Genomic DNA, 70,666 nt, shown 5'->3' with positions numbered 1-70,666 from the left:
GGAGCTAAAAACCCGAGTTCAGTTTCCCTTGTGCTGACTTTCAAACCGTGTAATGGAATCATGCGTTTAACCATCTTACTGACTGTTTCATCGTAGCCATGGGCTGACGAAAACGGCCCTTTTGCAAAGAGCAAAACCTTGGCTACCGTCAGGGAACTGTACCACGTGCTCCTCAGGGAGCTGAAGGGAAAGATCATTGGCAAAGATATAGAACAGGAGAGTGTTAAGTAACGAACGTCCGAATATCCAATGGGACTGCTCGGAGATGTGGACAGGTGCTGATTGCTGCGCCCGTCAGCTGCACAAGTCAACTGAGCATGGCCACGAAGCAGACCCGAGAGCACCAGATCGGGTCAGTTTCGTAAGTTTCCGCTTGGTAAAGAGCTTCGCTTGGTTCATCACGTCGAATCAGCTGGCCAGATCAATGGGAAAAAGAACGACATGGTCCTGACGGTCGACGATGCAGAGGAGGTAGTCAGATACGGTAAGAAGCGCGGCTCCTGTGGAAGGATACGGGCAGAAAGAGTGGTGAAAGATGAGGAAGTGTGATTTTTAGTCATGTATGAGTAGAACTGGCCCCGACCCGCTTCCCCTCTTCAAGCGTGAAAAGGGCAAGAGCGATGGAATTGGACCAAGAGCTGATCACTTCGAAGGGCTACGGTGGATCATGTGTGGAGCAAGATAGGGAATGTTTTCATGGTTCAAGATACCCAGGTTTTGGGACAGGTGCTAATAATGTGAATGATGAGAGCAGCGGGGATGTTAAAGCATAGCCCAATGATCCGAATGCAGACAGATTCAAGACAACATGCTCAAAAGGATTTTCGTACAGAAAAGGGGAGACTGAAGGACTGGAGAGAGGCAGTTTTGATGGAAAACGCAGAGACAACTTCCCAGGCAGCATACACGAAGGCTCAAGAGGCACTCCTATCTAGAACATCACCTACGACTTACGGAGTCACCCGTACCAAGTTCTCGTTTAGCTTGTCAGTTCAGCGTACGATTTTTGCTCTCATTGACGGATGCTGAGAGAATGAGAATGATCTGAACATGAGAATGGTTTAAAACATGATCATTTTTTTATCTCATTCCCATTCTCATACGACGGGTGCTTCAAAAGATCATGGTGGAACATTGCTCATCGTGTCCCCCCCCCCCCCGCCCTGATAACATCCTACCTAACGTCATATCGCTCTTCGTGTAGGAATGCATTCTGTACCTTTTCCTCATTGGAGGATAAGTGGAATTGCCCCTTCTGTACAGAAAGAGGGGCATGCTTTTATGAGCACACAGGTGTCTGTCTACCGCCGCTACCTTATTCGGACGGGGGCAGCTCTAAGGGAGCATTCGCAGCACACCAATAACGTCCTGGTCTACCTGACGTCACGTAAGATCTTTGCCTGATGTGACTGTAGTGCATCAACTTTTCTGTTAACATCCTGGTAACTTTGTGATAATATAACTGCCCATGTGAGACACTCGCATTTACGTTCACATGTACTGCGCGTGCATCTAACAGTGAGGACTGCATTTTGCTGTTTGTAATGCATATCACGCCTTTCCCTCACTCGTCGTCGGCCCCAGCCGCACAAATTTACTTACTTATAAATGAACCTGTTACGCTTTTTCAGTCACGCTTCGATGAAGTAACCGAAGAAGATTCTGCGCTTCCGAAATAATTTACGTGTCGTCACGTAGAATCTTCGGCGTCCGGTCTTCTGCGGACAAATCAAGGCGCAGAATCCATGGGGTGTGACGTTGGCTGGCTGGCTGACGTCACGTTATGGATTCTTTGTCATTAGGCACAACTGACTGCTGCTGTCTAAGCGCCCTTAAAGGGAATGTTCCACCTTCATATGGGGTTTGAGCTGAAGTAGCCATCTTGAGGACCTTTTGATGCAGTTCACGGCCAAGGCCTTTTTAAGACCCGAGCCCTCTGGTTCGTGAGTTACACGCCCGCAAAACTACAAACAGGTTTATTGGGAGACTACTTCAAAGTCACATTTGCATTGATGCCGTCATAGAAACGTCATACAATTGCCGTTATATTGCAGGCTGTTGTCTGCTTATGGTCCAAGCAGCATGGCCGCTGATACATTCGCAAGAGCAATGATGCGCACGTATGATGCAATCTGCGGAAGGTGATTGGCTGTTAGTAAGATTTCGCTGCTGAATGTGTGTCGCGAACGTAAGCGTGAGCACTTTCGGGTTGTGTGACAAGCGTCGCCAATGGGCATTTTTCCTGATTTCTAGACCATAGGTTAATATTATAAAAAGAGAACGCCACTGCTGCAAAAAAGTAAAGCAACGAAAAAAACAGCACTCTCCCGAATGTTTTGAAAAAGAACATGCGACAGCAAATCTGCCTTGCTTCCCCCGCTGGCGTTTTTTCCTCTGCTAGAGTGTTTCTTACAGACAGCTCGGTCGGCGCCTTGTGTACCGGAGCAAAGAACCTTGCATGGGTTTATGGGCTAGCAAAGCCTTATAAAACTAGGGAAATATTACGGTAATTTCAGATTTGTATTTTACTTACACATATTGCAAAACAAATTTAAATCTTAACGAAGAAATGATGTCCGCCAAGTACAGCCTTTTGAACTGTATTACCATGAACCCCTGGGACTTCGTTTTGAAGTGAGCTCACGGTGAAATGCGGTGTTATAACCAAAATCCTGTGCGGAAATTGCGAGAAAACCCGCTATTTGATAGTCCCGCGGGTGATGCAGGAGTGGGATTACACCTATTTCACGTTAAAGTGTGATTAGAGTGTGAATCAGGCGCTTGAAATGGGTGTGATCACTGGTGGTAAGTGCCATCGGCTTGTATTAATCTTGATATGATGGTGGGTGTGCGTGCGAGGTTTGTTCTTCTGAGAGAGAGCATTGTTTTGGTATTCATTAAATCTAATGACGCCAAAAAAATGTGCTAGATTGATACCTGCCTCTATCTTTAGATTTGCGTTTAAACATAACAAAGTAGTGATGTGGGCAAACCGAAAGAAACACTAGCACCCATGCTGCAGGAGTGTTCAAAGGCAAGTTGCTGCTTCATTATGATCTTGCCAACATTTCGAGCCTATTGAGATATTGCAGCATGTAATAAATTCATTCCATGCCATCACATTAACAATTTATTTTGGCCCTACAGGCGGGTCCATGCAGCTCATTAATGCACATGTTTGGTGTAAGCTTGCATGATACGGCCCTGCAATATTATTTCCCTTAAGAATTCTGACAAATAGTACTGCATTATTATAGATGACATACCACTGTCTTAACAAATTTTGTGTGCAGGCAAGCATTGCTTGTGCGTCATCATTGTCGGTCACTGCAACCTGCGTGAGATGCTCAGTGCTGGGAAAGGTGGAAAAGTATTGATATTGGTTTCTTGGATAGCACTTAACAATATTTTTATCATGAGCCTAGTGTGCACTGGCAGCACCATCCCTTCCTTGCATTCTGCCCATCTAACCATGACTACATGCACTTGTCATGTTTCCAGTCTTGTGCAAGGTCAGCAGGGTTGTAGTTCCATTGTAATATTTTATTGTTATACATGTGCTACTTCTTGTGTGAACCATATTTTTTAGTGGAGCAGCCTGATGTCTGCATGTTGCATGGATGTGGAAGCAGAATACATGTTTGCATCTCATGTCATCTATATTTTGTGGATTCCTAAAACAGGCTAGAAGTAAGTGATTCCACTTATTGTGTGCTTTGCTGAAAGTGATTTGTGCATGGTATCACGTGTTTTGGTCACTCATGTGTCAGATGCGGAGTCAATACAAGAATGCATGTTTAACCCATCTTTTCATGATGAAATCTATTATGTAAGCAGCAGGGATTGCAGTACAAAACTATACCATTGTTCATTATGCCATGCCACAGTACAGCACTGAAATAGTGCCACGATGACACTGTTGACCCGTGCCATTACACAATGTAGCACATTGGATGACTACTCTATGTCAAGCCTATGAGATAACTTATAATTTATGACTGGTAATGACTGATTTCACAACGCCAAAGGACGATCACCTGCGAGAATGCTGTTGCGCCACAATGGTTATATCAGGGTTAACTAGTAATTGCATCAATAATCCCAACACAAGAAAAATATTCTTGGTAGCTCAACATTGCCATCTCCACCGCAGAAATAGCAATGCTTTGGCAATCAGTTCAGAGCAACGTTACAGATTTATTAATTTTTGTATGCAACTGCATTTCCAGTTACAAATAATCAAGAAAAAAACCGCTGCGCACATCACGTGATTTCAATGTCAGGACTGCAGCCTTGCAGGCAACGATAAGTCAACAATAAATATTGACCTTTTCAACAGTCCTTGGCAGGTTTCGGCAAAAGATTCATGACGCTATATGACAGTCTTCTCAGCATGTCGTGCTTTGATATTAGTAATCTGCCCCAAAAGCTGGCGATCGCCACGCTGCACATGCCAAACAGCCCACTAAAGCTTCTCTTACGACCAGACAAAAAATCCACAAACAAGCCATTCACAGCTAATCCGCCACGCAACGCAGCACCCGCGACGAGAATGGCCGGTTGGAGTCAGCTTTCGTGCGTGTCGAGGTATTCTTTAGGTCTGGCTACCAGATGCTGCCAGGTATTGCTGTCGTCACAAAACCATTCCATGACGCCATCAAACAATGGCGTAATGGAGGGTATTTTTACAAACTTTGAAATTTTACCACCTAGGGTTGTTTTTGAACCTTGAAAGCTTACTAATAGTTACAAGTAAGCTTTTCCCTCATACCTGATACTTATCTCGACATCTTAAAATGTGGAACATTTCCTTTAGCATGCGCTTGGGGGTCAAATTGACCCCCCTTAAAGTATTATCCGGAATGATTACCGAACGGCGCGGAGTAGCCGCGCCAAATTTTGCAAACCTGTAGACAATTGAATAGAGAATCGTTTGACATAACAAATTTGGATGTACCTTGTGAGGTCGCTAACCCATGGCAGGTCAAAGTCAGGCCATGGTTTCAACGAAGGCAATTTCAAAGGAATCGTTCGATCTGATACAATAACGGAGTGTTTGACGAAACCATACATGTCTGAGATGCTTTCTTACACACCACAAAAATTGAATGAGCAAATTACATCGACCGAAGGTCAGGTATGAAGGTCAGACCAAAGTCAAAACCAACCTGATTTATTACTCTAGGGCTTGCTGTATGGGATGGTTTGTAGTGCTCATTTTGAATTTATTGACAGCAGGAACGGCATTAAGCATCTTCCATTGACTTATTGGAGGTCACAACAGGTCATTGACCTAGGATGACCTGGGTCGACATTTTGTTTTCAGAACATGCTGCCTAGCGTAATCTTTGTCGCTTATTCAAATGCAAAACTCAGAGTAGTCTTGTATGATTTTGGTCGCCATGACCTTCAAAGGGTAAAACAGTCACTGACCTCCGAGGGGCTTGTGACCTTTTACTTAGAAACAGTTGCCTAGGTTATGGGATCACTTAACAGACCAACCTGGAATTTGACCTTCTTTGACCTTATTTGACCTAAAGATTATGACCTAGGAAGCTCAAACCTTGACTTATGTGAGCTCACGTACAGGTCAAGAAAATCCTTTAAAATTTGGTGGGTCTGGATTTCTTAGTTCCCGAGATCTCAGGGGGGTCAAACTGACCCCCCGCCCCACCTGAGCGAAGGGTATCTCGCCGGCCACCCGGGGCGCGTGTTAAATCTCATATCACCATGGCCGGGTCGCTGCGAACACTCCCAGTGCAGTCGTCGATGTAGGCTGTCCAGCAGTGCATATGTGCAATGCGGGATAGTCTACGCCTGCAGATTCTGGCCACACGCCTGGCGGACCCGCCTGTGCTGCTGCGTTTATGGAGGGACGAGACCTACCAACAACTGCGTGATTTAAGAAGGCACAGCCAAGGCCTACCTGTAAATGGCTACGTACTTTTCCCACAGAAGCGTTCATGTATCAGCTGTTTCCTTATTTAAATACGTGGGAAGCCGTGCCACGACATCCTGATTTATACTGTTCTGAAACACTGCACGTCGCCAATGACTCGTTCTTTGCACGTTTCTGTACAACTTTGGCCTCACCATGTGCCTGCAGGTGATCAATGTTTGGTAAGTGTACGCTGAATTAGGTTAGGATAGGTATGGTCTTAATGTTAGGCGACGTACTTTCCTTGTGTATACCTACAATAACATGTTTATTACATACAATAACCTGGCTCTCATATCCGAGTAAAAACAGTGTAAAAGGATCTGTTTTAGAATACCTTTGATTAGTTTTCATAACATATGACCACACCGCAATTATACTTAATTATATTTTATTATACTTCATTTACTTAATTATACTTAACCCTTATCTTTATTCGCCGTTTTCATAACACGGGCTAATAGGGGAAGGGGGGCGATGCGCCCCCCCCGCTGCTGTTTCGGAACTAGGTAAGATAGAGCCTGGTGGAAAAAGCCATTGGATTGGTCTCTGCAGTATCTCGTGATTAGTAACAAGTTGGATGTTGCTAAGTTAAAAATCTGCCCCATGAGGCCAAGGCAAAGAACAAATTCCCCTGATTTTTCCTCTTCAGATCTGCACGCTTATATACACAAAACCCTGCCTTGTAACGACATAGCCCTAAATAAGCGTATTTCCTATAACATTTATGAGTACAGTGGCATGCAGCTTCACTCGCTTAGAGCAAGCATTTCACATGAAGGTGCCTGTTAATGTAGCAGTGCCGGCCCGCCTCGCGCGGTCCGCGAAATCGTCGGTTGCCGACCCCGGTCGCACCCGGCCTTGGGTCACACCGGCCGTAGACTGCTCGGCAGTGCTCATAAAAAATCGTGGCTGCTCAAACTACGCTGCTCAAGCCAGAAACACTGGAGGGACGTTTAAGGCGCTAAAATACGCGCAATGAATGCCTCAGAAGGTATCGAAAATTTGAGCGCGATTGCTCGGAATGCCGGAGAGGTATCCTTAGAAGACACTGATGCTGGAGGTCACATTGATCCTCTTATCAGGGCGAGTCTATATATATATATATATATATAATATATATATATATATTATAATTATCTATATCTATATAATATTTATATATCATATATTACAAGTATTTGTAAACATGCATGTATATATATATGTATATGTATATATATATATATATATATATATATATATATATATATATATATATACTAAAGACAACGCTTTACTTAGCACTCTCGCGTTGTGGTATTATAAAGTGCTTTATGTCATTGCTCTGCAGTGTCCTCAGCTTAACAACGGGATGAAAGACTACGATACGCAATCACGGGTTTCGTGCGGTTGAACAAGAAGAGTGTGTTTCACTTGGATTCCTTCAGCAATAAGCTTCCTATGTAGTAAAGCTAGTATCCAGAGATAGTTTATCCTTGGTCATTTTAATGCGAACGTGCCGTAAGCAGCCTGACACCTCTGCAGGGCACAACACGTGAAAGTTTGCCTTACAACGCTGGCTGATCGTGCCAATGGCCCTTTGGATAGCAGGCTGGACCTCACATTTGGTAGGTGACCTCCGCCGTGCTTTGAATTTTCAGCACAGTCGTTCATGCTCCGCCGCAATAAATGAAAACCTTGGTTACAAGCAGCGATGTAATTCCGTTGCGTGGTGCCATGCAAATCGGTTCCACTCGGCTAACAGACTAAGGAAATATGATCCCATGTTGCAATCCGGGTGGCGGTGCTAGTGTGAACGCAACAATGAGTGCTTAGCCAATACCGACTTCATCAACAACCAAAAACATGATAATGTGTACATACACCTGCAACCAATTATAAATGAACTAGTATGCGCTCGGGTGGAGGGTCAATTTGGCCGCTTAAAGGTTTTTTTCGGAATGATTTCCAAACGGCCAAATTTTGCATGAATGTAGACAATATAAGAGCAGATCGTTTGGTATAAAAAATTAGATGCAGCTTGAAAGGTCTCTTACCTACGGCTGGTCAAAGTCGGGCCATGCATTCAGCGAAAGCTGTTTCTAGGGAATCGTTCAATCTGGTGCAAAAGTGGAAGATAAGACGAAGTCAGTCATTTTTTAGATTGTTTCTGAGGTAACACAGCAATTGAATTAGCAATTTGAATTGAGGTAGGGTCAAGTATGAAGGTCGGACCAAGGTCCAAGCCAACCTGTTTTATTACTGAAGAGCTTGCTGCATACCATAGTTTTTGGTGCTCATTGTTGATTTGTTGATACCAGAAGCCCCATTATACACCTTCCATGGACTTCACAAAAGTCAGAATAGGTCACTGACCTAAAATGACCCAGGTCAACATTTTATTTTTAGGACCATACTGACTGGCGTAATCCTTGACGCTTGTTCAAATGGAAAAATCAAAGTAGCCTTGTATGATTTTGGTCACCATGACCTTCGAAATGTCAAACAAGGTCACTGACCTTAACTGAGCATCACTAAACATTTGGTTAAAGCAGTTGTCTAGGTTTTCAGTGACTGCATGAGAAGGTCCGGGGCAGAAGGTCGACACTAATCTGGAGTTTGAACTCAGTTTGACCTTGTTTTATCCGAAGATTATGACCTAGGGGTCTTAGAATTTGACAAGAGCTCACGTACATGCCAACACATTCTGGGAATTTAGTGTATCTAACTTTCTCAGTTTTTGAGCTCTTACGAGGGCAAATTGCCCTCTACCCGAGCGAAGGGTATTCAACCGGCCACCTGGGCGCGCGTTAAAAAAGCTCGAAGGCAGTATCAGGTAATTGGACATAAAAGCGTACGAGCTTTTGATTAAGACGATAACCTTTAAGTGTTTGCGATTAGTTGGTATAGAAACGCCATCTTTCGTCGTCAGGCTAATGCACCACAATCAATACTAACTCCAGGCGGATCATGCGTCGCAACTCATTCGTGTAAAGGAAATGAGGATGCTTTTCACTACCGTCAATCGTTTGTATTAAATGGAATCGCATTTGCTTGATTTACACTCGCGTTACGTTTATCAACGAACCCAGGTAATACAGACAATCCATCCCTAAGGGTTACAAGAAGCAGCGATGCAGGAACCTCCCTATCCTGGAACTGTCAATCCGGCGTGAAAAGCCGTGGAAACAAAGGAGTGTCGAAATCCAACTCAAAGTCTTGGAAACTGGGGGAATGGGGGAACGGGAGAACAGGTGGGCAGCGGGCACCCAATCATGCGGGGTAAGAGACGATCCTATGCACAACGCTGAGGGAGGGGAACAGAGGAATTCATCACCCACACAGACAGGGGAATAGACGGGCACCGAGCACACATGCAGGCAGCGAGACGGTATACAGTGAGACGGTAGGCAGTAAGACGGTATACGTTTCGAGAACACATTCACGTAGGGAAATAGAAGAGTCCGAGCGCACAATCACCAGGGGAACAGAAGGACCCCTGCACAATTCAGGCAGGGTAACAAGAGATCTATTCGAGCAAACATTTAGCAGGGCAACAGAGAGATCTAAGCAAACACTGAGGCAGGGAACAGGACCCCTGGCCTTCGCTCACGCCGGGAAACGGGGATTCGAACGTGTACTCAGGCAAGGAGCAGAGCGACACGAGCTCATACTCTGGAATTAGACCGTAGAAAAACGACCACACACTCAGGGCAGAGCAACGGAGGAACCCCAGTACATACTCAGGCAGGGTAACAGATGGGTTCGAGCACACACACGGGTAGGGTAACAGAGGTACTCCAGCACACACTTAGGCAGGGTAACAGAGGTACTCCAGCACACACTCAGGCAGGGTAACAGAGGGACCCCAGCACACGCTCAGGCATTGTAACGTAGAAAGACGACCACACACCGAGGCAGAGCAACAGAGAGGCCGCAGCACGCACTCAGTGTTCTCATGAACTGAAATTATCCCATGGACCCATGTACAACGGACGACCTGTCAGTTTGCAGTAGTTAAGAGCCATTGAGCAAAACGCGTATGCGATCAGCCTCAGGCGTCGATGTGTGTACAAAGGTATGGAATGGTCATAAACGGATTAAATATAATGTGATGTGCCGTCGTGTCGTATATATATATATATATATATATATATATATATATATATATATTGATGATGTGGGTAAAGCTACAAGTGGCTTGTCAAGCACAAGAAACCTGAAAATGTTGCGAAACGCTTATGAACTGATGCGATGTGGGCTCTAACTGCGTGGGGTGCCGGAGATGAGGAGGATCTTTCTCTTAAAAATGTCGGGATCTGATTGGTATCACTAGTCTGGTTGGTACGGGCCTTTGGCGCATTTACGAACAGGTGTGACATGACTCACCTCTTCTATTGGTTAGTCTCTGTAGCGGTGACATAGTGTCCCAGTGTCATAGAGCCAAATCTCGTAAGTTTTTTTCTTCCTCGCCATTGCTCTGTTTTGCTCGACAGCGCAAAGGAAGGCCGGATCATAATGGCTCATTCGTCACCGCTTTCTACTCGTCTATAATATGCCCCTCTCATAACAACCTCCGACAATCGAGGTTGTCATTTGACATACCAAACGTAAAGGGACTGCCCACTGACAATCTTTTTGAGCTCAATCGGTAGGTAGGTCCAGTGCCACCTGATTCAGAAAATATATTTTGCTCAGCCATTTACTCAGTGATCAGCCTATTTTCCAAACTAGTATCTTTACCATTTTTCTTATGGGGAGGGCATGTGGCTTGATGGTATATGTGCCAGTAGTTTGAGCCATAAAGTGGACGGAGCGCCAGCTTAGCAAAAAGGTACAAAAGAGCCAATATTGCCTGCGTTGTCTGGCACCTGCCTGAGGTTGAAGGTGGTCCTCTTGAACCACAGTCTTCGTCACACGAGAAGACATAATTCGATTATAGAGCAAAATTTAGATTTCCGTCACGCTCTGGACAAAAGTATGTCAAACGTCCAGTCACCCAATCCATTTAACATGTAATTTTGCACATGCTGGCTATGACCGTATGGTAAATGCTCACAACGCCCCCTTGAAAGAACACTGCTAAATCAGATTTGTTGTTGCATCTGACACGGCCCACTGGCAGCTATTCTGGAAGTGTCGTCCCTCTCTGGAGAGTCGCTCATGTTTTACGACGCCATACGCCTCCGTAGAGATCAGCCCGGTCTTACACATCAGCGTCGTGCGCCACTTACCCAAAACCGCGATCGGCTCTGCTCTGTCCGAATACCCAGAGGTCTCCCTCTGCATGCGTGGCTCCAACAGCCATCGCGGCATCCGTCCACCCTCTCAGAGCGAGTCGTCCCAGTTCCGACCGAGTGCCCGGCCAGCCGCGTGTCACGTAAAGCGAATGGTGTGTACCTACCTGCGGGGAGGCGCGGCCCTCCCGCGGGGCGCTGCTGCTGGATAAAACCACCGGGGCCGGCGGCTTACGATGGCACTCTCTGTGCAGCGGTGTGCGGCACTGGGAATGACCAACAGCCCCAGGTGAACGGCAGCACAGGTCACGCCCGCCAGGTCAGCACAGGTCACGCCTGCCAGGTCAGCACAGGTCACACCCGCCAGGTCAGCACAGGTCAAACTTGTGGGTCAATGACCGCTCTGAGCAGCTTTGTCTGGCTTATTTTCATGGGATAATTAAGCATATGACTACATCTAGTACCGATATTTGTCAATGCCTGTATCATGTGATCGCTAGGGTTGTCCTTCCCCCTGCTCCCCTCCAAGACACCGGGACTATGCTTCGAAGCTTCTGGTTAGTTTTGAAACGATGTCTCTCCTACCCTTAGCATACGAACTTCACATGAAGTTATGAGCCATAAAGTATGATTAATGTCCGTTATTCCTCACAGGGGTCTGTGTGTGTAGATTCCGTTAAATCGTTTTACGGGGCTAACATGTGTGGTTCTAGATAACCACATTACCAGCAAAGGATATGTCCCATGCCACACGATACGAAGCGAACGATCGCACGCATAACGACCGGAATCGTTCCGATGTTTCTTTGGGTACTCTGAAGGCAGCAATGTCCTGCAGCTTCCGGCAATGGCGTTGAGCGTCCAGCGTTTCAAAAAATTTAATTGAGGCTCCTTAGCTCCCTCGGAGCATTTCTGTTCTCGAACAACATCATCAAGATCACAACTGTGACCCAAACGCGTCCGACAAGCAGCCGGGCACGACTTACTGTATCGATCCCGCGCCAGCACGGCGATACCCGCAGTTCGGCCCGGAGCGAGACCAATCCGATTGCCCGACGGTACCGGCCGCTGCAGGGGCGTCGCCAGGGCAGGGTAGCCGCGCTTCCGCGTTGCCAGGTGCCCGGCCCTCACGGCCGACGTGAGACCCTGCTGACGCGTTGAGCCGGGCGCCGTCGCTGGCTGCGGATCGCTGTGGCTTGCACAGGCTGGTGAGCAGGGATGTTTTGGGTGCCGGGTGTTCATTGTGAACAGGTCCATCACGTGTGCCTGAAGCTGGGCTCACTCCGGTGCACTGGGTGCATCGGAGGGCACTGACGCTCATTAGAGCGACGATGCACCGCTGCGCCGGTCTGGCCGCAACGGAAGAGGCGCCGGGTTTCGCCTGAGGGATCCATGTCACCTTGTTGTTGGTGGGGGTGCTACGCAGACGGCCGCAGCTCCCCCACGACGGGTATCGCGAGATGGGCCGGTTTAGCGGCGCCAGGACTTTCGTGAGGTGGGCCGCTCTGACGGCGCCGCTGCCCACGTCGGTGAGCGCGCACGACGCCGGCCAGCTCGGCCGCCAGTGCAGTGACCGGCGGGACCGGCGCCGGCGGCAGCGATGCGGCGGACATGGCCAGGTACGGTCCCGGCGCGGTCCGCCTCGCGCCGGAGCGGCCCGCCCGGCCACCGCGTGTGAGGAGGCGACGCCGGGCGGTGCGCCGTGGGTCGGCATTGCCCGCCGTGAGTCGTGCAGTGAGCCAAGTCGCGCCCGTCGCCGGCCTGAGCTCCTCACGGCGGCTGACTCCCCCCGCCGTGAGTCGCGCCCGTCACCGGCCTGAGCTCCTCGCGGCGGCTGACTCCCCCCCCCCCCGTGCACCGCAGAGCTACTGACCATGACCTGGGGTCTGGTACTGCTGACCGGCCTGGCGGCGCTGGCGACGCGGCTGACGCCCAGCGGCGCCGACGAGTGCAACTCACGCCCGTGGTGCACGTGCTGCAATACCCCGGCTGCGTGGCCAAGCCGATTCCGTCGTACGCTTGCGTCGGCCACTGCACCAGCTATGTGCAGGTAGGATTGTCGCGGAAGGCTCCGGTAGAGATACCGGACTGTCGGAGGACTGGACACGGCGGTCTCACATCCTGAAGACTGATCCCAGCGGCCTGACAGTCCGAAGAATGAACGCAGTTGTCCGCTAAGTATGCTTGTTTTACAGGTTCCCCTGCGATGACTTGAAGTAACGGGTGCTTAATTGGGTTAGTTTCTGGCACTTGCGACAGGTAAGGCCATTTCCGTGGAAATCCATGCGGCGGTGGTAGATTTCATTCCACAGAAAACTGTTGTAGCTGAAATAATAATTCCAAGGATTTTGCCAAGGATTGGTCGCAAACTTTCCCACCAGCTCCGGAACTTGCGGCCGGCGGAGTCGCCTGTGGCGTGCCATGGACATCGAGGGCTTGTAATCCTGAGACTATCCAGGACCACCGCGTAGCTAGAGGGACTCGCGGGCATCGGACAGTAAACTGACATATTGTGTTGTTTTGTCCTCGAGTGTCCCGCTGTAGCCTGAGGCAGATGGTACGTGCTGTCCCTTTCCTCAAGTGTCGGTCAGTAACTGCTACAGATGAAGTTTGATGCCACTGGCTTTGGCGTTGGACAGTAAACTCTGACAGGGTTGTTAATATGCTGAAGGGACCGTGCCACCCTTGTTAACACACGCCCGGGTGGCCGGCTAGATACCCTTCGCTCGGGTGGGGGTCAATTTGACCCCCCTGAAATCTCAAGAACTAAAAAAGTTAGAACACCAAATCTACAGGTTGTGTTGACCGGTACGTGAACTCACTTAGGTCAAAGTTTCAGGTTCCTAGGTCATGACCTTTGGGTCAAAAAAAGTCAAATGATGTCAAGTTCCAGGTAGGTCTTCAAAGTGCCCCCAGAACCTGGATAACTGTTTCTAAGCAAAGACTCACATTCTCACTCAATGTCAGTGACCTTGTTTGACCTTTGAATGTAAAAGTGACCAAAATCATACAAGATTGCTTTGAATTTTGCATCTGACTAAGCGACAAAGGTTACGCTAGACAGTATGTTCCTAAAACAATATGTTGACCTGGGTTGTTTTAGGTCAATGGCCCATTCTGACCTCTAAGAAGTCCATGGAAGATGTATGATGCGGTTCCTGCTATCAATAAACTCGAAATGAGCACCAGAAACTATCCCATACAGCAAGTCCTAGAGTAACAAAGCAGGTCAATTTTGACCTTGGTGTAACCTTCATACGTGGCCTTAGGTCAATCTTATTTGCTCATTCAACTGTTTTGTTGCCTAAGAAAGCATCCCAGAGATGTATGGCTTTGTTTAACACTCCGTTGTTGGATCAGATTGAAGCATTCCCTAAAAATTGCCTTCGCTGAAACCATGGCCCGACTTTGACCCGCCGTAGGTCAGTGACCTTAGCAGGTACACCTAAATTATTTATGTAAGACGATCCGCCGTTCAATTTTCTACAGCTACACAAAATTTAGCGCGGCTACGCCACGCCGTTCAGAAACCATTGTGGAAAAGCCTTCGGGAGGGGGGGGGGGAGGTCAATTTGACCCCACCCGAGCGCGTGTTAACAGGCGTCGGGCAATAAGCTGTATCCGGGGACCGTGTTGTCCCTGTCATCTGACGCCGGGCAGTGAGCTGCGCTGAAGGAACCGTGCCATCCTCGTCAACAGGTGTCGGGCAGTAAGCTTTGGCAGACAGAGCGCTCCTGCATGTGCTGCCAGGAGAGTGGACAGCGCGAGGCGTCAGTCTCGCTGTTCTGTCCGCAAGCCAAACATGGCGACCCCAAGTTCCGCAAGGTGAGAGCCCGCTTGCTGGGCCGGGAGACGGTCACGTTCGGAGGCGACCTGCACCGCAGTCTTACCTTCTCCGCAGTGTGGCAGATGTACGGGTCGCGTGCCTGTCTGATGCTCAAATGCTCAATATTTCTACTTAATCTCCTGATGGAGTATTTGTGGTACGCTACTGCGAATATTTTTGGGGGGTATGTCGCTAGCACGCAATGTAAACAACACACAGCAGTGGTCCACGTCACTGTATGCAGGCCTGAAATGACGGCATTCAAACAACGAGCACTTGACCAAGGATGCCTCCCAAGAGTGCGGAACGTGGACAACTGCTGTGTGTTGTTTACAGGGTGTGCTAGCGACATACCCAAAAAGTAATACGCCATCAGGACATCGAGCCGAAATATTGAGCATTAAAATTAATGCCGTCGTTTTAGGCCTGCAGACTTTGAGCCTGCCTCGATTCTTCGGGCTAGATGGTCAGAAAACTATCGTAATGGAAAGGACGAAACTACGGTCTCAGGATGGATCACCTGACCGAAGGGTTCATTTCAGGGCGGATCATCCCGGTAAACCTTCCGTCGCGAGCGCTGGCTGGCAAAGCGTTGACCTCGTCGATCACCCCCTGTTAATTGGTTAATCCCAGGGCCGTAGGTGCAGGTGCTGACGCGTTATGTGGAGCATGGCTTTGGGGGCTCGGGCCCCTCCCCTTCCCCCAACCTTTGGGATAACTCAGCCGTAAGCTTATGACGTTACATGGAGGGAGCGACTCGACGTGCCTTTGGGCCATCAACCGGTCATCAAGGTCGTGTCCTCTTGCACCCCTCCTCCCGTCCCCTCACCCCTGACCTCTAACACGATCCCCAAATTATGACCTCCCACTAGCCACACCACGCCTGTGGCATCGCCCACAAACTTGACCTTCCATGCGGACCAGGCCCTTCGACCCTGCCTTTCGCCCCGAATCGTGAGCTTCTATACTGACCGGACCGCCCGTCTCAGTGACACCGTCCCCAGGTTGTGATCATCCCCGCTGACTAGACCACTGACCCTAATGACACCGTCCCAGATCGTGACCTCAATGACAGCGTCCCCACATCGTGACCTCTATGAAACCGTCCCTAGATGGTGACCTCTACTGCGTCGTCCCCAGATCGTGACCTCTACGGCGCCGTCCCCAGATCGTGACCTCCATGACGCCGTCCCCAAATCGTGACCTCTGTGACCCCATCCCCAGATCGTGACCTCTGTAGCGCCGTCCCCAGATCGTGACGAGAGCGCCGATCGAGTGCATGTGCCGGCCGTGCAGCCAGCAGGAGGACTCGCAGGCCATCCCGCAGGAGGTGGCCGGCTTCGTGTCCGGCGGCGTGCCGCTCGAGTCCATGCCCTTCGTGTGATGACGTCACTCCCGGACGCCGGGTGACGTCACGCGACCGGAACCGACCCGGGCGGCCGTGTCAGCGATGGCGGGCGACTTTCGGACGGCGGTGTGGGAGAGACGAAGCAGAGTAGCACAGCCGCAGATCGACATGTCGGCACGATCTCCAGCAGCGTGACAGAAAACCACGGGGGTTCTACTTAGGCCAGCGACGAGGCGACCAGTCATTAAACCTTCATCTTAAGACATCGCCGCAGTTGCCGCCTCATTGTGAATGCCATTGAAAAAGCTATATCAAGGCATCCAGTTCTTCCCAGAGCCTTGCCTCAAGCAATCTCGCCATCGCTGAAATGGACGCCCAAACTTGCCCGAACTGAAACGCGAGATGGATTTCGCCAATCTGTGAACGCAGCGTGTATATATAATGCATTAGTTATGTTGAGCTGGAAGAGACAAAATGAACGCATATTCGTCCGAAGAAGACACAATAAAGGTCCCTACACCAACATACCCTGCATTTGGCAACGTGGAGCGTCTCCGAAATCATGGCGACAGGTTTCCGGATGCTTAACAACATTCGCCGGCCTCAAGTCGAAGTTAATGAATGAGTGCGACTCGAGTGCTCACAGACAACGGCGAGAGCATACGATGCTGAAAAATACGCATTTGAAACCTTGCATAATAGTGAGCATAAAATGCCATAATTTCCTCTTTCCGATCTCATGACTTATGTTCGTTTTTAGTTCCGTGCAATCGGCTACTTCCATGCAGTGCTTCGTGGCTCATCATCGGCTCCAAGTCCGACTTAACATGAAACCGAATTCGCCACGAGCTTTTTCAGTCCATCTGATCGACGGACGTGCAGAGTCGCCCAATGTGCTGCGACGGACGTCGTCGTCGACGGACGACGGAATATTGCTTTTGGTGTCAGCACGGAGACCTGCAACATTACTTTGAACGCACGTCCGACTTGTCGGGCAAGAGTTGGCGCAAATGTGCTCTGGTTCGATTGTCCAGCCAGCATACTAACCCGATGCCCGCCAAGCTCATAATCCGTGAGGAGTTTCCACCGCGCTCCACGCGGTGTGCGGTGGAACCGAGTCCTGTGAGTGCACAAGTGCACTGTGGAACGGGGTCCTGTGAGCGCACAAGTACACTGGAACCGAGTCCAGTCCCACATGGAACTGAGAGCAGGCCGCTGATGCCTGGCAGAGTCAAGGCAACGGCACACCCAGTCGCCGGTCGTCAGGTCAAAAGGCGTGAGAGCTCCGGCAACAGAGCGTCAGCTGACCACATCATTCAGCCCGCTTCTCCACATGAGCACAGGCCCCAGTTCACCCAACATTCGCTTTATTTCAAAATAGATATCACGAACGACGCACTTCGGCAGCGACAATCACGCTCGCGGCCCGGCTGTTTCTATGAAAACAAGCTGAAGTTCGGTGCTTGAGACGAACCCCACATCAAGCCGAACACACCAAGAACGCAACGTTTCGGGATCTCGCACTTCGTAAGCCGGCGCACAGCGATTACAATCTCGATGATTTTGCGTTGAAATTACGTCCAACGGGTCGCTGCCCACAAAACAAACGCACGCTCACAAAAGGTGTAGACCGGGGTCTGGGCAAAGCCAGGGCGTCATTACCCTCAAATAGTGAGACGATGTAACCGTGGCTACGCAGACAGAGCTTCAACACCAGCCAGACACGCGGAGCCCACAGATGCGGGATATTGCTAACACGGCTGCAGTCAAGCGCATTCAGGGAGCCAACCGCAGCGGTGACCAACAAATTCGGAAGTCGGGCGCTCATGGATACCGCGCGGAAGGCGGGGTGGAACACCGTGCATAAAACTGGAGAAAAGGAGCAGCACAGTGCGGACGGCGCTTCCTAGGGACGGAGTGTTCGGAGTGCCACCGCCAGAATCATAACAAAGGAATCGCAAAAACTTATTTAGTCGTTTAACACGTATTCACCGTGCCAAGCACCATTGGATTGCCGCAGATAATTTGCATACCAGTCAACCACCAGAGTATGGACACCAGACAGGTCATCACGGCCGATACATCCCCATCCCTCACAGCTTACCCACGTAAGTCACGGCACCACCGTTCGTAACCCGCAACAGGTGCTCATCACGCCATGTGCGTTGGCAGTGCGGCACCCGGCTATACCCACACACGAGCAGGCGCCAACAGAACACCGTCCGTGCCGCAAAACCCCGCGCAACACCGCAACCCGCACGTTCCCAGCGCCGGCCGCAAGCGCGGCGACTGACCAGCGCCTCGATGACGCCAGACCCGGCACTTGAGTCCGCACGGCCGCCGTCCTCGGCCGCGCCGGCCCCGCGCCGGTCCGCACCACAGCCGGCGTCGCGCCGGTCCGCCGGCCGGTGCGCGCACGCGCGGCAGCGGCGCACGCGCGGCAGCGGCGCGCGCGGCCGGCTCCAGCGACCGTCCGCGCGGCGCCGGCCTGTCCCTGACGTCACCGGCCTGCTGGCGGCCGGTGACGTCACGCGAGGGCCGCTCCGTGACGGCTGGCGCCGGCGGTGGACGTGTCCGCCGGGCATGCGTCAGCCGGTGAAGTCGAAGTAGTCGATCACCTCGGCGGCGGCCGCCTCCGGCTGCGCTGGCTTGGTGCTGGAATGGAGCCCCGTGCCAGGTCACAGCCACACTGGTGTCACTCGAGGCGAACCGTCTCTGCACGGCACTGCACGACCACGTGATGTCAACGGGGGTGGCAGACCCCACATCGGACGCTATGCGCTTCTCCTATCATACAAGGCTTAACCTGTCGTCAAACCAATCCCGCCAGCACGTTAAACACCCTCCCGCCGACTTCTACACCCGTCACCCCCACCCCTTCTACACACAACCGAGTCCACCCACATCGCCCTCCTCCCGCCAACTCACGGAGCAGCGGCAGCGGCAGCGGCAGCGGCAGCGGCAGCGGCGGTGGCGGTGGCGGCGGTGGCAGGGTCGCGCCGGGCGGCCAGGCGGGGCGCCGGCGCGATCTTGCGCGGTCCCGCCTCGCGCTCCACCACCTGCAGGACGCTGAGCGTCGGCAGCCAGCAGCGGTCGCGGTGCGCCGTGGCCACCACGTTCCGCTTCGGCTCCTCGTCGTAGCTCTCCGACTGGCAGCCGAAGTGCTCGCAGTACTCGTGGATGAACTGGCGACGCTCGCGGTTCATCGGCGCGAACGCCACGCTGCGGCTCTTCTGCTTCGACTGCCGGCGGCGGCGACGCGTCACGCGTCGGGAGGCCGAGCGAGGAGCACGCGCGCACGAAACCAAACACTGCTGGCCGCGCGACAACAGCGCTCAAAGGCAAAATCGTCCATCGGCACAACACTACGGAACCACATCACGCGTAACGTCAGGAGAGCGCGCGCCACGTTCGGGCCCACGACCTCTGCGACGGCCCCGCCACCATCGGTCCCGTCTCTGACACAGAGCCCAGTGTACAGTCTCTAACATGGCACACCACAAGCTGCGCCCGTCCGAGCGCCCCAGCCGCCGACGACACGGAAGTCGTTCTCTCTCCTATGCTCTCTCCTAACTCGCCCTGCCTTTCCGCCGGCTCACCTGCTGCGCCAGCTGGACCAGGTCGGTCAGCTGCTGGTGCACCTCCTCGGCCAGGCCCTTGGCGCGGCGCGCCATGTCCAGCATGGAGGGCGGGTAGGTGGGCGGGCCGGCCTTGCTCGACAGCTCCGGGTTGCGAATCTGCAGCGCCAGCGCCAGCCGCCGGTTCCGCTCCAGCACCGCGCATTCCGCGTTACACTGCAGACTGCTGGCGGCGGGAGCCGGCCGGGGGACGGGCGTCACGCGGCGCGAGGACGGCATCGCAGACACCCAGCGGTGGTTGCCATGGGACGGCCGCGGGATAACAGACACTTAGCGGTGGTTACCAAGGGACAGCGGCGGGATAACAGACACTTAACGGTGGTTACCAAGGGACAGCGGCGGGATAACAGACACTTAACAGAGGTTGCCGGGGCACAGCAGCGGGACAAGAGACACTCGCCGGTGGTTACCAAGGGACCGCGGCGGGATGGCAGACACTTAGCAGAGGTTGCCGGGGCACAGCAGCGGGATAAGAGACACTCGCCGGTGGTTACCAAGGGACAGCCGCGAGATAACAGGCACTCGCCGGCGGTTACCGCAGGATGGTGATGGGATAATAGGCACTTGCCGGTGGTTACCAAGGGACCGTGGCGGGATAACAGACACTTAGCAGGGGTTGCCGGGGCACAGCAGCGGGATAAGACACCCGCCGGTGGTTACCAAGGGACCACGGCGGGATAACAGACACTTAGCAGAGGTTGCCGGGGGACAGCAGCGGGATAAGAGACACTCGCCGATGGTTACCAAGGGACAGCCACGGGATAACAGGCACTCGCCGGTGGTTACCAAAGGACGGCGATGGGATACCAGACACTCGGCGGTGGTTCACGAAGAACAGTGACGGGATAACAGACGCTCGCCGATGGTTACCGCGGGACAGTAACGGCATAGCATAAGCTCGGCGCCACACTGCGGACTGACGAACAACGGCAGCACGCACGAGACGTCGGGAGGGGGGAGGGGGGGGGGGGGGGTCGCACGCTGCACAAACAGCAGACCGGCGCCGATCACACTGTCGCGGTGCGATCAGGTCACATCGTCCACGTCATCGTCATCGCTCCGGAGCCGGCGGAGGGCGTGACCTGTGACCGGCCCGGTGCGGGTCACAGCCGTGCTTTGTTTAGTGTCACCACATGTACCACCGAAGTACGCCTCCCTACAGCTGCGGCGCGCCGGCAGGCACGGCGGCGATCGCGCCCGCGTCCCGCCGGCCGGGCGCGGTCCACTCACGCCTTGGCCCTGGAGTTCTTGCCGGGCGCGGAGCCCGACATCAGCTCCGACACGTCGACGGTGGCGCCGCCCGCCTGGATGGCCGCCAGCTTGTACGCGATCAGTGACGTGTTGAGCGAGCGGTAGGCGCCCGTGTCGCTGCAGGCCAGCGTGCGCGAGCGGTGGCCACACTCACAGCTGACCGGCACCTGCCGGGTCACGCGGTCACGGTCAGCGGCGACGGTCGGGGTGGCCGGCAGCCGGCGACTACCATCGACGCCGGCGGAGCGGAGCGCGAATGACCGCGGACGATGACGACAAAGACAGGCCCCGCACCGGCCGGGCCGGCTGACAACGCACCATCAGCAGGGACGCCGGTCCGGCCGCGGGACCGGCCCGCGCTGGCACCGGCCGGGGACCGGGGCGGCAAGCGTGGCCGCTCAGGCTCCCAAGGCCGCAAACACGCAATATAATCACACGGTGGAACGTAAAACAAAAACCCGTTCATCTATGAATTACGCTGTCAGATGGATCGGACCGGCCAGCCGGCACATCCCAAACAAAGCACCTCACTCTCACCAACTCCATTTGGTTTGGCGCCGGGCCCTCACCTTGGTCTTGCAGGGCGTCTTCGGACAGTCCCCGTCGTGGCAGGGCGCGGCGCAGGGGTGGCGACACTCGGGCCGCGGCGTGTCGCACGGCTGCCGGCAGCCGGACTCCACCTCCTGACAGGCGCCCGGGTGGCACGGCTCCTGACCGGGGCGGCGGGGGCGGCGTCAGCACGCGGAGCACTCGGGTCGGGGGCCGCGATCAGCCGGGGGACAGTGCGGCGCCTGCCGGGCGCCACCAGATCTGGCAGGTTCGCTGATGCTCACTCCGATCGGCGGCAGCTGTGGGGCCGGGCTCGAAAACCGACGGGGGCGTTGTTGACCTCGTTACAGCGTGGGTGTGAATAACAAGGCCCCGTCAGAGACAAACAGCGTCCCAGCCGGTTTGCTGCTTCCAATTGCTCAGACAAACGGCCGGAAGCCAAGCGACGGGGCTGACCTCTGGGAGCGGGGACACTCTCTGGCGCGGAGAGCTCGTGCCGTGAAAGCTTATGTGCGTAACTAGGCACGGATTCGATGTCCGGAAATGCGCCCATTGGTCCCCTGCTTAGTGCCATCGCCACAAAATTGGAGCCGAGGGCGGAGCCGCGCCGCCCAAACGAAGGCCAGCTTCAGAAGGACGTCGGCTATTCAGGGCCGAAAGGAGCATAACAAGCCAGCTTCCGCGGGGGTCCCGCTACCCAGTTCGCTCCCAAAGATCACACCCCCTGGGGACTGCGAACAGCAGCTGTTGCTCGCCGTGGCCCACAGGTGAACAGATCCGCGCGAGATAGATCACAACCGCTGGTGCCGCTTAGGGCGAGCAACTTCGGCGCCTCGCCCACGCCACATTCTGAGAACACGTCTCAGTTTATTTACGGCGAGCACGAATCGTCTGGCCTGCGCCATTTATGCCTCCTACGCTTTCACAACAAACGAAACAAGGTCAAGCTCAGTCGCGAAGCGATGTCCCGAGGCATTTTATAGCGTCTCGGGGGCTACGCACGAAACCCGCTGACGGAATTGCGCCTGCCGCCGGGGAAGGGCACGGGTCCGGTCGCCGGCACTCACCTTACACTTATGTCGGCCACAGGGCAGAGGGGCACCGCAGGGCCGGCCGCAGGAGACGGCCGTCTGGTGACACGGCACGCTGCCCCGCTCCTGCGACACGGACCGCCGGTTGTCAGGTGTCGGTGAGAGGACGGACAGTCGCTGATCAACACGGCGCCCTGGTGACCCGCGGCCGATCTGCGACGCCAGGGCGCCGAAAACGTCATCCAAACCGCGCCTCGAGCCGCCTCCAAGCCACTAGGTCCGGCCGACACATCCGAGTACCGGCGTCAGCCAGGGCACAGCACGTCAACGCGGCCCGCTCCAGTCGGGTGGCGACATCGGACGTCCGACCTCCGTCCCACCTCGTGGCCGCAGTAGCACTTCTTCTTCATGAGCTGCGTGCAGGGCGGGCACTCTGGCTGGCTGTGGCAGTTGTGGTGGACCGGGTGGCCGCACGGGTGGTGCCGGGAGCACGGCTGGCTGCAGGGCGGCGGCGGCGTGCCGCACTGCACCGGCGGATACAGCATGCTGGCGCCGCACTCGCAGTACAGTTCCTCGAAACCTGGCCGACGCGCGGGGAGATGGGTCACCCGCCGTAGAGCCGAACGAACGCCGCGCCAACGGCTGCGGTGAAATAGCGAGCGACGAAACACACCGAAACTTAGAGGTTAACACCAGGACGCAACTACTTCAGACACCTTAATCCCCGCTGCACGCGTACATCACCCACATGCTACTAAACCAACAGCAGCTGCATGAAACGTCACACGTTCAAACAAGCAGAGCCAGTTCACAACGGCAACTAACAACCAAGCCGCCCCACGCTCCGTCGGTCAACGCCTCCTCAGCGGCTGTCGGCCGCCTGCCGCGCGACCCTCGCCCCCGCGGCGTGCGTGCCTGCCCGCCGGCTGCGCTGGCGCGGTACTGACTGGCTCTCAGGCATGGCCGACACTGGCCCACGTGGCATGGCTCCTCGCAGGTGTGGTGGCCGCAGCTCAGCTTCCGGCCGCACACCAGCGGGCACGGATGGTCCAGCTGGATGCAGCACTCCTGGCCGCATCTGTGGCGGCCGCAGCTCCGCTTCTGCCGACGGCGCGCGCGCCACGCGCCGTCAGACGCTGCACCCGGCGCCGCACGCGGTGCACAACGCGGGTGTGATCGCCAGCAGAGTCCGCGGTGCGTGGAGTCGTGATATACTACTGGGATGTGTCAGAGGGTGTTTCCACGAGACGCGCCATACAGCGTCCACAAACAAAACGAGAACCGCATTCCCGCGGACAAAGCCGCTGCTTCGCGGCACGTAACCCGAGCCTGCATACCCCGCCGGCCCGCGCCGCTCACCTTGGTGCAGCGCTTCTGGCAGCGGGCGTCGTCGGCGCGCGTGGTGAGCTCGGCGCAGGCCAGCTCGCGGTCCATGAAGCCGCAGCGGCAGCGGACGGGCGTCTGGCGCGGGCAGGGCGGGCAGGCGCCGGCGTGGCAGGCGGCGCGGCAGCGGTGCGGCTCGCCCGGCCGGCCGCAGCTCAGCTGGCGGCCGCACACGCCGCCGCACGTCGGCACCGGGTCCGTGCAGACGGCGCGCGCCGGAGCCGCCAGCTCCGACAGGGGCCGCGCGCCGCACGGACACCGCTCCACCTGCGGCCAGGGCGCGCCGGCTCAGGCCGGGCACGGCGGGGACCGGCCTGCACGGCCGCAGGCCGGTCGGATCGCGCGAAGCACGACCTAACCCGCCAATATCGTGCGGTCGCCATCTGACGGTAACCCATCTCGATGCCTTGCACGTGGTTGAAGCGCCACCGGCCAATTTAAGAGACATTGCGACGCAACGTTTGGAGCAAGGTTATTTGAGACAAGAAGTGGAACGTTACGAACGATGCACATTGCGCAAACTGAGTAGGTACAGTGCCAGACTCCTACCTACAGGGAAGGTGTCTCAGGGAAGAACAGTCATCATCACAGCATCAGAACCTCCCCATCACAAATAGCCCGGCATCGGAGAGGGGTGGCCCGCCCGCATCAGATCATTTTAACACACGCGGCCGACTCGGCCCCACCGGCGCCGTCGCCCCCGACGCAACTCCCGCCGCTCGCCGGTGCGCCGCCCACACAGAGCTCGAGGCGGACCGTCCGGCGGCGGCACCGGCCGCGGCGGGCCGCCGTCCTCACCAGCGCCGGGCTCAGCAGACACGGGCCGCAGTCGCCCTCGTGGCACAGCTTGTCGCAGGGGTGGCGGCCGCAGGCGAGCTGGCGGCCGCACACCCCGCCGCAGCAGAACGGGCCGGCGGCGGCCGTGTCAGCCGAGCACACCTCCTCGCGTCGCACCTTCCCGCAGAAGCACACTGGCGGCAGGGAGGGCGAGGCTGTCACGGGGTGGGGTCACGCGGCGCGACGCGGCGGGGCGGAACGCACACATCGTGACGCGGAATGAGCGGACCGGTTGATGCAGAGCAACAACGGGTGCAGCACAGACTTGTGTCGTAAAGTGTCCCTGCCAGGGGATGTCCATACCGACGAGCGCATTGCAGCGCCAACGAATCGGTAATGGAGATATGATGAATGATGAAACAAAAGAAACAAAGTTCATGACATGCTAAACACGCACATCCCAAATGTTGGACTCGCAGGGCGCAGAGCAACTCAAGACTTGGGTTACACATCTACACGCTGTTTAAACTATTGACGTGGGCAAGACTTGTGGGCTTCCCGCCAATCAATTTACCAGCTTGCTTCATGAGCCGCATCAAACTATTACGCCACATACAACATGCACGGCTCGACACGATAGTAAGCCGTCCGAAAGTAAACCATTGAGCGGAAACGCCCTGCACGCCATCGCGGACACCCCCCCCCCCCCCCCGCCGCCCCCCCCCCCCCCAAGGCCGGGGCGGGAGGCACTCACCAAGCTCCAGCTGCACGTCACAGGCGTCGCAGTCGCCCACGTGGCACGGCCGCTCGCACGTGTGCACGCCGCAGTTGCGCAGCCGGCCGCACGTGTCCTCGCAGGTCAGGGCGGCGGCCAGCTCGCACCGGATGTCCACCGTCTTCTTGCCGCACGGGCACGACCTGCCGCGGCGCACGGACGTGAGCTCGCCGCACGGACAGGCCGGCGCGCAGCGGTCGGTGTCCAGCGGCCGCGAGCATGTCAGTGGCGCCGACCCGTTCCGATTGGCGTGCATGTTGTCAGACCGTCTGCACGGGCGCCTCTGAGCTCAAGATGCATGCAAAGCAGAGGCGATCGTCGCACCGTATGTCAGTTGCACACCGAATTTTATATTCCACAAGTGATTACATCTCCAACCCGTGGGCCACACCGTTCCAGCGAGGAACTTCCTTACGTATCCTGAGTCGTCGCGTCGTATCCTCCTCCGTCGCAGCAGCGTCCTGACGTCCCGGCCCGACAGACAGTCTGCACCCCACCCGTCCCGACCCACCACGCTGAGCACAGCGGCCTCCCCGAGCCGGCGGCCGGACCGTCGGCTCCGGACCGGCCTCCTCACCGTTTGACGGAGGCGGCGCAGGGCGGGCAGGGGCCCGGGTGACAGAGCAGAGTGCAGCGGTGCGTGCAACCCGCGTCAGCCCGGCTGCGGCCGCACACCTGGAGCAGGGGGTGCCCTCACGTCAGGCACAGACCGGGCAGACGCAAATAAGGGTCCGACAGGCCGAAAAGACGCGGGGCAGGCCCGACACGCCGGGCAGACGTGGGGACGGACCCAACAGGTCGGGCACGCCCCGGGCAGACGTGGGGCGTTTGGGCGCGCAGACGCAGCACGGGGCACAAGCGGGGTGTGCATGAAAGGCGTACCTGACATGGAAACATGGCTACAGTAAACCGTGCCTCACCGCATGACTACCGCAAGAACGGCTGTCGTGGCTAGGATGTGCTGGAGCCACGAACCGGACATGGTTTGACCACGGCAACGGTTGGGATACACTCAAGCCGCACTCCAGGCATAACTGACACGTATAATACTGACAGGTAGGCGTGTGATGCCGCTGGTGGAAGCGAGGCGCGACACATACCACGTCACACGCGTGGAGGGAGCGATCGGCGGACATGTGCGCAGATCAGCTGGTCGGGTGTCACTGACCTCTCCGCAGGAGTGAGGCGTGTCCCGTCGGTTCCAGGGCGGGTCGCGCACCTTGCCGCAGAAGCACTTGTAGGCAGTGGGTGGCGCGGCTGTCACGTTCTGGCAGGCCGGGCACCGCCAGCCGCCCGACTCTGCCCACAGAGACGCCACCGGTCACCTCACTACATGAGGAGTTTCGGGCACTGATAACATGAGATTTGGGCCGCGTATACGGGCAGCATTGGTGGTATTGTGCCATCTCCACAAGGTGAAAACTACCATGCAGATCATGACCATCACAACAGGTGGACAACAACCAGCAGCAGCCACACTTGAGTGTGCAGAGCATAGCGTCATCTACATCGGGTGGGGGGAGAGCAAGGATGGTGCTGACCCACGCACCCATCGACCCCCAGGGCCTGGCACGTCACCCACCGGCCTTGGACGACTTGGCCCAGCGGCGGATGCAGCCCATGTGGAAGACGTGGAAGCAGCTCTGGCAGTTCCAGACGGGGTCGGTCTGCTTGATGGGGTCCACGCAGACCAGACACTCGTAACGGCCGTGCGACAGCTGCTCCACCATGCGCTCCCGCTGGCCGAGGTCAGCCTCCGACGGCGAGGGCGCGCGGGCCACCACCGACTCCCCCTGCCGGGCATCAGGGGGCGGTCAGACACGGACATCAGGGGGCGGTCAGACACGGACACCAGGGGGCGGTCAGACACGGACACCAGGGGGCAGCCAGACACGGACACCAGGGGGCGGTCAGACACGGACACCAGGGGGCGGCCAGACACGGACATCAGGGGGCGGTCAGACACGGACATCAGGGGGCGGTCAGACACGGACACCAGGGGGCGGTCAGACACGGACACCAGGGGGCGGTCAGACACGGACACCAGGGGGCGGTCAGACACGGACATCAGGGGGCGGTCAGACATGGACACCAGGGGGCGGTCAGACACGGACATCAGGGGGCGGTCAGACACGGACATCAGGGGGCGGTCAGACACGGACACCAGGGGGCGGTCAGACACGGACACCAGGGGGCGGTCAGACACGGACATCAGGGGGCGGTCAGACACGGACAGCAGGGGGCGGCCAGACAGGAACACCAGGGGCGGTCAGACACGGACACCAGGGGGCGGTCAGACACGGACATCAGGGGGCGGTCAGACACGGACACCAGGGGGCGGTCAGACACGGACACCAGGGGGCGGACAGACACGGACATCAGGGGGTGGCCAGACAGGAACACCAGGGGCGGTCAGACACGGACACCAGGGACAGTCAGACACGGATACCAGCGGACGGTCAAAAACGGACACCAGGGGGGGGGGAGGGGGGGCGGCCTAACTCGAACACAGGACGGCCGATCTACGCGAAGCCTCCGCTGCGACGCGCAGCGAGCCGACTCAGTCACAAGAGCCTCGCCTCGCATGCCACAACTCTCAGTCAGGCGGCCGCACGTTCGACGCCAGGCCTCTCACCAGCGCGGCAGGAAGGGCCGCACCGACGCTCACCTTGCGCTGGGGCGGCGGCCGTTGTGGTCTGCCGGCCGGCCGTCGGCCGCCGCGCTGCCGCCGCACGGGCTCCACATAGTCGGCGTACGGCCGCTGCTGCCCCTCCCAGCCGGTCTCATACACCTGCCGGCCGCCCCTGTAGCCGCCGTACTGCCGCGGGTCGTCTCCGTACTCGTACGCCGGCTTGTTGGCCCTGTACTCGCCGAACAGTCGGTTGTCGCGGTGGTCGTAGGCCGGCCGGGGGTCCCGGTGGCCGTTGTACTGGCGGTTGTCCCGATAGTCGCCGTGGCTGGGCTCACCGGGCGGCCCGCCGACCACCCCGGTCAGCTCCAGCAGCGGCGGCGGCGGCGTGCCGTTGAAGAAGGCCACCACCGGCGCGCTGAAGACGCCGCCAGCCGGCAGCAGCGGTGGCGGCGGCGGCGGCGGCGCGCCGTACCCGGCCCGGCCGCGGCCCCGGGCGCGACCGGCGGCCGGCGCCGCGCCGAGCAGCCCCTGCCGCGGCCGCCACTGCGGGCGCGGCCGGGCGCCGCCGCGCGGCACGCCCTCGGCCGGCCGCTCCTCCTCCTCTGGCGGCGGTGGCTCGCGTCGGCCGCCGCCGCGCCGCGCGCCGCCTCGTCCTCGGCCCGGCCGGCCGCCACGCGTAAATGTGCGGCTTCGCACTGGCTCTTGGCTAAACATTATGTGATCCCTGGAGTGGAGAGGTGTGTCAGTGGGGTGGGGGGGGGGGGGGGGGAGAGAGGGTCACTGACACCAGCAAGAAATATGCCACCTCATGATAAACAGGCTATCCTCACATTCATCAAATTTATGTGAATTAGAAGAGCCATGATAATTTAAGGTACAACATTTTGAAAGCAACAAATTCATGCATATATTGAGAACATATGCAGACAGCATGATGATCAGTGCATAAAAACACAAACAAACAAGCACATGCCAAAAAGTTTTTCTCTGTGCTGGATGCTTATGCAACACTGATACCCTGACATAGCACTTGCATGCACCAAACTAAGGTCAGACTAAATGGTGCTGCACTTACCAATAAGCTTTGCTTTAGTGGTGTTCTGAAAGCATTTCTTTTGATGAAATTAATTTTACACCTTACAATTCCTTTAGGTTGTTGGATTAGACCTTCTGGTCACTCTTCACAACAACTCAGGTCTATGGGATGAAGAAGAATAGGTATAGGTGGGGCAGAACTACCAACACCCGGGCCCACAGCCAATATGTCATGATAGACCGCACAGGGACCCCTGATGAGGCCTGTGCTGGACCCTCGGAAGGCCCCACCAGGGACCACCTGGCCCACTCTGACTGATGCATAGTCTACCACTGATGAATGGGTATCACAAGAATGTAAGACAAGGCAGATCATCATAAATCCTTGGGTGGTGACTGAACAAAATTCTTGAGGGCTCAAATTCGCAGAGCACATGCACTGAAATTGTGGCTGCACTGAGGCTGCTGTGCTTGATGCCTGATCAATGTTATGCAATGGTCTTTTTTTATTCTGGAGGAAGACTGAGAACTTTTTCATCTGACCCATTAACCTAGTATGCTCAGTTATCATGAATATCTCCCCTGCCAGTGTGTAGAAACATCATGAAACACAGACTGATCACCCCATCAGACCCCAAACTTGACACAAATTATAGCACAATATCGGGGGAAAGGGCACTAATTGCTTGGTACATTTATTTGTTTACACCAAAGAGCGAAGTGATAATTTTCCTCAGATATCAACTCATACTCTCATACTATCACTTTTGGATGCGTCCGCACTTGACTCGTATCTAACCACTACCCTCAACACAACATCTGCGCACCACAAGCGTTCCTTACGTACCAAGGTGATGTACACCGCAAGCACTACTTGAGCCTTGTATTTGAGCGTCACTCCGACGACCCCTCCGCGGCACCTAGCTGCCCCCCGACACTCGGGCCATCTGCTATCTGCGCCAAGATCGGTGCCGCATTCACAGTTCTATTGCATGTGGTTGTTCAACAGTATTTTATACAGTCACACCATGGAAATCAGGTAAAGCATCTTCTTTTTAAGCGCTCCCCGTTTTGAATCACGTAGATATCCGTATCAGTTTTTGTTGCATTTGTGTCTCCGGCCGCGTGCTACCGACTTAAAACATTATGTACATCCGATGCACAAATTAACTGTCTAAATTATACATTCCGGCATATGACGCATGACATATGGTACATGTCGTATACCAAAACAAATGGGCGACGGATGAAACTGCATTTTCTTTACATCTTTTGACGCTGAAAGCTTGCAGGTCTGGCCACAGTTTTTACAGGAGGTAGATAAAGATGCAACCCGCATCTGATGATATGTGCATCGCTATTCATTGAAACTTGCATTCGCAGGCATCATTTCATCAAAACCAGTTAAGGCAGAACCAGGGCAGAACCGAGCAGAACCATGCTACTGTATAGTTCGTCATACTTCCATCGCGCCACATTTGGCCCAATGTGACTCATCTTTGCCTTGCGCTGGCTATTCCAGGTTTACTTTTGTTGTGGTTAATCGTGGTTAGTGTGGAGCCAACAAGGGGCTGGAGATAACGTGGTTGTAATGCATGTGTTTTAACGCGAGTATGTGCCTTAGATGATTGATGTAAGGAAGCCATTTAGGAAATAATGTGTCAAGCTGTTTCTGTGTCATCAGTGCAGTTCCTTTTCCAATTTTGTGGTGCTTAGGTGTATTATATCCCTGGGTGGGAACCGTGGGCGTGCGCGCAGGAACTCAGTTGTGAGAAGGGTTGTGTCCCTCCCACTTCTTGATGATTAGTCACATGAGCCATGTGATAATGCATGGAAATACGAACACTTAAAGTTCGGTTGTCCCTATGCTTACTGCCATGCTGGAAAATATCATTCTATGGTGAACATGTCTGGCATAGCAGCAACATCTCAGGCAATGATTTCAGTTACATCATAAATGCAGGCACTTTAGAATTAAAAACACGGTGTATCCAAGCACTCAAGAGTTTGGCAGACAGTGGCCGCCAATTTCAGAGTGTTGCGAGCTGATGTTTTAGGGGATTTTGATGCCTCAAAGGCAATTTCAGGTAACCATAATCCAAAAATATTTGTCATGCCAAAAGCATTTGACAACTTGGAGATGTTGGACCTGGCCAGTTTGGCACAGGAAAGCACAAGCTTCTGAGCACCATTGCCACTAATTGTCTGGCACAGTGGATGAATTCTTTGCTGACCAGCTTCCTGTGGCCTTCTTACACTTGTCGCCCACTATGTTCATGAGTGTTAGTCTTTCAGCCTGCTAGCTTACAATGTGACTCAGGAACCAGGTAAAGTCACAAGCAGTCTGTAAATTATGGCTATTGAGGTGCAGTGATAATAATAATAATAATGATTGGCACTATACATCTTATAGATGACATAGGCCATTTAGAGGTCAATGCCTCTTTTAGGTATCTGAGATGCAGCAGTAGCATAGGAGGTGGTTAAATCCAAGACTGACCAGTCCAGAGCTGAGTGCCCTTGCCACTTTACCACCACTGCCTCCCCAAAAGCCCTTGGGCAGTCTGCGCTGGTTTCCAAAGTGCAGTCAGACATTATATATTTGTGATACTGTAGAAGTAGTACTTTGTGGAACAAGGTATTGTTATGGTATTGACAGGGAGAGGAGAAGTTATGGTGATGTTAATAGCATGATTTGTTGATCCACTTGTTGCATTATAAGCTTTTTGTGATTCATATTTTTGTGTGCTTATTGTGTATTCAAATCAGTTTTTATACATTGCTACCATGATTTGCATTCCTTAATGTCAGCTGATGGTGGGAGCAGTTTGTGTGTTGGTGTGGGGCTGGGGGCTGTTGGGATATTGATAGGGCAGGACCCGATCAACAACAGCCCCACGTTGGAGCTGTTGCATGCACCACATGACACTGGACCAGCAGTACACAACTCATGAGATCTCACCTGTGTGATAATGTATTTCCTTTGTAATCATTCATGGATCCTTATTCTGCAGTTATTAGGTGGCTGAGCATAATTGGTAGCTAAACAAACATGCCAGAAATGCAGGTAATTGGATAATATCCAAAACTAAACCAGAAACCTCTGTAATCTTTCTACCATTAAATAATGCTATTTTACATAACTGAAGTGCTTGATATTGATGCCATGGGTTCATAGAAGTGTTGTCTATGATTCAGGGGATCAGGTTTGAGCCCTAGGGCAGGACACATGATGTTGCAAAACTAACAGGAAAGGTCAGTTGGCAACTGCCTAAGTTGATCTATACAGGATATGAGTTAGCTCTCAAGTGAGACCAAAGTCAACTCAGACCTGCAGTGGCTATGCTGCAGCAATTTTTGGCATGTAAATACCTCCAGGGTCATGTCTGCCCAGTGAGTATCCAAAATCCCTGACCACCCAATTGCATCTACCAGTTGCAATTGCTTCAAAAAGAGAAGGAAGAAGTCTGTTGTCAATTCACCAGTTTTTGTTACATAGAGATCAAAGATATTTCATCAGCAAGCCTGATATGTTGATGTGAGATGTTTTCGTTGGAGGTTTAGAGCACACTCGGCTTGTGAGCTATATGGCATTGCCTGCTTGTCATCCTGGCGGGAAGGATGGGCACCACAGGGAATCCCACCATGTGCCTTATTGACATGGCATGATTAGTGGCTTGCAAACTGAGCTACCCATATGCCATTTGGTGATGGATTGCTGGAGAATGGATGGTAAAACATCATGCAAACTCTAACCCATTATCATATTTCTTTGCAGGGTTCAGTGAATGAAATGGATTAAAAAGACAGCAGCAGTGAACATACATTTGTATTCTCTACCAGTGATGATGAAGCAGATGGACCTCCTGATAGACATCAATGAGTGCTTGAGAGATTCTCCAAAGTTTAGGTGATGCTCAGCCTGGTACTTGAAATGAATGCATGAAAATGAAGAATCATGCTTCACACATTGTATGATTAAAAATATGATTAGCTTGATTTAACTCAGTAGTGCTCACATGTTCACATGCCTTGTTGTGCTGAATGGATAGGTTGAGAGCAAAAGAAAGGAATCCAGTGTTGATATCTGCATTGATATTGACTAACTATACCTGGGCAGACATAATTGCTCTCTTATCATATCACTGTGTATTCCCCCTTCCTCATACATTTGATATGCTTGGTATGTTTCAGGCAAAGTTTACTTGAGAATGAAAAGAACATAGAACATCTTGAGGGTCGTCTAGAAAAAGCTGTCAAGAACTGTGGAATCATGGTGGAAAGTGGTCGCCAGTTTGCCACCTCTCAAAAGTAAGTGACCTTTTGCATTCTAACTGCACATGGAAATTTGAACAGCAAAAATATGGTCAATTAAAGGGATCGTACCACACACAGCTGTGATCCCAGTGCTGCTGCGCTGCTTTTTCAGCCAAAGAAGTTTCATCCATGGTGGGCACATTGAGAGCCCATAGTTGTACATAGCAGGTTCCAGGGAATAATTACTGGAACAGCTGCTGCAGTTATTTTGCTGAAAATAATGCAAGTTGTAATTTAGTTCAGCTGCAGTAACAAACCAATATATGGTTGTGTGCATTTGTGTACTGCCACAATGTACTGTGTGCATGAGGAGCAATGACTACAATCACAGATAAAAGTTAATAAGCCATGTCAGCTGGCCAGCTGGCCAGCACACTCGAGCCAACACCCATCCTGTACCCCACAGCCATCTGCTGGTCTCGCTGTGGGATGTGGCCGGCCACTTCAAGGAGCCGGCCATATCAGCTAGCTTCCACCAGCTGCTGCACGCGCTGGCCGAGTTCCAGAAGTACCAGGGCCACCTGGTGGACCAGGCTGCGCGCATCATCAGCCGCAATCTGGGCACCATGCTCAAGACGTGAGTGCACGCCCCGGTCACGCGGCCCCGACAGGTCGCGAGGCGCCTGCGAAGTCGGGCGCCATCCCAACAACGGCAGTCGACTCTCCGTTCGTCCCAAATGTCCGTTTTGGGCGACGACCACGCGCGGTTGGGGATGCCTCCGTGGCGATGTGCTCGGCGCTGGCTGAGATCGGTGTCGTGTTCCAGTGCCGCCTGGCCCGGTTTGTGCTGCCCCGCTAGTTTTGACTGAGCGCGTGGCGTCGCTGGGCCGCGAGCTGCCTCCCCCAGTCCCCTGCGGGGTCCGTCGTCCTGTGGAGAGGGGGGGGGGGGGGGAGGAAGAGGTTCGACGGCCGGCCGAGCGCTCCAGCATGTCCCGGCACGTCACGCTGGCTCGCCTCCGGTCCGCCGGCAGGGACATCCGCCAGCTGAAAGAGACGCGCCAGAGCTTCGAGCACATCTCAGGCGACTTGGACACGGCGCTGACGCGGTACGCCCAGGCGCCCAAAGGACGCCCGCAGGAGGTCAGTGGAGGGCCGACTCCGGGTGGGCACTAGGTCGGTTCCAGGGGGCGCCACTGGTGCGGGTTCCAGCTGGTTGTCATGGCTGTTTGCTCCTTGAGGTCGGCTGTGTCTGTTTGTGTGATTTTTCTCAGGCTGATGTTTCTGACACTGAGATTCCAGCAATGAAGTGGACACAGGTTTTGGTCTCTGCAGATGTTTTAAATTCAGGAGTTTGAAAGAACTTTGGTGTGGCAGAACTGATACATTAATCACCGGTGTTGCTACGATTTCGTGATTTTAGTCATGTTTGTAACTGCATGGCCTCTGATCTACTGGACACTACCCACATGCCATCACGCTGTTCTCAAATCCCTCAAAATCCGCATTCCTTGGATAGATGGTGACACTGAAACTTTTTTAAAAGACTTACAGATGACAGTACTGGTTGTTCCACTTAAAGCGTTTTTTGTAGCAGTGCAAGTGAGGATGCTTGCACGCTGCCAGTGTGATCTGGGAATTAGATAGACAGGCTCCCGTCCCCACGCTCAGTGGCTAAACGCGTCATTTGCAAGACACCAACAGCCTTAGCAGGCGTGGGTCATTTTGGAAACTCGAGAAGTGTGTTCGTGTCCGCGGGGGGGGGGGGGGGGCTGTGGTGGAGACGTTTTGCCAGGCAGATGGGTAGTGATGATGAAAACAAGAATGTACCAATGTTTAAGAGTCTATGATGAAAATATGAATAAGTGTCACTTTATACAAGTCTCAACCTCTTTAGCACAAAAGTTTCAAATGAAACGCCCTGCAATGCCTTTTTAAAATTAACAGTTTAAATGGAGCACCCTGTAGTATCGGGATACCAGGATGACAAATGGCACTGTCTGCCTGTTCAGATCGCCCTTCCTTTTTCCCCACGCACGTTCAGGCGCAGTGTTACTGTAAGGGAAGTCTTGCATCGCTGTCCCGCTGACCTGTCCGTCCCCTGCCGTGCCGCAGCTGGAGGAGACGGCCAACCTGGTGCAGGCGCACCGCACCTGCTTCCGTCACACGGCTCTCGACTATCTGCGTGCCGTCTCGCTGCTCCAGTCCCGCAAACAGCACGAGGTGCTGGACACGGTCAGTGGCGGCGCCGGCAGCGTCCCAGTGGCCCTCGCGCCGTCTCGCTGCTCCAGTCCCGCAAACAGCACGAGGTGCTGGACACGGTCAGTGGCGGCGCCGGCAGCGTCCCAGTGGCCCTCGCGCCGTCGCGCTGCTTCAATCCCGCAAACAGCGCGAGGTGCTGGACACGGTCAGTGGCGGCGCCGGCAGCGTCCCAGTGGCCCTCGCGCCGTCGCGCTGCTTCAATCCCGCAAACAGCGCGAGGTGCTGGACACGGTCAGTGGCGGCGCCGGCAGCGTCCCAGTGGCCCTCGCGCCGTCTCGCTGCTCCAGTCCCGCAAACAGCGCGAGGTGCTGGACACGGTCAGTGGCGGCACCGGCAGCACCCCGGCCGCCCTCGCACCGATAGCAGCGCACAGGGCGCGGCCCGTAACTGGTGCCAGTGGAGAATACGCGCCTCGTGCTGTGCTGAGGTGTTATATGGGCGTGCTTTGTCTTCGGTTGCGACCTCGTTGATGAAGTGCCTGCGGCCTGTTCATTCTCCGCGCGCGCCGCTCGCGCGCAAATGATGATTGGCAGAAAAAGGCTCGTGATCTGTGTTCTCTGAGGTACTTGCGCGCAATGCGCGCGGTTGGGAGCGGCCGAAGCACACGCTGAAACATCACCACACCCATATGCGTAAGACGGACGGCATCGCCGCGGCCGCAAAGCTCGTATTATTTTTGTACCAGCATCTGGAATGCCCGGTTCACACTGATGGGTTTTTCCTGTAGACCACCGTTGGTACACCGTTGGCACACTGGTCTTAAATGAAATGGCTAAACTGCAATATCCAGTGCCACATCCGGTACCATCACTCACGGCATCTGCGGCGGGCGACCCAGTAAGCTATGTTAATCCTAGCAGACCGGTCTGCACCGTGCATTCCCGTCGCGTGCATCGAATGAGGAGGGGGGGAAGGGGGGGGGGGGGGGGGGGCGACAACTTTGCATGCGCAACACGAGCGCAGCACATGGACAGGATCCCGATCGCTGATCCTTTCGGACGGAACCCCGGGAAAATAACTTTGAAGCAGGAAAATGAGACGTAGTCAAGGACAGCCGCTACAAATGGCATTGTTTCCTGTACATGTTCGTATGCGTACGCTGCTAAAGGTGAGAACGCGTTTGTTTCCGTGGGCTGCTCATTACTGCCAGTATGAACGTGGTGCTATAACCCTTTGTGTTTAAAGTCTCACAGGAGATTGTAGCCTCGTTCTTGGCGAACTAATTCTGCTCGGTACTTGAGCGGTGGCAAGATCGTATTCCACGCACTTTTTCAATATAACGTATCGTGTAACTTAGAGCAGCTCCAACTGCAGCACTTTTTCCAACCATACATCTTCCGTTTGAACTCCTCGTAAACATGAAGCATCCCCCGTAAAGCCCCCCGTAAAGCCTGAATACACGTTTCCAGCGCGTTCGTGACTGGCCGATCACGGTCCGTGACCGTTGGGTCGATTAATTGCTGTTTCGTGACATGTGGCAATGTCCGCCACCTGCGAGGCCACACCGCCGTGCGCGGCGCGCTCGCCACGCCCTGCCGTTGAGCGGCGCCCGCCGCCGCCGCCGCCGCCGCCACGACGGCTGACCGCCGGCGGTGCCGACAGATGCGGAGCTATCTGCAGGCCCAGGTGACGTTCTCGCACCAGTGCCACGACCTCTGCCAGGACCTGGAGCCGCAGCTGAAGGAGATCAGCAGTCAGGTAAGTCCGGGCGGCCGGCTGGACTGGCGCCGTCAGCTGATGACGTGCTGGACGTCGCCTCGCTCCCGGCTGCGAGCGTGCCGAGCCAGCGATGCCCGCCACCGTGCTTGCGTCGCCAGCGGCTTTGGTCGTGCCCGTGCCAGACCGGGCCCTGGCCGGGGCCAGCGGTGTTGTACGCTCGCGGCGGTGCCGCCCGTACCCTGTGGCCCGGGTCGGGCTGAGCGGGGGCGTGTGGCGCGGTCGGCAGATAGACGGGCTGCGCGCCGGCACGGACGTGTTGGAGCATCAGCTGGAGGGCGTGCACTCGCACGTGACGCACGAAGACGTGCTGCAGTCGCAGCGGCCCAGCCCGGCCGACACAGGCGTCTTCATGGAGGGCTACCTCTTCAAGCGCACCACCAACGCCTTCAAGACGTGGAACCGGCGCTGGTTCACGCTGGAGAACCACCAGCTCAAGTACCGGCGGCGCACAGGTGAGCAGCGACAAGACAGCGGAGGCTGAGTGTACGGGGTCAGGGCGTTCAGGACGGTTTTTCTCTGGGAAACCGGTAGGACGGCGAATACAGCGGGTGATAGCAACAGCGGCGATGGCCATCGAACATAGTTCGGTTGACCATGAAGCCGGGTCGCAGCATACCCCGTTTTTTCGTTTTTGTTTTGTTTTTTGGATGGGGAGTCGGCCCACCTGGAGAACAGTGGGAGTGAGGCGCGTTGTTTGTCGCGAGCGCGGTCCATGCGCGCTCCGCGACTGCGTGCTGGCGCTCGGGCGGGTCGTGGCGCGATGACGGGCGGCGACGGCGGCCGGCAGGCGACGAGCTGACCATGATGGAGGAGGACCTGCGGCTGTGCACGGTCAAGCCGGTGCACGAGCTCGACCGGCGACACTGCTTCGAGGTCGTCTCCCCGCTCAAGAGCCACGTGATGCAGGCCGACTCCGAGCCCAGCTACAAGCTCTGGGTGGAGGCGCTCCAGGTCAGCCCGGGCGAGACACGACTGCGCTGCTGATTGGTGTAGAGGGATGGCGGATTGAGCTCCTGAACGTGAGATGCCGTCAAGAGGGCGTCCGTTCAATCGCCGTGTGGATGGCGTGGCTTCTCCGCCCTCATTGATCGCTCCTCTTGATGCGTGCGGCCGATATGGCCTTCACTGCACGTCAAACGACGCCGCATAGCGTGCAGCGCTGCCTGTGTGACCCCGCCGCGTGGCACGAGCGGCGGCGGCGGCTGCGTGCGAGCGCCGCCTGACGCTGCGTCGCCGCCCGTCGCCAGGCCGGCATCGGCGCCGCGTTCGACCGGCCGACGCTGCGCTCGCCGACGCGGCTGACCGACGGCGGCCCGGCCTCGTCGCCGGCGCCGGCGCCCGTTGTGACGCGCCGCGCCAACGTGCTGGAGCAGGTGCGCCGCGTGGCCGGCAACGAGCGGTGCTGCGACTGCGGCCGGGCTGAACCGACCTGGGCCAGCATCAACCTGGGCGTCACGCTCTGCATCGGTGAGCGCCCGCGCGCGGCTTCGAGGTGTACCGACGGGGAGCTCCCTCCTCCCTGATCACGTGGGTCGGCGCGGCGTGGCCTTGTTCTCCCGGTCTCTCCCGATTTGGCTGGTAGATGACGACGTTTTGCGTGTTTGGTTGGACGCAAACCCAGCGCGGGCGTGAGTGGTCGTGTTTGACCGTGTTTTCATTGGCTCATTGGCGCTCGCAACGCACTTCGTATGTGCGGTGGTGACCGCAGTACCGCCCCCCCCCCCCCCCTGGACGAGTCCCGTTTCGTGTCAGCCGCGGGCCTCTGACGGCCGGCACCGCCGCGCAGAGTGTTCGGGCATCCACCGCAGCCTGGGCGTGCAAGTGAGCAAGATCCGCTCGCTGACGCTGGACGCCTGGGAGCCGGAGATCCTGCGCGTGATGGCCGAGCTCGGCAACGCCGTCGTCAACGGCGTGTACGAGGCGTGCCCCGACCCGGCGTGGCAGCGGCCGGACGCCGACACCGAGAGGTCAGTCCCGGCGACCTTGACCTGACCGAGGTCAGCGACGTCGACGGTGGGCGGGGCCAGACGCCGGGGGTCACTGGTGCCCCGGTCCCAACCGCGGACTAGGAGCGGGCGGACTCGGGAAGCCTGATCCTCCTGCGACGTCGCGTTGGCATACAACGAAGCGCTTCTGGGAGGGTGCACCGACACCAGTCCGGGGGGCGGAGCTGCTCTGTGAGCCTGGCTGTATCTCCAGCCCTCTCCCCGTGTGTCTGACCTGACGTGCTCCCGTCTTCCGGCCGCCCCGGTGACGTCCGCACCCCGCGGCAGGAGTGCGCGCGAGGCGTGGATCCGAGCCAAGTACGCCGAGTGCCGTTTCGTGCGTCGGCTGCCGGGTGCGCCGGGCTCGGCGGCGGCGGCGGCGGCGGCGCCTGTGGCGCGCCGCTGGAGCGTGCGCCGGCTGCGGCGACGGCCACGCAGCAGCGAGCGCCGGCCGCGCACCGTCTGCGTTGGCGGCCGGCCGCCAGCCGCCGGCGACGCGCCGGCCGCCTTCAGCGCGCTCATTATTGACGGCGGCGGCGGCGGCGGCGACGATGGCGGCGACGGCGAACGGCGCAGCGGAGCAGGCGGCCGGCGGCGACCGGCTGCTGGTGTTCGGCGACCAGCTGGCCGAGGCGCCACCCCCGCCGCCGGCCGACGGGCCGCCGCCGCTCGACGATAGCGACGAGTCGACGGCCGGCGAGGACGACGCGACGCTCGGTGAGTCGCCTGGCCCGACGGCGGTGCGCATGCGCGGGCCGCCCGCTCGGCGGTGTTCACGGTGTAGTGACTTACTGCCGGCGGGCTTCATGCAGAGTGTGGTGGTTGGCTTGGGTCGTGAGCGCCATGCGTGTCTTGGTGCGCCCTGCGTGTCAGCTGACGTGCTGGTGTGCGGCACGTGCGAGGCGCGCTCCGCCATACATCGCGGTGAGAAGCCCGCGACTGCGCCGCTCGGTCGCGCCACGCTCCCAGCCGGGGTGCGGCGCGCCCCGCGCTCCCGGCCCGCCTCACCGAGCCCGCGCGGCACCGCCGGCAGACCCGGAGGCCATGTGTGACCTGAATCCGGACATGCTGCTGTGGAAGGCGGCGGCGGCGCACAACCTGCCGGTCATCTGCAGCGCGCTGGCGCTGCGGGCCGACCCCTGCTGGCCCAACAGTGACCGCGCCGGCCGCACGCCCCTCCACGCGGCCGTCACCAGCGTGAGTCGCTGATGCTGTGCGGCTGGGCTTCCAGGCGGCCGCGTGCTACCACCTAATATGGCCCCCGGGGTTGCTGCGTTCGCCTGTGTACGGAGGACCCGTGATGGCTATGCTTTCTGGGGTAGTGGGACTTTGGGACGACTGCCCTGTTTTGTGGCAAGGCCTGTCCGCCTCTGTGACAAATGCGCTGTGGTGTACAGCAGGTTTCTGTGACGAATGTGCAGTGCTGCGCTACAGACATCTGTTACATCTGTGCGCTGCTGTACGTTAAACCTCCGTGACGCCTGTGCTCTGCTGTGTGGCGGACCTTTGTGACACCTGTGCTCTGTTATGTGACAGACACATGTGACACCTGTGCTCTGCTGTACGTCAGATCTCTATGACACCTTTGCTCTGCTGCGCGGCAGACCTCTGTGACACCTGTGCTCTGCTGTGTGGTGGACCTCTGTAACACCTGTGCTCTGCTGTGTGGTGGACCTCTGTGACACCTGTGATCTGCTGTGCGGCAGGGCTGTGTAACAACTGTGCTCTGCTGCGCGGCAGACCTCTGTGACACCTGTGCTCTGCTGTGCGGCGGACCTCTGTGACACCTGTGCTCTCCTGTGCGGCGGACCTCTGTGACACCTGTGCTTGCGGCGGTCCTCTGTGACACCTGTGCTCTGCTGTGCGGCGGTCCTCTGTGACACCCGTGCTCTGCTGTGCGGCGGACCTCTGGGACACCTGTGCTCTGCTGTGCGGCGGACCTCTGTGACGCCTGTGTTCTGCTGTGCGGCGGACCTCCGTGACACCTGTGCTCTGCTGTGCGGCGGACCTCTATGACACCTGTGCTGTGCTGTGCGGCGGACCTATGTGATACCTGTGCTCTGCTGTGCGGCGGACCTCTGTGACGCCTGTGTTCTGCTGTGCGGCGGACCTTCGTGACACCTGTGCTCTGCTGTGCGGCGGACCTCCGTGACACCTGTGCTCTGCTGTGCGGCAGGGCTCTGTGATGGCGTGCCAGCACCTGCTACTGAACGGCAGCCGGCCGGACCTGCAGGACGCCGATGGACTGACGCCGCTCCACCTGGCCGTGGCCAACGGTCAGTCGAGCCGACACCAGGCGGCGCCGCCGTCCCGCCCGAGCCGCCATAGGTGGCGCCGGTCCGGTCCCGGGTGGGGGTGCTCCGTCCCCGACATCGCTATGGTCCTCAAAGTGGGGTTGGGGATTTTTACTGCCTACTGGTAGCGACTGAATGACCTTGTCATTGCACTAGTTGCGCGGATACCGGTTATTAGTTTTGTTGGTTATGTATGTGCTGCTCGACGAAGTGATAACCTACACAAGCTGAGGATTCGATTGCCGTGATCAGATAAGCGGTAAAAGTGATCTCAGAAATCGGTTTTTCCGGTTTTCAAAGCAGAATTACAAGTGAAGAGTAATACAAATGCTGCTACCTCTGCCCTGGGCGAACTAAAACAGTTCACTGCTCCAGAATGTCTTGACATGGAGCCGATTACACTGCGATGTGGCATGCTGCTCCCATCATCGTTCCACGGAGCCTCCGTCAAGAGCATGATACAACCTTGCCCGCACGGGTGCAGAACTGAACTTGGTGGGAACATTGCGTCATAATTAGGGAACTAAAAATACCTGTTTGGGAGCAAGCCTTTGAGCGGCTGACAAACTTCATGACATGTGGACCCGCCCAGACCTGACCTGACCTGACCTGACCTGACCTGACCTGACCTGACCTGACTCCGCCCCTGCCCCTGCCCCTGCCCCTGCCCCTGCCCCTGCCCCTGCCCCGTCCCTGATCTCCTTTGCCCTGCCCTGCTCTGTCGCCCTGCCGCCGGACCCCGTCCTGCCCTGCTCTGAAATAACATGATTCGACATGACATGTCATGCCATGCCACATTATGTCATACCATACCATGTCATGTCATGTGCCATGCTGTACCACACCATACCATATCTATCATATCATGTCATAACTATTATAATATCATACCACACCATACCACACCATACCATGCCGTACCCTACCCATAAAAACTTGTGAGGCGCACAGCCACAGTCGCAGACAATTTGTGTTTCGCTGGAGAACGGTACCTTCTTGCAAAATTCATGTCATGCCAGCCAGTTGCGTTGCGAAATGAATGATCGACACTAACCGTTTCTGTGCTAAAGTGCATGAAGAAAATAACTGATGAACTGTTTGATTCACCATTTCCGTATCAATATGGATCGGTTCGACGCGCATTCAGCCATATTTGTTCCATGTTTCGATGTTCCACACCGCAAACAACAGGCCTAGCCGGGTTACAAGGCCACGCTTGGCGTTTGCAATTCGAAATGTGCCGTTTAAACTTTTGTTTCAACGGCATAGTCACGTTTGTTTTAACGGCAGTCAACAGCTTTGTTTGGTTGTCTTGTTTTGCCGTTCCAGTTTACCTCTGTCTCAATTTGGAAGACTATGGCGACATAGCAAGACAAATGTCATCAATTTATTACCCGTTTCGATGAAGACATCATCAGTAAACCAGTTACTTCATCACCAGATTTCGATGCTTTAATTTGATGTTGTGCTTGTATTGGGGAGTCCGTCTGCCGGTACCCCGGCGATTGCGCAATCTCGGAGAGGCACCTCACCCGGCCCCGTCTTCGCGGACGCCGCAGGCAGGCAGGCGCGCGCGCCGGCGGCGTGCGTATCATTCAGGGGCCCCCGCGTCCTTGGTTGGTGACTGCCGTAGTTTAATTCGTAGTAGTGGACGCGCCAGCCTCGCTTTAAAAACAGCCGGCAGTTGTCCGTCGTCAGGCGAACTGTGCTGCGTCGTACAGCGGCCCGGGGGGCCGGCTCGGCGCCCCCGCTGCCCTCCCGGCCGGCCGGCGCGTGTGTGGGCGGCACCCCGGGCCGGCCCCGCGCCGCCGCCCCGGCTGCGCCCCTCCCCGGCCCCGCCGGCGCCCCCGCCCCCATCCGGGCCCCGGGCACGGTGTCCGGCGCCGCCGCCTGCTTATTTTCACGCTGTCACCGACTTCCAAACACTGGCTGATGTCGTCTAATGAACCCCGGCGCGCGCGAACGCGATGTGCGCCGCCGACCGGCGGGAGGCGGCGGGGCGAGGGCGGCGCGGGCCGGCGCGGACCGGCGCGGGCCGGCGCGGACCAGCGGCACCGCGGCGGGACTCTTCCGGTCGTGCCAGCGATCAGCACGCGGAAGTGTGCCTGCTCTGACGAGACCTCGGCTGGCGCAAGTGGGCTGGTGTTTGGGTGTTTCGGGCGCTCTGACTGCACGGTCGCACAGCGCTCAGTCCCACGCAAGTAAGCCCTGGCGTCCGTGGATCTGTAGAACTCATAACATCTGTTGGGGATTTTCTGCGGAACATACAACGTTTGTGTCAAGGGTCAAAGCTGTTGGCGAATGCAATGCAATATGCGAAAAATACGGCAGTCGCGCCAATTCCGACAGTCACACGCGATGTATTGCGACTTGGCAGGTAAATGATGAGGTGGTTTTCCTTGAGGTGTCATACTTTCGGCCACCTAGGCGGGACTCTCAAGTTTGATACATGTCCCATCTTGAAATGTTCTGTTTACGTAAATCACTGATTGCCGTCCCCGCGCCGGCTCAAAGCTTACATCGGCCGTTAATGTGAAGTTGTGTACATTTGGTCGCTATCCAGCGTGGTAAGACGTCTTTGAAAAGGAGGGCATCCGGGTTCCAGTATGAACAGGTTAAAGATCACGCTTTGAAGTTTGTCTTGTGATTGATTGTTATGTGTTTTGAAACAAACTACCTACCCCGAGTACGGCAGAGAGATAAACTGAGCTGGAGGTCTAATTATAATACATATTCGCTGCGATGCACGCCAAAGATTTGTTGATGTGAGTATTCCAAACGCGATTTTTGATCTACCAAACGTTATAGGATAAGCAGACTCCACCATGTTTTCTCAGTTACATTTTCACGCTATTTCTGTAAGACTTTCCATGTTACAGTAGCGGTTAATGCGAATAGGCGACATATACATGCTAGCGCTGCCTATGCTAGTTTTTCACGAAAGGTGTGCACACTTTATGCTTTCATGTACCTGAGATGCCTGACCCCACCCCTCATCCGTCCCCCCCCCCCACCAACGGCCAGCAGCGTCCCGAGAGCGGCCTCTAAGGTTTGAGCGCGCCCGGGGCGAGCCTGCGCACCGGGCAGCGCGCAGCGCCGCCGCGGCCCGCCCGCAGACGCGTCACTGTCCTGAGGGGTGGCCGCGCTTGTGCCGACGCCGAGGCCAACGCCGGCCGGATAAACGAACAGCGCCGCCGTGCGAGCTCCCTGTTTACTACGACATTCCTGAGCCGCCGTCACGACGTCACGCCGTCACGACGTGACCCTCGCCGTGGTGGGTGGCCGCCTTGGGGCCGGCGTGGGCGGCTCCGCCCGCCCGCCCGCTGCTGACCGCCGCTCGTGCTCCCGTTCCAGACAACATGGGCCAGGTGTGTGTTCTGCTGAAGCACAAGGCGAACCAGCGGATCCGGGACGGTCGGGGGCGCGACCCGCTGGGGATCGCCGTCGAGAACGCCAACGCCGACATCGTCACGCTGTGAGTGGAGACGGCGGCGCCCGCGCCAGTCGCCGCCGCTCGCTGGCGCCGTCCTCGCCGGTCTGCTCCGTGCACGTCTGTCTGTGGTATATGTGTGCGAGTATTTCTGGCGCACACCCGTCCCTCGCCCGCGACAGTCCGCCTCTGAAAACCAAAGTGCCGAAAAGATCGACACGCACCAGTCTCGCCCCACGCCGGTCTCACCCACACGCTGGTCTTCACCACACCAGTCCCGCCCATGCGCCAATCTCTCACAGCAGTCCCACCCACACACCAATCTCCCACAGCAGTCCCCCCCCCACACACACACCGATCTCCCACACCAGTCCCCCACACACACACACCGATCTCTCAAAGCAGTCCCACATCCACACACCGATTTCCCACACCAGTCCCACACACACACACACACCAATCTCCCAAAGCAGTCCCACATCCACACACCGATCTCCCACACCAGTCCCCCCCACACACACACCGATCTCCCAAAGCGGTCCCACATCCACACACCAATCTCCCACAGCAGTCCCACCCACACACCAATCTCCCACAGCAGTCCCACCCGCACACCAATCTCCAACAGCAGTCCCACACACACACACGCACACACGCACGCACGCACGCACGCACGCACGCACGCACGCACGCACGCACGCACGCACGCACGCACGCACGCACGCACGCACGCACGCACGCACGCACGCACGCACGCACGCACACACACACACACACACACACACACACACACACACACACACACACACACACACACACACACACACACACACACACACCGATCTCCCACAGTAGTCCCACCCACACACACCGATCTCCCAAAGCAGTCCCACATCCACTCACCAATCTCCCACAGCAGTCCCATCCACACACCAATCTCCCACAGCAGTCCCACCCACACACCAATCTCCCACAGCAGTCCCACCCACACACCAATCTCCCACAGCAGTCCCACCCACACACCAATCTCCCACAGCAGTCCCACCCACACACCAATCTCCCACAGCAGTCCCCCCCCCCCACACACGCACACCGATCTCCCACAGCAGTCCCACCCACACACCAGTATCTCTCCTTCCGCCCACCCAGCTCTCCTCCTCGCCGGTGTGTCCCACACACCCGTCTCTGCTCCACGCAAGTGCTTTCCGCGCACCAGTGTCGCCCCACGCCAGTGGCATCGGCGGCTGGCTTGACACCTCCTCAGAGTGCGTCACGCCCCGCCGCGGCCGCCGGTCCGTTTCCCGATGCGCCGTGCGCGCCCGGCGTCGCCCGGGGCCGTTCCGGGTGCCGCTGGCGGGGCGCATCGGCCCGCGTCTCGCCGCCATTCACGGCTCCGACCTCGCCGACACCGCGCCACCCTCCACAACTGTGGCTGCCGGGTGTTATACAAGGCGAGCCGGGTGTTTTGAGTCGGGCGGTGGCGGGATCAAAGGTCGTACTATTGGAGTAGGCCCGTTTGACGGTGGACCATGCCCCCGTCGGTGAGCCGTCCCCGAGTCTGCAGTGATTCTGACCCTCGCGCGGGCGTGGGTCAGACAAGTGCGGCACCGACAAGGCCAGCACGTGACGCTCGGCCAGAATCTGCCCGCGGCCCGGGCGCGGGTGCGACGGTCACGTGGTCAGCGGCTCGCCTGACTTGTGCGTGCAGATGCACGTGACCGGGTGCCCTTTGGTTCAGCTAACGTGGCCAGCTCTCGTGCTCTCGTGGATCTGCTGTCGTGTGGGTCAGTGGGCCAGTCGATTTTTCCAGCTCGCGTGAATCAGCTGAGCTCTCCTGTTGTCCGGGGTCAGCTGACCTCTCCTGTTGTCCGGGGTCAGCTGACTTTTCCTGTTGTCCGGGATCAGCTGACCTCTCCTGTTGTCCGGGATTGGCTGACCTCTCCTGTTGTCCGGGGTCAGCTGACCTCTCCTGTTGTCCGGGGTCAGCTGACTTTTCCTGTTGTCCGGGATCAGCTGACCTCTCCTGTTGTCCGGGATTGGCTGACCTCTCCTGTTGTCCGCGGTCAGCTGTCTCGGCATGTCCGCTGGTTCAGCTGGCTTGTCTTTGCCTCTGGCTCAGCTAACCTGTTCCACCCGCTGAGATGTGTCCGGCTGGTTCGCAGAGCCCCCGGCTCAGCTATCTTGACCTGCTCTCTGATTCACCGGACTTATTTTGCTATTTTACTCTTCATCAGCTGACTTGTAATCTCTAATTCAACTGACCTGTTCTGCCATCTGCCTTCCTTCCCCACTGACTTGGCCTGCCCTCTGGCTCAGTCGGACGGGCGCTAGGCTGCAATACAGCGCGACACGGCCTACGTTAACACAACAAGACGGGTCCCGTCCCGTTGGTGTTCAGCTGACATGGCACGCCCACGCAGCTGCCTCGTCCAGGGGACCGGTTCCAGTGTCTGACTCGGCTACGGTCGCGTGCACTGTGGCTCATCTGACCGCCCGGTGTATGCACCAGGGGCCGGCTGTGAGTGCAGCGCGCACTGACGCCAGCGCTCTGGAAATTTCCGCTGCTAATGGCTGCATTGCCCGGTGTCGCGCGGTGTCGGGCACTGTGGCGTGTCTTATGACACCGTCAGGAGGGTTCGGGGTTCAGTGAGACTGCCCCCCCCCCCTCGCGGACACGTGCTGCGCCGTGCCGTGGGTGACACGAGGGGCGCAGCGGGCGGGCGAGATGTCGCTGCACGGGGTCCCGGCAGCGGCGAGCGGCGCTCACACCGTCCGCCGCCCTGCTGATCTGTGCCGTCTCGCGCCCGTGCCTGCGGGTCGCCTGCCGCCGGTTGCTCCGTTGTTGCACGCCTCCTGCTGCTCCCGGCCGTGTTGCCGGATGCTGTCCCACGCCTGCGTGCCGGCGCCGGGCCGTCTGTTCGGCTGGCGGCTGGGGAGGAGGGGGGGGGGGGGGGGGGGGACTGACGTCAGCGGCGCAGGTGAACGCTCTCGGCCTCAGACGCGTGTTGCGTCAGAGGCGCCGGCTGCTCGCGCAGGGCCCGTCGGCACGGCGGCGCGGCCCACGCGCCTCCTGCAGGCCTGGGACGCGACGGTGGGGCGGTCAGGCGCCGGGCGACGCCGACGGTATCAGCTCGGTTATCACCGCCGTGCAGATCACTTCCTGCAGTACGGCTGGATTCGACTGGATACTCGAGGCTCATCCCCATCACGCAGATTTGGTGTACGTTTGAGGGCATCCAGCACCGTGTGGCACCAGGCTTTCGTCGCAGCCAAATGTCCGATCCTACGGTTTAGCCAGTGTATCTATGACATGTCCCACATGTCTTTGCGCTTGTCAGTTCGACTCACCGTGTGACGCATGTGTTTCCCACCCAAGGTCCTTTTTGACGCCAGTGAAGATTATTGCTCGCTATTTTCGTCGTTAGCTCCCCTTTTGACAGCTATTCGCAACTGTCCGAGTTTTCTTGCCTCAAAGAAATTGGGACCCAGTTTGTCCGACTAGCCATCTTCGGGCAAATAAAACAACATGCATGTGATCACCTGTGCCATGGAGACTTCGCCTCATTGCACCGTAGCACGATGGCATTAATACGATTCCATGCGTCATGGACATATATGTAGTGCTGTGATGGGAGTGAATAACCGGTGTTGTCGGTCCTGCTATCGACTATCGATTTCCAATGGGTCATGTTGGAGTAACTCAAACCTTGGCAACATTGTACGGTGAGAAACGATCGGATGGCAAAAAGACGGCCGTATAAGGTGCCATATGAAGTGCCAAAGTGCCATATGAAAAAGAAGATTGCTCGGCCCTTTGCGTGCCAGGGCAGCAAGTCAACGGCTGGTACGACGGCCATGCCTCGGCCCGGCAGGCGCCGGGGTATGAAGCTCAATCTTATGTCGATTAGACATCTTTTTTATCGGTCGACATGATAGCCCTCGACCATTATCTGTCTATATTTGTGCCGTCTAACATGATTTGTTGGTGATTTGGGCAGTGGACGATGTCTGTAAGCTGGTTAAATCTCTCGAAGCCCGTATTTATTGACATTTTTTTGTGGTCGGCTATTGTCGGGACGTGATTACACTTTCCTTTCCAGGTAACACAATTATCGGGACGTCAAGCAGGCATGTGGCCCCTTGTGCTTCTATTTCGGGAACGCAGTTGATGTGATGTTTTGTGTTGTCTCAGGCAATCCTTGATTACACGCGTTATTGGCATCCACCCTGGTCTTCTCACAAGGAGTGGTGCAAGGAGTTCCGCGCCAGCTCCAGCGGAGGGGCGCCGACGCATGGGCACGCGGGAGAAAGTGGTGCCCCTCAGGTGGAGAGCGGCCTAATGACGTGCCAGTGAACGCTGCCCGCCGCTCGGCATCACGCCTCCGGTAGGCGGCCGTCTGCTCGTGATCGACCGCCTTTTCGTCACGCTCTAGAGTATGCCACGCCTCGTGACGACGGCGCCGGCCGGGGACGGCTGCGGTGCCCGGGCGGGTGCCCCGCGCCTCCGCCGCCGGTCTGAGAGCGACGCACGCCGCGTGCGCGCGGCGCAATGCCGTCGGCGGCGGCGGCGCCGTGTAAACACGCAGCCGCCACCGCCACCGGAGGCGGGGCGGCCCTGGCGCGGCGGCGCGCGCGTGTGGGCGGCGCGGCGACGAGCGGACGTCGCCGGCGCCGGCGTCACCAGGGGCGTCCCGCCGCCGGGCCGGGCCCGCACGGCACGATTGGGGTCAGCTGGCGGCCGGGCCACAACGCTGCGCTGAGCCTTTCGCAGAAGCAGCGCCGCTGACGTGCGTCAGCTGTCGTCAGCGTTCTGAGCCAGCCGCCGAGGCCGGCCTGGTCGCCGCGCGGTGTTTGTCGCGTGACGAGGGCGTCATAGCCCGGCAACCAGCGGCGCAGAACGCGTCTGCGAGGGCACCGGAGCTCTTGCGTCAGCTGGCCGCCCTGCCGCGTCGTCATACTCGGTTCGCTTAGTTTCCAGTCGTCAATGCTCGCTCGGAGAGAGGCGGGGTGTTTTGAAATGTGAGCCGGTGATGCGGGGAATATCTGCAGAATGATGCTAGCAGCGTGAATGGCATCGGCCCGTGATTGCCGGAGCGCGGGGCTTCTGCTGGAACGACGGCGTTCCCCAGCGGTGCGCGACTGGGCGTGGCGGGGACGATCCCCCGGCCCCGGTGGCTGAGCCTCCACCGCCGTGGCGCCGGGGGCGGCTGGTCTGCCCTGTTGGCGTGCTGCAGACTGAACGGCGCACTGCTCACAGTGGAAGGCCTCCCCGACATTCTCGACCGACGACTGGTCTCTGGGGCGGAGCGGCTGCCGAGGAACGTCAGAATCGGTGCGGGGCGTGCTCTGTCTGGCCAGTTGTTCGTCTCCGTATAACTACGTTGCATTTCGAGAGCAGGTCGTTTTCTTCTGTTGACATGATAGCTAAATGCACATCGTAACGCGCTGTTTTAGCGCATTAGCCTCGACTACTGGTGAGTCGTCTGCGTTACGTAATGGGGTGCTTCTAAAAATGTAACCAGTCTTCGGGGCCCGAGGAAGAACCTACGGAATCGATGATTTTGTGGGCTTCATTTGCGATCGGCATGATTATAACGAAGTAAACAATCTTTTGAATGAGGGTCAGGAAGTTAATGTGGGCGCCTGAGTTGGTGGTCATTTGAGCTTGATGATCATGATGAGCTTGGTCATGATGCAAATGATACCAAAACGTTATCAAGTGAAGCCAGACGTCCTTGCGACCAGTGCAAACATGTATAAGGAACTCATTGGAATGTCTTCATGAAATCCTGGCACCCCTGGGGTGTTTTGTCGCACGTCACTGGCTGTTTGTCGTCTAGCTCACAACTGTGCCTTCACAATCAGCTGCCCGATTGCTCCGAGTCGGACAGTAATCGGAAGCGCTGGCATTTTGATGAAGGAAAGCCGCTTTGTTGACCGGGACAGAAGGTCAACAACGGCCCAGCGCCAGGGCCGTTATTGCCGGGCATTACCGAAGGCTGTGTTAAAATCCGAAGTCGTTAGGGGAGAGCGGGCCACTAGAGTCACCAGGGGTTTGAGGCCGGGAGAGCACAAACTGAACTGGAGAAAAATGTGCATGGCCGGAAAAGCACGAACCACCCCTCCCTCTCTGGATTCCGTAAGAGCCGTGCTTATTAAGCCGCACTAAGCAGTACCTCCCCCGTGCTTATTGGATTTCGCTCTCAGGTGGAGGGGGGGGGGGGGGAGAGGAGTCAATCAGTCAGTGCTATATTCTTGGAAGCTCCACAATGGGCTATTCTGTTAAAGTGTCATTTTTTAGCAAACGCTCTCACAAGCGTGCACACGCGCAAACGCACACATACACGGATTGTGACAACGACACAAGACCACGCGACGCACTGTCACGCGCCAGCATGCTGGAGCGATGGCGAAGCTCTCCAGGGTGAGGCGTTCGGGCCCGCCGCTTCCCGCACCGCCGCAGGAAACCTGCTTCACGTGGAAGTAGTCCGGAAGGCAAAGCTGCGATGGGCTATCTCCGTACGCACCTTCGGCAGCGCCGAAAGCTGTAGTCCTCTCGCGACGCATATTGAGGGAGTACGTCGGAGGCAGGGACTAACTTGGGCGTTGATGTAAGCGGGCTGTCGGTCATCAGCGCACTGACTGTAAACGTGCATGGTTTTAGCGTTGCAAAATGTCACGAGTCACGCTAACATGACGACTGACCAGAGAAGCACTGGGGCATGTGTTTGGCACGTGTAGCGTTTATTTGGCCAGTTTACTCAATAGGCATCAACGGGGAATGGCGCAGCTTTGCAGTGTAAAGCTTCTGGTTTCGCGGTTAATTCTCGGGTGGACAGAGGGGGGGGGGGACACTCCTGACCACCTGTTGATGGGTGGTTGCGCATACTTAAAAAGATGATAATAAGGATCAACGAAACGTGACTTTTAACGGGAAGAACTGGGAAGAACTAGCTCTCTAGATTAGGAGGCTCGACCAAATTAATTTTGCTTTTTAAGGACATTATACGTCGCCCGGTGGCATACCCAGAGAACAGTCCAAGATTCAAATGATGCAATACCTTGCCCAGGGAAAAGCTAACCGATCGCACCAGATTGTTGGGCTCACGACTTGCGCTCGAGTGTTCTCTGTGCGTGATCTGCCACACACCATGGTAGATATCCGGGCCAACACGACTGTCCGGTCTTTTCGGGGTCAGGTCGTTTGACCGCATGGTGCGTGACCCGCACTGCTGAGCTGTAGGCTCGGTTTCGCTTCCCGCTTTGCACCTCTTTCGAAGTTTGCCAATTAAGTTGTGTCCGTGTTGGTTGGCTGCGACGGCTGCATTGCGTTTATGCTGTAACATTGCCGGCAAACCACGCTCGATCAAACATCCCGCGTGCAATGTCAAGAGATAGGTACACTGTTTAAAGACATAGCGGCCTGTTGCTAAAGATTGCACGGAGCTGCGGTCCTCGGTTGCAAAGATAGCTGGCAACCGTGACGGTTGAGCCTTACCAGGCCCATCAGGTCGAGACTATTCCGGCAGCTGATTTAAGTCTCACTCGACCCCGCCCCCCTCGCTCGTAAACTGATCGTGCATTTGGACGAGGGCGACGACGGCGTCCGAATGCCTTTTGCGCCCTTTTGTATATGTAATGTCATAACCGGAATGGGCGTGGCAGCCGAGGCGGCCTGCGATTGGTCAGATTCGCCGCGCTTTGAGTTCTCAGTCGGCGGATCGCTGGCGACGCTGAAGGGCCGCGCGCTCTTTGCGACACCCGTCACTTCCTCGGGGCGGCGGCACTGGTCTGACCACGTCACACGGAGCTGGCGCGCAAGACGACCGTGGATACCCGCGCACTGTAAATCCCCAAACCAGTCACCATCATCAGCAGCATCGTCACCAGCGGCGCGGGCATGACGGAGCGTCAGAGTTGAGCGGGGCTCGACAGAGCACGCGCCAGGCCGGTCGGGTTGTTGCTGCGCTGGCCAGTGTGGTATGCTCGCGCTGGCGGCAGTAGCGCGCCACTAATGCCTCCTAATGGCCCATTAACACAATTTTATGTACTTTTACGGCGCGGAATCGACAAAAACAGCAATTGCGCAGGATGGCGCGCGCCGGAATTACACGTTTCCTTGACATCCTATGGATTCTGGTCATCGTTTTTATGAGGCGGCTCTGCGTACAGCCGCCGCCGACTGCTGGTTAAGTGGGTGGGGTGTATTGGGCGCAGGCATCACGCAGGCTGACACGCCTGTTCGGCGGAGCTTTAACGAGGAGCCTTTGTCTTAAACTTGCTATTTATTGCTTGCGCGACGCCCTTCGTGGCGCGGAACGAGTGAGGTAAAACCAGGCATGAGAGCTACCATCTTGCAAATGACAACAAAACATGAGCGAATGGAACCCGTCGCCTTGTACAACCCGCGCTAGTGTGTATTTACGACTGAATTGGGATGTCGTATGTCGATATCGATATCGATATCGATATCGATATCAGGCGTTCATCCCACACATGCGGAGGAGGAGGTTCAAGGCGATTCGTCTGTAGGTGGGCATGCAGCAAAGATGCAACGGGATAAAGATGGACTGATGTCTAACGTTCCCTTTCAAATTTTCAGATCGCAGTGGTTGGAGTGTGCGCTCTGTTGGTTGTTTGTAGATTCACCCACAGCGATCAATTCGACATGCGTTTTTCGCGGCTTTCACGGCACTAAGGTTCGAAAGAATCAATGATTTTTTTCCGTGTCACGTTCGGAAACAAGATCATCCAGTAAGACACACAGCAAACGCATAGTTCAGGGAAGGACAGCAATAATGGGGTCGGTAGTCGTGATGAGAATGTTGGAGACGAACTCCAAGCTTACTAACGGGGTGCGAAATGACTACTGCGGTCGGCACGCTCTAACATGGGAGCAAACAGCACGATCGCGAACGCGCTCGTTGCCGATTGCAATGTACGTTGAGTGCATGTAAGTTGTGCGTCGTGCATGTGGCATTGGAAAACCCTGGCACAAGCTGAAAAGATAATGGGATAATGAGTATGGAAGTATGATGTATGAAGTTGCGAGTATGAGTATGAATTGGCATATTGAGGTGCTGAAGTGAAAGGTGCGAAATGAGATGGACAGCATTGGCAAGGGGCCGCCAAATTCTGTTGTGGTTCTATTCACCCCGCATTTGTAGCTCGTAAATGTTATAGTCTCCGTGGTCACAGGGGTCGTGACCACCGAGCCACGTCAGACCTCGTGACGCGCGCTAGTTGGTGCCCAGGCTTCGCGGTAAATCACGTGTAACGTGATGCTGCGTCGCTTCTGTGACGCACGTGATACGAAACTGGGGCTGTAAACGAAACCGTGAACTCCCATTGCTGGTGGATATTCCACCAGTGCAGCAGCGGCGAGGTCCTGGAACAGCACGGGGTCTGTTCCATGAGAGTGCCTTTTCGTCGGGCGCGGGGGGCGGGACATCGCGTCATTGTCATAAACCATGAGTAATTGTTTGACGGGAGTGTGTCATCAGACTGGGATAGCGGCAAACGCCCATCCCAAGGGAGGGGAGCGAGCACCCAGCGCGTGATTCCCACCAGCTGCCACCCTCTTTGCCGGCTGCGGCTTCTGCGGGCCCTGCTGAGAGTGTGCGCCAGTTGACCTCGGGTGCCACATGCGTGACATGATGCCCTGGATGTCACCACACCTGCTCGCGACGTTTCAGAATGTTCGTTCGAACTGTCACAGAATATGACCTTGGCATAACCTACCTGACGGTATGGCGGCAGATAGATCGCGTGACCCTTCCTGAGACTGTGTGACCCCGCCCAGCAGCGCTGGCTGACTGCGTGACCCCCACCCCAGACTTTGTGACTCCACCCAGCAGCGCTGGCTCAAGCCGCATGACCCCCACCTCAGACTGTGACCTCACGTCAGGCTGTGTGACCCCACCTCAGACTGTGTGACCCCACCCAGCAGCGCTGGCTGACCGCGTGACCCCCACATCGGACTGTGTGACCCCACCCAGCAGCGCCGGCTCAGACCGCGTGACCCCCACCTCAGACTGTGTGACCCCACGTCAGACTGTGTGACCCCATCTCAGACTGTGTGACCCCACCCAGCAGTGCCGGCTCAGCCCGCGTGACCCCCACCTCAGACTGTGACCTCAGGTCAGACTGTGTGACCCCACCTCAGACTGTGTGACCCCAGCCGGCGGCGCTGTTTCAGACTGCGCGTCGGCCTGCTGAACGAGGAGATGCGCGACGCGGACGTGGGCAACGGCGACGACGATACGTTCCACCAGGTGGTCAAGGACTTCTCGCGCATGGCGCACGACGCGCCGGAGAAACTGAGTCGTCGCTCGGGCCACGAGCAGGGCGAGCCGCAGCCGTAGCCGGCCGGGCCGACCGGCTCGGCCCTCCTGTGATCCCGCACCAAACGGCGGCGCTCCGGGCGCCGCGCTGAAGAGATCTGCCCGCCGCTACGGCGTCGACCGGCGGCTGTGTTGTGTAGAGTAGCCCGGCCCTGGCCGGCTCCAGGAGACCGCGTGAGAGGTGGCTAGGCCGCCTCACGGCGAGCGGCTCGTGGGACGGCCACTGACCCTCATGTCCCGGTTTGCGGTCTGCTGAACCGTCTCAGGGCCGGTCCGTAGGGTAAAGAGCAGGCCTATTTATATAGCACCGGTTGCTGGTATATATGCCGGCACGTACACTAATCGTGCCTTTCTATAATGCTTCAGCGATATAAGTATATGTATAACGCTGGATGGGATTATGAGCTTGGTGCTCCGATTCGTTTGGGTTGTTTTTTTGGCGGGGGGAGGGTGCTGCAAAGGTAATATGTGGCAAGACTACGCACCATATCGCGCCGGCTGGCGTACCTGTTTGTGAGACAAGAGATAATGGCGACCTAGCATAGCTCACTCCGCAAGCTTGTGCCTGACTATGTTCCTCGGTTATATATCGTTTGGTCTCACGCACGGACTAGCGCTCTGCTGTCGACGCTGAGCAGCCGCCTGCTGCCCTCCAAATGCTCTCGGACGTGGTTGCCTGTCGCACGGTTCGGCGGCGCGTTGCTTCGTCTTACGCCTTGACGCGAATGTTCTCAACCGAATGCTTGTGCGCTGCCCGCGCGCGCGCGCGCGCGCCTTCCGCCTTCGCCCGCCCCTGCTGAGCTGTGTCGACTGCGCGCGGCCAGGTTGTGACTGTGTACGTGGAACGGTACTTAGGTGTCGGCCGGTGTTTTTTTTTTTAGCCCGGCTGGACCAAATGAGCCTGGCGTCCAGCGCCCAATGTCAATGCGCATCCCCGCGGACCATGACTTCCCATATGCATGTAACCCAGATCAATATACGCGTGAAATGATGGCGGTTTTCGCTTTTTAGGGAGCTGGTGCGTGGTTCTGTCTGGTGACGCGCGGGAAGACAGCAATGGCTGTGCGTGATGCCTGCGTGTTTATTTACCTGCCTCCACCCTCCGGAACGCCCACCTACCTCTGCCAACTAGTGTTCCGCCCTGCTCCAGTCCGATCAGCAACGGCCTGAAACCGAATCAGATGGCCGGCATTTACACAAGTTACGTCACGAGTTCGCTCAAAACAACACGTTCATTGCGCTCATGTTTTAGGTCACTCTTTGACACCAGGCGACCGCTGCTTGCTGTTTGAAAACAGACCCCCCCCCTTTCCCCGGCCCTGAATGGGACGCAGCGACGAGACAGACAGTTAAGCGCCAGGGTGTCACCCGACAGGGCCTCCGGGCGGCGCTGCGCCACGTGCGCCCGCGGCTCCCATTGCGGGCGATCAGCCAGCGCCGGCCCAGCCGGGCGCGGCGCGCGCCAATGGGCGGCGGCCGTCGCCGCGCGCGCGCCGCACACACACGTCTGTCGCCGGCTATATAAACGGCTGCACGTGGCTGCTCGGCAGGCGAGACGCGAGCAGCGTGACCACGCGGCCCGGCAGTCGACTAACTGGTGATACCTCCGAGACCGGCCACAGATGGAGGACGGCGACAGACGACAGGGCGGCGCGCTCGGTGCCTGTCTGCTGACCACGCTGCTGCTGCTGCTGCTGGCGTCGGCCACCTCGGCCCTCAGCCTGCAGGTGAGAGGCGAGCCTCCCGCCGGCGCGCTCCCAGCGAGATGACGCGCTAGATCCACCGCGGGGCGCGCTGCGTGCGGAGGTGGACCCCGGCCCGGCTGCCGGTCCCCGATGGCCCGGCGAGCCGCGGCAGACATTGCCGCAGCCCGCTCGTGACCCCGCCCGTGGCTCGTGTGCTGCTCACGCGCTGGGTGGAGGCCTGAGGGGACCCAGCGTGCCTGCCGGGCTGGGACGGGTGTCCGCCGCTGGGCCTTGGCTGAAGCCAAACAACAGGATTGGGCGTGGACTGAGACGAACTCAGAGCTCACACCTTACTGGTGTATTTTTGAACTACCGATTTTATGTCGGCACAACTTGGGAAACGCTTGATCTTACTTGATTAGTTTTTCTTACTTGGATTTAGCAACTGCATTTTGATAGTGCATGACATGCTCAGGAAGTAAAAAATGCATGCTTGACTGAGAGATCACCGTTCAAAATTGTTGGCCCTGGCGTGAAAAAATTGAACGTGAAATGAAGGAATCTGAAAATGAAATAAACATTGAAAATAATATGCGTTAGCTTACATAACGTTTATAATAGGTTAGCTTACATAATATATAATATATGTAGCTTATAATAGGTTAGCTTACATATGCGTTAGCTTGCATAACGAAAATAATAGGTTAGCTTACATAACGTTTCGTTCTGCTACGTAGGCTGTATTGGTTCGCGTTGGCTGAGAATTTGCCCATCAGGCACCGTTTTCGTCGCATTCATGAACGCCGTCCTACTGGTAGGCAACGTCTGTAAACTTGCGCTGTTAACCCAGTTCGCTATGTTGCTTCACACTCCATCTCGAAGGTTTTCTTACAAACGAACATGTATGAAAACAGCCAAGTTATTACATGACGGAATGTGCGCCTTTTCTGACACCTTTTTATAATGAGGGTCTTTGTGTGCTTTGCCTTTTATCATACGTCGAGGTCATTGATGTTACCGTGTTTTAGCTTTTTACCCTCCTATGACTTGTACTTTTACAGGTTATGTTGATACAGGTTATGCTTATGCAGAGAGCTTGTGGTACCCTAAACCTCTGTACACCGCGACTCTCCTCCCGTTTAACATTTCGTCCGCTCTGACCCGTTGTCCTCCCTGAACCCGTGTGCGTTCAACTGCGTGCGTTCAACTCCGGGTATGTCCTAGTCCTGTGACCACTTTGACCTTGTGACCTTCCTGCCCTGCGTTCATTCTGCCAATGTACTGCGACCCCGTGTCTGCCCTGATTCCGTGTCCATTTTGCACCTGTTTCCACTCCGACGCGATGTCCACTCTGAATCCGTGTCCACCCTGACCCCGTGTCCACTCTGACCCCGTGTCCACCCTGCCGCTGTGTCCACCCAGCCCCCGTATCCCCTCTGACCCCACGTCCACCCTGCCCCCGTGTCCACCCAGCCCCCGTGTCCCCTGTGACCGCGCGTCTACCCTGACCCCGTGTCCACCCAGCCCCCGTGTCCCCTGTGACCGCGCGTCTACCCTGACCCCGTGTCCACCCAGCCTCCACGTCCCCTCTGACCCGGTGTCCCCCTGACCTCGTGTTCGCGCTGACCCGCGTCTCTGCCGCTGCAGCGGGCGGTGCGCGAGGCCGGCGGCTCTGGTTGGGAGGATCTGCAGGAGTGCGGCATCGACAGCATCTGCGCCTTCAGCGTCTATGACCGCGACACGCTGGCCACCAAGCATTTCTACCCCCGGTGAGTCCGGCTCCTGGGTGAGGCGCAGCCCGGCGCCGGTCGGCAGACCCGCGGCCGCTGCTGGCGGCTGAGGTCCCGAAGGGGAGGGGGGGGGGGGTCTTGGCACCGCATGGCCCAGCGATGCTGACATGGACGTTTGGGTGCACGGCGCGTTGCTGTATGTGAACCATGTGCGTCCCTGATTTCCCTCCATAATACATCCCTGAGGGCAAATGCTACTTGTTCGGACGGTTATGTGGTGTTGCTGGTGTACTTCCAGCATCGCAGTTGGTACCCACATTACGCGTGATTATTGATGCACGCCATTGTTCTAACTATCCGGGTATGCTTTCCTTACAGGTGCCGATGTCCACCGAACGCACCATGTGTGGAGTTCTACGACAACATTGCCACTGGGGTCATCAACTGCAAATGTACTGTTATTGCATGAGCCGACCTGAAGTGGGAGAGGGGTCTGCGGCAGTGGCATCCACCCGCTGGACAAGACACCACGGCTTCGATAAAAACTAACCAGCTACCTCGGCCCGCTTCCGTAGCAAAGCATATCAGTGTTGTGGATCAACTGTGACCGTCGCATTCCAAGCACATTTCGGACATGAAGCAAAAAAAGAATGCGACGAATCACTGCATTGTACCTGTTAACTGCTCCAAGGTGCTATTTATTTTCAGCTTCATCATGATTGGAGCGTCTGACTGATGTTTAGGTGATCCGTTCCTCACGGTAGCCAGATCACTTTGTTGTTGTTTGACACTGCGTCACCATCATCACTGTAGATTAGTTATGATTTAAGTGCGTCAGCTTCTTGCATATGTGCCGCCCTCTGTTACGTCCCAGAAATGGCGGATCCGAGCCATGGTAACTGCTCATTGTTCAGTATTAGCGCTCGACGGAGGCGACTCGGCTCGACCATTGTTTCTTAATAAAACAACTTTCTAACCCGTGAGTGCGTGTATCTGTACGCATTTTGAATCTTAGGACGACATGGGATGGTCCCCATGATATACAACCTCTCCCGATTGTTCAGCATAAGTGGTAGACGGGGCGGGTGGTCTTGGTTCCTTTTGTCTGAATGGGAAACGCTGACCTTGAGGTGTCAATACTTGTCGCACTTCATGGTGCTATAAAGGTTATCACCAGAACACTGAATGTATTCGAATCATATTTTTCAAAGCGCTGCTCAACCAAATGCCCCACAGTCGACACCAAACCAACAGATCAACATCCTGATAAACCCCAACACGCCTCAGCTCCATCCAACGAGGCAGGAACACACCTCACGCCAATCTGTAGCAGTCGGCATATTTCGGGCCCGTTATACACAGACTGAATGCGCCAAGCCTATATAAGACTTCCAAATATAATTGTAGGTTTTAGGGCCCATCGACCCGTTGCGGCTGGTGAATTTTCCGATGCAATCCAGCATTAGCGCGTGTCCTGTAGAAATTGTTCGTTTCAGGCCAGCCCAATCTAACGATGATTGCAGAATCAGAGAAATGATATGATACAGAGATTAACACTCTTTCACCGGGCTGTATTATTGTATGGTGAATATGGCTTTAAGATTAAGTGAATTGCTCATTGAAAAGTTGCAAAGCTTCCAGAAACAGCTGGTTAATGTACCGCTATCTCCAGCCACAAAGAATGCATCTGACAGTACGTGATGAACGGCATATGTTATCGCGTATAACGTGCCATAGCATCGAACGGTACCTACCACTGCGTAGTGTGCAAATCACAGCAACCACAACAATAATAAAGAAGCCTCATGAGAAGAATGGCCTGATAAATCACCATGTATCGAAATACCGAGCATCTATGCATGCATCGAATAACGATGCGCCTATGTTCGGGTTGTGACGGAAACATCTGTTGATCCCCTGTCCTTGTGTTGCTTCCTATATCTCTACACATGTCGGTCCAAAAACATGAATATCTTCATAATGCCGTACACAATTATCCAGCTGGCTCGCCGACAACCCAGCCATGTACTGTCAGAATGTGTTGCTCTAAGCTCCCGCATCCGTTTTGCGCAGGTGACCGTCAGTGAAGTTTTTATCTCTTCTTCCGATTTACTTTCCTTCCTACCCGACTCGCTCATATTCCTCAGTTGCCCGAGAACCCTATCGGATGACCAATTCCAAATGCGTAAGGTGCACTGATTGCGTTTAGAGCATGGCTCGCTGAGCGACGAGACCTTTGATGCATTGGATGTAGGCCAGGGTGAATATTCAGGAAATAGCATACGCAGAACTCAAATACAAAGAACAGCTCTGCTAGTTGTCATGTTGGTTTCCCTCTCTCTATCGAATCGCCAAGTCTGTTCCCAGGTGAACCAAACAAAGACTAAACATATTCGCAACACAAGAGGCAATCGTGTCCATGCCATCCATGGCGGAATGGGCGGTGCGAGGATCACGTTTTTAGCGTCCCACCTCACTAAGGCCCCACGCCTGGTGGTGATGGGTGCTGCAGAAACCATCCCGACCGTGGGGAATTCTGTACAGTGGAACTTCGGGGTGGCTGTCCCTGTCAGTGATGTCGCTGAATTCGGCTGGGTGTGAGGTGCTGGCTGCGCTCATAGCCCGAAAGCCGACCTGGTTGGGATTTGAGCCCGCACCCACTACCTTCTTGGAGACGATCTCGGGGAACCTGTTTTGATTTGAGCCCGCACCCATGGTCTTCCTGCACACGATCTTGGGGAACCTGTTTTGATTTGAGCCCGCACCGATGATCTTCTCGTAGACGATCTCGAGGAACCCGTTTTGATTTGAGCCCGCACCCAAAGTCTTCTTACACACGATCTCGGGGAACCCGTTCGATTAGTGGATGAATCGGACTCGTACTTGGACTTACTTTTTTGAAGAAAAAGACTGGGATTCAGTGATCCTAAAACCGGATTTTGAAGCAAACGCAGTTAAATCCAAGGCTTTAACTATGGTTAAAGATTACATTTTATAGCAATCACATGTTCCGCAAGATATGGTTTCAATGTGGTATTTAGAAGATGGGGACACATCCCGTTCATCCCGTTCGTATTTGTTGATATTGGGGCGCGGGGGGCTCGCTGTTCGGACTTCTTTTAACTCTTCTCCATCCCCATGTAATATCCCGTAGCGTGATTTTCACCATCTCCTACCCAGTGATATGTGACATGTCCTTGAGCCCCACCAGCTGTTCGAGCTATTACGCCTTAACGTGTCAGATGCTGCGTGGTAACCAGACTTTTGACTATGTTGTGGAGCACGGTGTTTTTGTACTCCATCAGCGCGTCTGTGGCAAGGGATGGAAAATGAAGACAAAAACAATGTTTTTTTCATGATATCCGAAAATTCCATTGTGGGAGAATCCGGCGAGTGCATATATGGAGGCCAATGAGAAATTGTTCACGCTCAAAAATATTGATCGGGGCAATTCTGAAGCGTTTAATCGAGGCGTCAGAATTGCCGCGATCAATATTTTTGAGATTGTCTTATTCCATATAATTTCTTTTTGGTGTTGCTCACGTTGTCGCTATCTGCCTAGAAAAACAAAAGACTTCCCGCTTTTTTCTACCGGGCCATAATCACCAAGGTGAAATACTGCTGCCTAAGTCTGAGCATCTTCATGCAAACCCGCTCTGAAGCGAATCGCGATCGCTCGGTCAATAACCAGCAGTTCAAGGTGGACGGAACGAAATTAAATACGGAAGCGTCAAAGATTAGCTAGGGAAGGTTCAACAACGCAGAGCTCGTGATGGGCAAAGCTGCAGGTCTAGTTCAAAAGCCTAAGTTCTGGCCTGAAAAGCCTAAAAAAGCTTTAAAAGCCTAAAAAGCCTAGCCTAAATTCACCGGCGATGTCGGCGCCTTCCAGACGTGATGTTTACCTACGGTGATGTTTTTGTCATTGCCTGTCATTGAGACTTAACGACACACTCAGCTGCTGAGGCCATATGGCGTCGCCTGCCTTTCACCCTGGTAAGAACGGCGGTCTCCTTTGGATCACACCCCGTGCCTCTGGTATCCCAGACGCGTAATGGTTAGCGCACTGACGCGCTTACCACTGCACTATCGGCACCAGCGATGTTTTTGTAAGCAATCATCGCACTCTAGCGCAGTTTTCAGCAATGAGGAAAGTAATCCTTCCAGAGTTGTGCTGTCCAGTTTTTACGCCAAATAGTTAGTTTTATGCTAGTTACGCCAGCTAGTTTTTTTAGGCACCAGTGCGGGAGCCAATTGATCAGGAGCGACTTAGCCACAACTTTCTCTTATGTCTACGGTGCAAGTGGAACATGATGTGTGCTACCTTCCGCATCAAATTGGCGTGGGAAAAGCAAAGTTTGTTTTCAGCGAGTGCCAATGCACTGCATGAAACAAAACTCATTTTTAGCCGGACGCACAACACGGACGGGTGCGCAAATTGTCATGCCATTGGCATATATGTAAGTTCTGCTGTTCTTGTGGCTCACCCCCGGCTCACTGATGCACACGGTACGTTCAAAGTCACTTCTGTATTTGACACTCGTCACGGATACTCCACACAGTCCGCCCCGCCGGGCGTTAGTCCTCGCGCCGGCGGCTCTCCGAGTCTTCCCTTTGCCACTCTGTCCTCTCCTGACGCTGCAGCCGCGTCCCTGGCACGGGGCGCCGGGGCAGGAGAAGGGAACGCGAGCGTCTATAAGCGGCGCTCGCCAAACTACGCAAACATTCACTGACTAGCACATAAGTATTCTCTGACGTCTTACATATATAATGCTCCCACCTTTGTAGCGATGCGCGACAAAACCGTGTTCCCATTGGATACCGATGCCAGTCTCAGGGCGGGCGAAACGTAGATATATTTTGGCATCTAGAGAGCAGACAACCTTCGGATACGGAGGGAGACCAGATGCGCAAAGGCCAAGCCGTTGAAAAAATACTGCAAAGCTCGAGCCACGAGCAACGATTAAAAGGTGACGTCCCACATTTTTATGGAGTCTCGAACTGAAATTGTCATATTGAAGCTCATTCGGTGCAGTTCATAGCCCTGCCCCTCTCCCTAAGCCCCTTTGGTTTCTAAGCTATACATCCGCGAAGATGGGGAGACTATTTCGGGAGAATACTTTAAGATCACCTTGGCAGCCATGATGTTACAGTAACGTCATTCAAATCCTGCCATTCCATAAGCCATGCAGCGTTCAAAGCCAAGGCAAATATAGTGGTCGAGTCGTTAATATTTGTGCTCGCGAACACGATTTCCAGATGAAACGGCTGTCCGTTGGCTCTCAATCATTGTTGCTCAAGGTACGATGATGTAATCAGACAGTGGCGCACCGTGGAACATAGTTACTAAACAGATAATTGTTTTGTCTAGAGCGGTCTTTTCCACTTAAAAGTATACAAATAGTTATATGTGAGCTTGTTTCATCATATCTACTACTTGCAGCAAGATCTTCAATCGTGGAACGTTCCCTCGAACATCATACACAAGCGCGCTGAGGACCGCGAGCTGACGCAAGCATTGAAAGCTTACAAAAACTAATGAGGACACCCTGTGCATCTGTGAGATGCGAATCAGTGTTATGTGGCTGGAGGCGGTGCTATACTGACGCTGATGGCGCGGCTCTGCGCGCGGCAAAGAAAACAGGAACCACGACCACATGTCTTTTCAGTGAATTGAGTGGGCGGAACAGAACCATTATCTCCGAGTGATTTTTGTGTGTAAAGCAGCTTCGAAATGTTAAGTGAAATTCACCCCGTGCCTTTCAGACACATACCAACGTTACAACACGGCCGGCGGCGCTACAAACGCCAACGACGCCACTGCTTCGCGCAGTGAAGCTACCGGGAATCTGTTCACCGATAAGGAAAATGCTAAAACCAAATTGAGACCGTAAGTCTGCCTGCCTGTGCGCATTTTCTTAGCCAGAGGCACAGCACAGACGGCGACACGGATACTGAGAAATTCGGCGGGTTCAATATTGGCGACTATTACGTCGGTCACAGCGCACGCGAAAGAGGACGAGGCTTCTGCATTTAGCAGGAACACTCGTCGCTCGTGCGGGAGAACCCAACTGCGCACAGGCCTGGAGCAGCTCGTGAGCTCAGGACGATGATTTAAGGGGTCTTATGCCGATTTAGGGAGGGAATAATAATGGCGTCCTTCCATGGCTCAGGAAGGACGTGGGAGCAGGCCACAGACCATTTAAGACAGTCCAAATCCGTGGAGTTTTAGCATAAAAAGGGTACATTATAGTCCCCTGTGCTGTGGGAAAGAAAGCAATTAGGATGTAAGCGAAACTGAGCCTGTGCATGATACAGGGAGTCCGCTTTCCAGACGAACCAGATTGAGGCGTACCTTCAACGAGAGTATTTTTGATAACGGGCGTTGTTGAAATAATTTGATAATTCATACACAAAACAGGCAGGGACGAATACGAGCGCTTTCCAGACAGTGCTCGAAGCAGTACCGTAGTAGTGCTTGCACCAATACCCGTAGTAGTGCTCGCACCAGTACCCGTAGTTTGCTCAGGGGAGTACCAGCCCAGTAAGCAAAACAAGGTACAGAAGACCGAGGCTTGCATCACGCACCATGATTCCCTCCCCGTCACGGGTGGGGAATTTCCCCTGGAAAACCTCGCCACGCTGTATTAGTCGCCGCCACTTCATCCGGACGTTGGCAGCGCCCGACCCGCGTCTGCACTCTCTGCAAGGCAGCCGGTCGCTTTGGCGGCGATGCCACTGCCTGAGCCGCTGCCGTCACCTCCCGGAGCCGGCCCGGCTTTTTATGGTCGGTGTTCGTCTGATTGCTGTCTGCGAACTCGACGGAGAAGAAGACGTGGCTGAGCCCCTGCTCCCAGAGGAAAGCGATGACCATGCATGTGCGCCCATTCGGCATTATCTGAGCTCGGGAATGTTCCCCGCGACGTGAGTAGCCCCACCATCATGCCTGACGTCAAGTCCACTCTTCGTGCCATCGGCAGCTGGGAGTACAGCATTGCGTAAGATCTTAGTAACGCCCGCTTTCGAAACCGCCCCTCGCTAAATAGCCTGAAGTACTGAGGTGCAGTCACTGCGTTCAGGAATGTCCAGCCCTTTATGCTTTGTGCCATGAGTCTCCCTTGTTCGAAGTCCGCTCTGGGAGAGCTCACGTGCCGCGCCTTAGGCCTTCACGCACTCCAAATGGCGCTAGCCCATCCCAGTCAGCACCAGCTCAAACAGCTGTTTTCTCATTTCTTCTTCGCCCTTGATCTTGAAGCCCACCTGGCAGCCCTGTATGATGGATTTGATGTCTGTGCATCTCTCAAGAAGCTCCCACGACCATTCGTAGAAAGTTTTACTTCTTGCCCCAACGCAGTCGAGACCTTTCATGTCGCCGTGACCTGTAACCTATTCCTTCGCCGTCACGTCGTGATATTATGCACGCTTCTTGTTTCCTGTCTGACGAGCGTGCCTGCACGCTGGAGGCCGCTCTCCTCTCTGTGTGTGTTCGCTGGCGTGCCGATGACGGCCCCCGTTACCGCACAAGTGGACCATGCCCTAGGTTTTGTCGCTCTCTCCTCCAGTGACGTCTTACAAAAGCTGGCATCGTCCTGGAGGTCGGTCGGATTTAAAACAAAAACAAGAGCCCCATTGCTGAGGATGGTGCGGTTGAGTTGCGACATGAGTTGGAAGGTGCCAACCCTGGGGAGGGGGGGGGGGGGGAGGACTGTACCAGCTTTTACCATCGCTAGGTCATGGCTGAACCTCTGCTTTCGAAGTACCGGCACATCCTCCCGAGAAATGTTTTGCTCTCGTGACCAGTTCACCCACTTCGCGCTCAACATCTCCGATCGCCAACTCGCTGCTCGTCAACGCGACTCCCAGCTCAACATCTCCGATCGCCGACTCGCTGCTCGTCAACGTGCCTCCCAGCTCAACATCTCCGATCGCCGACTCGCTGCTCGTCAACGTGCCTCCCAGCTCAACATCTCCGATCGCCAACTCACCGGTCGTCAGCAGGCCTACCGGCTCAACATCTCCGATCGCCAACTCACTGGTCGTCAGCATGCCTCCCAGCTCCAAAATCATCGGTATGATTTCGCATGCAATGCCCGGACTCCTGGACACTGCGTTCTGTTGAACTGTCCCATGATGATTTGGTGTATCTCGCTGGTGATCGAGATACGTGATCTCACGTGCGTGACTGGTGTCTGGTCACCTGCGTTGACTAAAAGTAACGCTTTGCACCTAAGTTTACCGCCTCTTACCTGCGTCCCAAGTGGCGCAAGCTCCGTTCGGGCGAATGTTACCGTTCGTCTGCTACATACTCCGAACTCTCTGCCCACTCACTTCTGACCCGGATGGGCCCTCCGATGAGCATGTCGACTCTTCTATTGCACACACGGCTCCGTCCGCTCACCTCCACACTCTTTCCGAGATGCCAGAAACCGCTTATTTGCCCCCCCCGCTTCCCTGGGGGTCCACTTTCCCCTCGGCGTGCCCCCATCCACTGCCACGTCCCCATATTGTCTCGTACGTCCCGGCCGCCCGCCGCGCCGTTCCGATGTTTTTCGTTCTGTTTTTTTATTATTAAAATCCTTTCGACCAGAAATGATCATTTCAGGGGTATGGGATGAAGGAAATGGCTTACGTGGGGCGGACCTGCATGTGCCTGGGGGCCAACCGCCGGGCTTTAACCCGCACTTGCGCACTGGGTATCCGGTCGAGGTCCTCCTTCCCACGGGGCTCCCGGCCCACTCGTGGCCGACGCATGCAGCCTGTCCCGGACAAGCGGGGTGTGGCGAGGATGCAGGGCGAAGACACAGAGGATAAGGGCGACGGATGTGTGCCGTTTCGATGATTTCATTTCATTTCATTTATTTGTTTGAGGCGTTTCGGCCTGTTCAGACCATTTCACGCCTGGATGATGTTATTTTTAATTGGTGTAATTATGTATGTGAGGAAAAGTGTACGTTTATTGACATTTACAAAGCTTGAAGCAAACCGGCAAGTCTGAGAAAGTTAAAGACAATGTTAAGCAGTTCAGGATGGTCATCGCCGAGGACGTTTTTTAAAGAAAACTCGATATTTTGGTTACGACAGAAAGCCTGCATATCTTTGCGGTGCTGTTGATATTTTGTGCACTCAATAACAATATGTTTAACCGAAAGTGGATGATCGCACGGCTGACAGTGAGGACGAGGTTGACGTAAGTATATGTTACTACGTGTGAGTGTAGTGTGTCCGATTCGTAAACGGGCTAGCACCTTCTCCTCCAGACGGTCTTTACGATGCGTTGATGGCCAAGGTGTAATGTCTGGTTTGATATCATGAAGTTGTGTTCTGGTAGTATCGGTCCATTGTTGTTGCCAAAATTGTTTTGTCATTGTGCGAATGGAATGTTTTGTAGATGCATGATCAGCAGGGATCTCCATGATGTGTTGGTTTGTCAAAGCTTCCTTGGCTAGTTGGTCAGCCCGTTCATTGCCCATGATGCCTGTATGTCCTGGAATCCATAGAAATTTGATATTCATATCCTGTGTATGTAATATATGATAGAGATTGACGATTTTAACAAGGAGGTGGTGTGTGAAGTCTGGGTCAATAAGAGATTGCACAGCTGTCTTTGAATCCGAACAAATCACTATTGTCTTCGTTTTGTGGGTGTGTTGTTGAATGTGTTGCAATGCAAGGAAAAGAGCAAATAATTCAGCCAAATATACTGAGGTGCCATCCGGTAACCGACAGTTTTTATGGCAATGTTCAGTGCAAATAACTGCACATCCGGTGTGGTTATTGGCCTTGGAGCCATCGGTGTAAATAAAGCTGCTATTTTGATTGTTGAAAATTAGACGATTAAATGTTTGTTGAACATAACTTGTTGTGAAAATGCGTTTGGGATCATCAAAAAGAAGCATAACTTTCCGAGGGGTTAACTGCCATGGTGGTACTATTAAAACAGGTGGCGTGGAAGAAGGCGGTAAAGTAAACTGAAGAGTGGTACAGTAGATAGTGGTTCGAGATGCTATTGTAAGTCCCGAGCGACGTTCTGCCGGTCCTACGTAGTTATGGTGAATGTGAGGTAAGACATGTATGGATTTAAATGCTGGGTGACTGGGATTTTGTCGCACTTTTGTGATGTATCTCAATGTGTGTTCCATTCGTCGGAGGGCAAGAGGCATAACATGCGCGTCCACTTCAAGCGCTGAAATCGGGGAAGTACGCAGAGCTCCTTGGGCAACTCGCAAAAACATATTTTGTATGGTGGATAGTGGTTTGAGAGTGTGTTGGCTGCCTCCTGCATATACCACGGAGCCATATTCAATGATGGGAAGAACTAAGGATCTGTATAGACGTAATAACGATTGGCGGTCGGCACCGTATGTTGACCCGGAAATGCATCTAAATAAATTTAGTCTTTTTAGGCATTTGGAGCGAACATGCTCCACGTGCTGTCGCATCGATAATCTGGGGTCAAGTACGATGCCAAGAAATTTGAAAGACGAAACGAAAGGAATGTGGTGTCCATCTAGTCGAAGCCGAAAATTGGGAGTACCACGCATATTTTTGCCGAAAATCATAACTGCAGATTTGGGAGCGGAGAAGCGGAACCCGTATCGCTCTGACCACTGCTGCACCTTGTTTAGGGCGACTTGGAGCCGTGGCAGCGAATGGTCATATTCAGTGTCTGAGCACCAGATGGCGCTATCATCCGCAAAAAGTGAAGAGGAAATACCCGATGGTAATGAGTCAAATAAATCGTTTATCATAAAATTAAAGAGAATCGGTGAGATACAGCTCCCTTGTGGGAGGCCGTTCTCTAGATGGTGAGTGTCGGAAACGGCGGATCTGCATCTCACACGAAATGGTCTGATGCCGGAAAGAAACCCAATAAGATAATGTGCCAAATGGCCTTTAAAAAACCCTAACTGGTGGAGCTTGAAAATTAGTGCAGGTTTAAAGACCATGTCGTAGGCTCGGCTAATATCCAAGAATACAGCAGTTGTGTTGTGTCGATGTTTATAGGAACGTCTGATGTCAGTTTCAAGTCTGATGACATGGTCTATTGTGCTACGATTGTGTCGGAAACCACATTGATTTTTTGTAAGCAGGCAGTCTCGTTCTACAATCCAAGAGATTCGCTTCACCACCATCCGCTCAAAAAGTTTTCCTAGACAGCTGGTAAGTGCAATGGGACGATAATTTGATGGATCTTTGGTGTCTTTTCCTGGCTTTGCAAGTGGAATAATGATGGTGTCTTTCCAGGCGTCAGGAAAGACATGGGTTGACCACAAATCGTTAAAAACTGCCAATATAAAACGAAGCATATCTTCTGAAAGATTACGAAAAAAAGAATAGTGTAACTGATCATGACCAACTGAGGTGTTGCCGGCGGATTTTATAGCCTTTTGTAGTTCCAGAAATGAAAATGGTAAATTATAGTCTTCGGTGTTATCGGAAACAAACAATCAGCATGTAAACGAAAACGGGCTTGCGCAGTTTCCACAAATCCTGGTCGGTAATTTCCGGATGAGCTACACTGAGAAAGACTTTCAGCAAGAGCATTGGTGATAAGAGGTGTTGCCG

General features: G+C 55.5%; 3 protein-coding genes and 1 pseudogene across 3 annotated transcripts; 3 read left to right on the top strand and 1 right to left on the bottom strand.

Moving 5' to 3' along the window:
* Window positions 1–12,740: 12,740 nt before the first annotated feature.
* Window positions 12,741–16,856, top strand: LOC119099277 (bursicon-like; annotated as a pseudogene).
* A 2,063-nt stretch (window positions 16,857–18,919) lies between these two features.
* On the bottom strand, window positions 18,920–28,790 carry LOC119098253 (protein shuttle craft; the record flags this gene model as incomplete). The annotated part of the gene is made up of 17 exons (XM_037221177.1): window positions 18,920–18,986; window positions 19,042–19,046; window positions 19,340–19,573; window positions 19,931–20,135; window positions 21,200–21,387; window positions 21,790–21,930; window positions 22,837–22,926; window positions 23,181–23,380; window positions 23,748–23,901; window positions 24,160–24,249; window positions 24,418–24,450; window positions 24,982–25,154; window positions 25,715–25,878; window positions 26,313–26,410; window positions 26,904–27,034; window positions 27,318–27,528; window positions 28,404–28,790. Coding segments are annotated over 17 exons (2,571 nt in total), but the record flags the coding sequence as incomplete, so codon positions are not given.
* Window positions 28,791–30,961: 2,171 nt separating this feature from the next.
* LOC119098252 (arf-GAP with coiled-coil, ANK repeat and PH domain-containing protein 3) lies at window positions 30,962–56,673 on the top strand. Its single transcript, XM_037221176.1, has 17 exons — window positions 30,962–31,035; window positions 33,181–33,312; window positions 33,597–33,713; window positions 34,126–34,296; window positions 34,691–34,799; window positions 35,772–35,891; window positions 37,521–37,616; window positions 37,864–38,089; window positions 38,425–38,588; window positions 38,885–39,104; window positions 39,424–39,604; window positions 39,911–39,989; window positions 40,279–40,339; window positions 40,656–40,819; window positions 41,799–41,898; window positions 45,271–45,391; window positions 55,545–56,673. The coding sequence occupies exons 2-17, from the start codon at window positions 33,191–33,193 to the stop codon at window positions 55,708–55,710; spliced, it is 2,217 nt and encodes a 738-aa protein (XP_037077071.1). The 5' UTR covers window positions 30,962–31,035; window positions 33,181–33,190; the 3' UTR covers window positions 55,711–56,673.
* Window positions 56,674–57,251: 578 nt separating this feature from the next.
* On the top strand, window positions 57,252–60,685 carry LOC119099439 (uncharacterized). Its single transcript, XM_037222596.1, has 3 exons — window positions 57,252–57,416; window positions 59,022–59,143; window positions 59,483–60,685. Exons 1-3 carry the CDS (start codon window positions 57,312–57,314, stop codon window positions 59,571–59,573), a joined length of 318 nt encoding a protein of 105 aa, XP_037078491.1. The 5' UTR covers window positions 57,252–57,311; the 3' UTR covers window positions 59,574–60,685.
* The last annotated feature ends 9,981 nt before the right edge of the window (window positions 60,686–70,666 follow it).

This window comes from Pollicipes pollicipes, unplaced genomic scaffold (assembly GCF_011947565.3).
Source record: "Pollicipes pollicipes isolate AB1234 unplaced genomic scaffold, Ppol_2.1 Scaffold_4740;HRSCAF=5597_pilon_pilon_pilon, whole genome shotgun sequence".
Taxonomy (NCBI): domain Eukaryota; kingdom Metazoa; phylum Arthropoda; class Thecostraca; order Pollicipedomorpha; family Pollicipedidae; genus Pollicipes; species Pollicipes pollicipes.
The sequence above is the reverse complement of the archived record's forward strand: the minus strand, read 5'-3'. Positions and strand labels throughout refer to the sequence as shown.

Excerpts from the sequence above, each read along its gene's own strand:
- LOC119098252 (XM_037221176.1), top strand. The coding sequence starts at position 33,191 with ATGAAATGGATTAAAAAGACAGCAGCAGTGAACATACATTTGTATTCT. Across the intron at positions 33,313-33,596 it reads AGAGATTCTCCAAAGTTTAG|GCAAAGTTTACTTGAGAATG; the intron begins GTGATGCTCAGC and ends GGTATGTTTCAG. Across the intron at positions 39,990-40,278 it reads TGCCGGGTGCGCCGGGCTCG|GGGCCGCCGCCGCTCGACGA; the intron begins GCGGCGGCGGCG and ends CCGCCGGCCGAC.
- LOC119099439 (XM_037222596.1), top strand. The coding sequence starts at position 57,312 with ATGGAGGACGGCGACAGACGACAGGGCGGCGCGCTCGGTGCCTGTCTG. Across the intron at positions 57,417-59,021 it reads CCTCGGCCCTCAGCCTGCAG|CGGGCGGTGCGCGAGGCCGG; the intron begins GTGAGAGGCGAG and ends CTGCCGCTGCAG. Across the intron at positions 59,144-59,482 it reads ACCAAGCATTTCTACCCCCG|GTGCCGATGTCCACCGAACG; the intron begins GTGAGTCCGGCT and ends CTTTCCTTACAG.